Source organism: Cololabis saira, chromosome 9, assembly GCF_033807715.1.
Source record: "Cololabis saira isolate AMF1-May2022 chromosome 9, fColSai1.1, whole genome shotgun sequence".
Taxonomy (NCBI): domain Eukaryota; kingdom Metazoa; phylum Chordata; class Actinopteri; order Beloniformes; family Belonidae; genus Cololabis; species Cololabis saira.
In genome coordinates this window covers 23,663,046-23,723,993 of record NC_084595.1, presented here as the reverse complement: position 1 = coordinate 23,723,993, position 60,948 = coordinate 23,663,046, and the positions used below count along the sequence as shown (strand labels likewise).

Genomic DNA, 60,948 nt, shown 5'->3' with positions numbered 1-60,948 from the left:
TTGCTATTGACTGTTTTGTTTTGGTGATTTTGTATTGAGGGGAGGATTTTTTATAAGTCCTTCGGGTTTCTTTTCCTCTCCTGCACAAATTATTTGTCCTTGTATGATAAAAAAGAATTATTGTGTTATCACTGTGCAAATAAATAAATAAAAAATAAAAAAAAATATCTGCAAAGCAAATTTAAATTTGATAGCAGTAGGTTTAGATTTCTAAGCTCTCGTATTAACTCTATAAAAAAAAAAGATCAGGAAGAGTCAGCAGAGTTGCTTCACTTTGAAACAGAAGGTGTTCATTCATTCACAGAGGCATCATGTTCCTGGCCTCCTCTTCGTAGATGTCGGGTATCTCTCCAATGGGAGATGCCACCATCCGGACAGAGTTGCACCCGCAGCGCTCCTTCTCGTACTCGATCAGCTGCCTCCAGAAGCCGGGGTTGGGCCTGGCCATGGGCCGGCATGCCTTCACCCGGCCGTGGGCCTGCAGCAGCGTGGCCCCGCGGTGCTTCAGCAGGAAGGCCATGCAGAGCGCTGCGGAGCGGCTCACGCCGGCGTTGCAGTGCACCAGCGTGCGGCCGCCGCGCTCCGCCGTCACCGAGATCTTATCTGCCACCGCGTCAAAGTGGTCCCGGAGGGGAGACAGCGGGGAGTCCGGCACCGGGATGTGCACGTACTCCTCCACCCCCGGAGGAGGAGGACAGCTGCTCCCGGTCTCACTGACATTGATGATGCAGGTGATCCCGTGGGCCGTCACCTGGCACGGGTCGTTCGCCGCTCTGGCGTTACTCAGGTACAGAGAGTCGGTGACGCGGCAGAGACCCGACAGACCTGACTGATGCATGGATTGATTGAGAGTTTATGGTGCGCTTACAGTTTTCCCACTTCAGTTTTTCAAAATAACCACCGGCTGCTTGAAGCTTGCTGCAACCAGCAGTCTGTAGTGTGGCATCCGAGATGGGACAAACTTCAGTGCGCACGTTTTCCGCCTCCACCTGGTTGGTGTATGTATCAGCAGGCTCATATCATGAGGAGAAATATGTACAGGACTGTCTCAGACAGGGGTGGAAAGTAACAAATTACATTTACTCACGTTACTGTAATTGAGTACTTTTTATGAGTAATTTTTAATTTTCTAAGTAGTTTTTGAAATATGTAATTTTTACTTTTACTCGAGTACATTTTGACCCAAGTATTTTACTTCGCTACATTTGGACCCCCTCACGTTACTGAGTACAAAATTTATGGTGAAAATCTTGTGGGCATTTTATCGTGGTTTATTGTGAATAGGAACAGGATCCTGCGGGCATTGGGCACTTTATTTTGTGTTTGAATACTTTGATTCTGGTTTTAGTGTTGTCGGTTGGACAATATGACTGAAATTAGTTTGCACTTTACAGTACAGGTTGTGACTGTCCTTTATGTCCTGTTCTGTGGAAGTAAAAGGATCATGTTATTGAGCTCAGCTGAGCTTTTACAAGTGTGGATGTGTACTTTAAAATGCCTCAAAGTTAATTGAAACAACTTGTGCTGGATTTGATTCGTGACTCATCCTTTTTTTGCATTAAATAACTGAAAGTAACTTTTACTCAAATTACATTTTAAATGAAGTACTTTTGTACTTTTACTCGAGTAAAATAGATGAGTACTTTTACTTTTACTTTGAGTAGGATTTAAGCAAAGTAAAGATACTTTTACTCAATTACAATTTTTAAGTACTTTTTCCACCTCTGGTCTCAGAAAATTAGAATTTTGTGATGAAATTCTTTATTTTCTGTAATGCAAACATGTCATACATTCTGGATTCATTACAAATCAACTGAAATATTGCAAGCCTTTTATTATTTTAGTATTGCTGATCATGGCTTACAGTTTAAGAAAACTCAAATATCCTATTTCAAAAAATTAATCTTAATCTTAAACTGTAAACCATAATCAGCAATATTAAAATGATAAAAGGCTTGCAATATTTCAGTTGATTTGTAATGAATCCAGAATGTATGGCATTTTTGTTTTTTTAATTGCATTACAGAAAATTTTATCACAATATTCTAATTTTCTGAGACAGTCCTGTACATAATTATTCTTGATCTTTTTTTTAGAGTTAATACGAGAGCTTAGAAATCTAAACGTACTGCTATCAATTTTTTTTTTATTTCACCTTTATTCAACCAGATAAAAGACCCATTGAGATCAAGACCTCTTTCACAAGGGTGACCTGGCCAAGGAAGGCAGCAGCACACGTCCACAAATAACACACAAATAACAGCAATCACAAAATAAACATTAAAATGAGAGTGCAAACTGTTTTAGCAAATAAAATGCAGTAGTGGTGACTCCAGTAACATGTAGAAAACAACAACTTCAGTAATAATTAAAAAAAAAAACATGGGCACATGTAGTTTAAAAACACAGGCACTGCCGAAAGGATTCTCGTTGTCGGTCTTTTAGAAAAAGAGCGAAAGGCTTCAAGTGAAATAAATCCAGGCATTTTCAGTTCAAATTGGAGGATATTCCAAGCAGAGGGTGCAGATAATCTAAAAGCTTTTTTCCCCAAGTTAGTCCAAACACGAGGAACAGCCAGGTGCAAAATGTCATTCGATCTTAAAGCATAGTGGCTGTTAGTTCTCTGAAGAGATAAACAGAAATTAAAGCTGCAAGCAGCGATGAACGGGCCCTCGCACCCTTGTGAACTTCCAGGCGTGCTGCAGTGGAAGCGCTTGTATGACTTGCATGTAGATTCTTCAGGCCTGGACATTTAGTGGATGACACCAGCCACGACTCTCTATATCAAACCATTCAAAAGTTATGGCAGAAAGTAGGAACTATCAGATATCGACCAATCAGATGAATGGGCGGGGCTAATTTGCAGCAATTATGTTCAAGGACTCAAAACCGAGTCCGGTGACACCATCCACGAGTCTTTATGTCAAACCATTCAAAAGTTATTACAGAAAATCGGAAATATCACATATCGACCAATCAGAAGAAGGGGCGGGGCTACTTTGCACCAATTAAGGTGAAGTAGTCAAAACCGAGTCCGATGACACCACCCACGACTGTATTTCATACCATTTAAAAGCTATGGCAGAAAATAGGATCTATCAAATATCGACCAATCAGAAGAAGGGGCGGGGCTAATGCATGCCAATGAAGGTCAAGTACTCAAAACCGAGTCAGATGACACCACCCACGACTCTCTATGTCCAACCATTCAAAAGTTATGGCAGAAAGTAGGAACTATCAGATATGGACCAATCAGATGAAGGGTGGACGCGCTTTTTGGCGTCTAGCGTCGCCACGGTAACGCTTTTGACTGAGAAAAGTAATGCGCATTGTCGCAGGATGGAGTCGCACATTTTGATGTATAACACACCTGGGTGCACGTTACGGTTCGGGCCGTATTAACTGCCGAAGGAATGGCATAAATTACGCCAAAATTACACGATTAATTGAAAATGGTCGACTTCCTGTTCGGTTTCAGCCATGGCGCCAAGAGACTTTTCTTTAAGTTGCGACATAATACAGATGTGTACCGATTTTCGTGCATGTACATCAAACCGTATTGTGGGGCTTGAGGCACAAAGTTTTCTAGGGGGCGCTGTTGAGCCATTTTGCCGCGCTCATTAATGTAAACCATTAAATATCAAATGTTTCGCCAGGCCTGGCTTGCGTGCAAAATTTGGTGACTTTTGGGGCACGTTTAGGGGGGCAAAAAGGCCCTCATTTCGTCGAAAAAATAATAAATAAAAAAAAAAAAGGAAAAGGAAAATTCCTACAGAAACAATAGGGCCTTCGCACTGTAAGTGCTCGGGCCCTAATAAGAATAAGAAGAAAAGGGAAACCTTTTCTGTATACTAATATATCGCCTTCATTTTTCAGGTTTTTCCGGCCGTGTTTTATTTTTGTGGATTTTTTTTTACCACATCAGAGCGGGGTCATGCTGTCCACTTGCTGGTGCGCAGTGGGATTTTTGCGACTTCAGCTTGTTAGCAAAATGCTAGCAACATTGCCCTTTGGGCCCTTCTGGACTATTGCAATATGGGCATGCCACTACTTGGCATGCCCATAATAAAGAAAAATTCCTACAGGGCCTTTGCACTGTAAGTGCTCGGGCCCTAATAACCAGGAACCAAGCCAAGAAGAGCCTTATAAATCACAGTATGAACCTTAGAGCACAGTGGTAGACCGGACTCAAAGACTGTAGACAGCTGGCTGACGCACACATATACACAACATCGCCGTAATCAAGAACAGGCAGAAAAGTAGCTGATATCAGAAACTTCCGTGCTCTGAGGGAAAAACATGCCTTGTTTCCGTAATAGAAACCGAGTTTCCCCCTTAGTTTAGAGACCAAATTTTTAATGTGTGCTTTAAATGTAAGCTCCCCATCAATAATTAATCCCAGGTATTTGTAGCTAGTGACCAGCTCAAGAGCTTTACCATGGACAGTTTTAATTGATGGGGTATTCTCCGGGAGAACTGATGAATTTGAAAAAAACATAACTTTGGATTTTTCAGCATTTAAAACCAGTTTCAGTTTCTCCAGACGAGACTGCACTACATCAAAGGCAGACTGCAAGAATTCAAGATTTACATTTAAATTTGCTTTGCAGATACAACTCTACATCTTTCTAGATGTGGGTCTATCAGATCTACTATCAAATCTAAGCAGTCATCAAAACCAAAGTAAACACAACCTGACCCCATTTCAACTACAATAGCATCCCCAATGAAAACGGGGTGTTAGCAGCACGGTGGCTTAGTGGTTAGCACTGTTGCCTCACAGCAAGAAGGTCCCCGGTTCGACTCCCAGGCCCGCCAGGGGTCTTTCTGTGTGGAGTTTGCATGTTCTCCCCGTGCTTGCGTGGGTTCTCTCCGGGTACTCCGGCTTCCTCCCACAGTCCAAAAACATGCATATTAGGTTAATTGGTGATTCTAAATTGCCCGTTTTAAAAAAAAAAAAAAAAAAAAAAAAAAAAAAAGAAAACGGGGTGTTATAATCAATCAAAATAAGAGAGCAGAGGCCTATGTCACGTTTGCAGAGTGGAGGATAGAGGCATTGTATGGCTTATTGGTGATATTATGTACGCTCCATATCATATAGAGGTGAACAAGCAAACAAAAAACTAACAGTATTTTAAACTTATTCTAAAAATCCACAAAATTATGTTTTTTTTGTTCAGAGGTTGTTTCTTTTTAAGTAAAGGCACTTTAATATTTGGATCAATGACTGCTATTCTATATTTACTTGTTGACTCTTAATTTAATGATCATTTAATTTATCAGGGGGAGAATAATCGAAACCAACCTAGCCCTATGTGAAAAAGTAATTACCCCCTAAACTTAATTGGTCATGCCACCATTGAAGGGAACAACTGTAATCAAGCATTTTCAATAACACTGAGTCTTTTTCATCAATTTTATTAATTACTTAATTAGCCATTCAGAGGTGGACTAACTGCTGGGCTTTGGATATTTGTCTTGCTGCATGACCCAAGTGCACTTGGGCATAAGGTCATGAACTGATGGACAGATATCCTGGTTCAGGATTTTCTGGTAGAGAGTAGACTTCACGGTTAAACCAAGTCCTTGAGGTCCTGGAGCAGCAAAGCAGCCCCAGACCATCACACTACCACCACCATGTTTGACTGTTGGCATGATGTTCTTGTTCTGAAGAGCTGTGTTAGTTTTACACCAGATGTTACGGGACTCACACCTTCTAAAAGCTACCACTTTTGTCTCGTCAGGATATTTTCCCAAAACTCTTGGGTATCATCAAGATGTAAATGTGAGACAGGCATTTGTGTTCTTTTTTCTATCAGCTGTGGTTTTGGCCTCCGGTCTCTTCCATGGATGCCATTTTAACCCCAAGTCTCTTTCTTATTGTTGAATCGTGAACATTAACAACAACTCAGGTAAATGGGGCCTGCAGGGCTTTAGATGTTGATCTGGGGTCACTAGTTTCCTCCTGGAGGACTCGTTGATCTGCTCTTGGAGTCATTTTTGCCGATTGGTCACTCTTGGGAAGGTTCACCACTGTTCCACGTTTTCTCCATATGGAAGATGAATTCACTCTAGTTTGATGGAGCCACAAAGCTTTAGAAATGTCTTAACATTTCCAAACTGACATGTCGATTACTTCGCTTCTCATTTGTTGTTGAATTTCTTTGTTTATTAGATCAGGGGATGATGTGGGACTTTTTGAGATTTTTTTTAGCCAACTTCATGTTGTCAGATAGCTTTTGTTAAAGTGATTCCTTGATTCTACAAGTCTGGCGTTATCAGATCTAGGTTTGACTAGTAAAACTCATTGATCATTACTAATACCCGGGGCCAGGTTGGTCTACATACCTTTATTCCCTTAATAGATGGAATACATATATTAAAAATTAATATAGTATTTAGTCAGGTTATCTTGGACATTAAAATGTGTTTGTTGTAAGAGAACTACTTTTTCATAGCATTGTAGAGTGTAATTTTATAGACCAAAGAGGTGACGAACTGTTAGAAGAACTGCATCCGACATGTGAAGTGCTGTTGTCCTGCTGAATAATGACATGGGTTTTTTTTAAATGTTGGTGCATCTGGCCTAATCCGAACACTGAGTCCTTTATCTCTGCATGCCTTCTGTCCGGAGAGAAACCATCAATAAATACCAGCCACACATGCCAACTCCCCATGGTTGATGGATCAACTGCTATGCCTTGGGCCAAGATTTATACTTTTTTCTCTTCACACACACACTTGAAATTATTTATTAGGTGCAGGGTTTTTTTATTTACTTTTTCTTATTGAGCTCTTTTTAGTTACCTGAGCACACTGGTTTTATTTTGAATTTACCCTGTTGTTGCCTTGTTGTCATCCTAGCCTAGTCTAATATTTTCTCTACTTTGCACAGTTTTCTCTCCGCTTGCAAATCTGAAACCTGAGCTGCAACTTTCTGTCAGCTACAAGCTGCATGTGTTTGAGCATGAACTTGTTGAAATTACTTACATAACGCTGTGACCATGAATCCTTTAGTTACAAAGTGTCTGGTCACTTAAAAAAAATGCTTTTTTTTAATTTTTTTTTCTAATTTGAGCACTGTATTTAAACAATTTATAATCATATAAAAATAAATCTGGACAGTACAACAGTGTACTTATTCAAAAGTGGCTCTACTGAATCACATAGTTGTGAGACTGTCCTAAAGGTGCCATGCTGGTTCTGTGTTAACGAGATACATGGCACCACCATGATTTTGTTTTTGTTGACAATGATGAAAGATAACAGCTTTAGTTTATCAGTCTTCACCTTATACACGTTCAGTCAGTTTTGAGTTTAATCATTGTGACAAAAGACAAGATATTCACACTGGTATGTGAATGATGATTAGTTTAGTTTTTAGTTTAGTTTATTTGCACATAAAAATATACAACCGTTTTAAAAGTACAGATGAACAGTATGTAGAAAAAAAAGGAAATAAAAAAAAGAAATACAATATAACAGAAAATGTGCGGGAGGAACCAAAAAAACCCATAAGGGCTTGTCGAGTTGTCCTCCTATAATGAAACAAACAATATCTACAGAAATATGTAAAACATAGGAAACAACTAAGGAAAATAAGCTAAATTACTAGAAAACAAAAACATGAATCTAATGAGGGTGTGCAGAGAAGTACTGGAAATGAATGGTTAACCTTTGCTAAGTTGGGCTAGCAAAATGTTGTGATTTGTTTTTTGAAATTATTTGTACTCGAGCATTCTCTAATATGGTGTGGTAAGGTGTTCCAATAAAGAAGACCTCTGAATCTAATTGAAAATTGGGAAAAGGAGACCTGAAAAGGGTGGGATGGAGATTGTTTGCAGACCTAGTATTGAAGTGATGAATTTGGGAATTGAATTGAAATAAAGAATGAAAACAGGTTGGAAGTAGCTTGTGAATGGATTGATAGACAAAAAGACAAATCTGAAAAACATTTACAGCAAAAATAGGGAGAATACTTAGGGATTGGAACAATGGGGGTGGATCTAGTAAGTCTATCTGAAAATGTGATGACAATATGGTGAATTTGTATTCACCATCTAATAATTCAGACGGATACAAACCCATCCATATTACTTCTGATATTTGTAAGGAAAACGACACCGCATAACCGTAGGTGGCTGCGTGTGTTATCTGCTGGTGCTGCCTGCAGGCAGTCCTCTGTTGCCCAGGAAACAGATGGGGGATAAAAGGGGGCGCATACAAAGCAGCATAAACCTGTGGCTGGGAGCAGCTGGAGACCGGGGACCGCTGATTAATTCAGCTCTGCGCAGTCAAAGGAGCCACTGTTCCCATTAATGTCCTCAATTCGTTTTCTTTGTCCCGGGACCTCTGTGTGGACCGGACTCCCTGTCGGCGAGCAGCTGTTGTCGGCACTCCCACATCTGCTTGTCTCGTCTGCAGCATGGAGAGGAAAGGACGCTGCGCTCGCGGATCCTGTGCAGCTACTGGGCCCGAGGAGCGACCAGATCTTTTTTTTTTTTAAACTGCAACCATAATCAATGTTCTGCACACGAAGGGTGATCGCATGCTGAGCGGCATACCATCCACGGAGGAGGAAAAAATGGAGAAGAAAAGACCATGAAACAGCGATCTTTTCTGGTGATGCTGCGGGACAGGTGCGTGCGGAACCTGGAGACCTACTGGGTAAGGATAAAGAGCCCTTATTCCCAATAATTCACCTCTTCTTTTACATTCAACCTTTTGTTTTTCTAGCATTAAACCGTCTAACAGATTCAATTGGACTGATGCTGCCTGCTGTTAGGCTGAGCACACACGGATCCCCTTCATGCAGAGAGGGCCTGTAAATCAGGATAGTGTCTTTCATCAGTCAGTCTATTTTACAGGATTATCTTACATCTTACAGGGCTTTTGCATCAACACGGTTATTTACAGAAAGGCTAGAGGCTATTTGATCTTGGTGTGGGTACAGCTGTAGAAACAACAATAGAGGTCAGCTTAAATGAGCTTTCATGATAAGAATTTGCCAACAGCTGCTTTAGGTGTCTTTAAGCGTATATGAGGCAAAGCGTGGTATTCCCAAAAAATATAGGGAAAAAAAAAGATAAATGTCCTTGTTTTTTTAATTTTCTTTATTCATTTACTTAATGATTCTAGGTAACATTTCATGAGTGGTAAATTAACCTGAATTATTTCCAGATGACATGAGACCAATCTGGATGCGGGATGACACCAGCCGACGCCTCGAGGATCAGCTGTACAGGTTATGTATACACAATGGATTATGTTTGTTCATTTTTTCCCCCATTGGAGAGAATACTGTCAGTTAAGCCTTTTCTGGCCTAACTTTTACCTAACAATTTAAGCTTTCACTTGTGTCAAAAATAGTTGCTAGAAACAATAATGTGCAGGGTGGACTATCCTGATCCTTTTGTGTGTAGTGGGAGGACAGCTGTGTTGCGTATCACTTTCCTGCTGCTTTGTGTTACGTGTTTTTCTCCAGTTACACTGATGACAAAGCTGAGAAGGGCTCGACAGGACTTAAATGTACCCCTCGTGCCATTGCTCCATCACCCTCTGCCATGTTGCCTCGCAAGACTGGTACTGGATCTATCAAAACCACTGTGTGAGTTGTTTTTATTTCATTTATTTTTTTCCTTTTTCATTCTCTCATAATCACTTTCCAATCCACACAGCAACTTGTTACAGACGTTCCAAAATGAATTTATACAATGAATGTTAGAATGTTTTTGCATTTGAGGCTTGCAACGTTAAAAAAATATATAAACCGAAAAATAAAAAAAGTTGCAGGTGATGTCAACAGGAGAATGAAATCAGGCTTTGCTAGAAAACTTTGATCCAAAAGATTGAGTTTTCTTGGAGCGTTGAGGGTCATCAAATGCATGAGAATATTATTGAAATGTTTTAAAGCAAATTTATGAAGAGATATGCACAGTTTTTTCCTTCTCAGTGCATAATATAATTAAACAATTCAAGGAACTTTGAACAATATACATAAAGGGCAAGAGTTCAGGCCTGAACTGGACATCTCTGATCCTCAGTCTAATTGATGGTACAGCATCAAGAACCGTCACTCATCAGTAGCTAATCCAGCAGTTACTAACCCTGTCCAGAAATGGCTTCAGCATCTGTGGGCTTGGAAACATCTCCTGAAAGCAACCAACCAGCAAACAGTAAAAACATGCACTGTGGTCAAATGACTCAGTAACCCAGATTTATTTCCCCCCTCTTTTTAGAGACCATGTATTTCTCAACAAAGCAATGCAAAACCACATTCTGCAGAAATCATGCCGATGTGGCGGAGGGAGAAGAGGGCGTGGGGAGTCTGTGGAAATGTTTGCAATCAGCAACCTTGTACAATGACATGTGGGGGAGTGGTAGGGTAGTGGCTACAGAGGTGGGAACCAGGTTCAAGCCCCGGAATGGCAACAAAGATGAACCACCTTGGGCCCTTGAGCAAGGCCCTTAACCCCAATGTTCTTAGGAAGAATGGGGCAAAATAACAACTAAAACCAACCTCAGTCACAAAAATCCTTTTAAACGTTGTTAGAAGGAATGATGACGACATGATAAAGTCGTACAAGCTTTTTTATTCCAATTTATTTCCTGGAACTGTTGCAATCCTGAAATGCAAGACATGTATGATAACAAGTGAAATGAAAATGGTGAGAAAAAAGTTCAAATAATCTAGTTCAGATAATCCTGCTTCTAAAATTACAAGACATTTTATGGTATTGTTCCAGAAAAAAAAACCTTTGGATGTTTTTAGATCTGGAGACTAATATCTCTTTAACAGTCTACTGTGACAAACAGAAAAGAATTAATTTCTTGTCTGAATGACAAGCCACCATTCACTGTCTGCACTGTTCTTCTTGCAGTGACTGATTCATGGCGCCGTTTCTGCGTTCCTGCACCTCCAGGGGGAGAAAGTCCATGTTACACTGTTTCCTCATCAAGAGACAGCTTCTGCAGCATTTGTGTATCAGTGAACAGAGATAACATTGCAACTTTGTACGTTTGTTAGTATCTGGCTGATCAGTTTTTATCAGGAAGGCAATTTGTGAGTTCTAAGACATCCCCTCCTGTTTCTCTTTCTGTCTCCTACGGTTTTATCCCCCCTGTTTCTCTTTTGATGATCAGACACACTGTCTGCTGCCCTTTTTTATGCTGTTGCTGAGTTATTTTCGTTTAATATAAGCTTATCTAGACGTGGAACATCACCAGTTCCCGTTTTCTCTATCACTGCCAGATTTAGATTCTGAAAGCTGTTATATTTTCAGTCCTTAAGGACAAGAATATGATAAGCTGGAGTGATTTAGAATGACCCATTTTTCTCACCCTCTAATTATGTGTTATTCACACATTTTTGTTTGTTGTGAAAACTCTTAACTTCAGTGTGATGCAAATTATTTTCACTGTACTACTCACGACACGTGTAGTGTGTGTGTGTCTGTGCGTGACGCGTGTGGGTGTCTGTGGGAGTGCATGTGTTTCTTTGCATGTGCTCAATTTTGTGTATGTGTTTGAATTAGTATGTGTGCATGTGTGCCACGTCGGTTTGATGACATGTAATGAGTCCGAAGCTGAAGCCAGAACTGTTTTAGTCTCTGGATGTACCAGATAAGGGATAAAACATTATTTACTAATGATTTTAAGCATTTGCTCCAACCTTGCAGAACAGCACCTACACTTGTGTGTAGATAACAAGGACGACATCAGAAATTAGTGGTGCTCAGTTTTCTAAATGATGCCTGCTGGCATAAATTAAACTGTCCTGATGCCAGCAGCTCCATCATTTACCACTTAGGCAAATTACCGCAAATGCTAAAAATGATGTGTAAATGGCTTTTACCCTAGTCTGGTTTGTACTAACAGGATCTGACTAATATCTAACAGTACTAATGTCTGCTAACAGTTGGAGGATTACTAACCTGTGTTGCGAATGCTGACAGCTTGCATTTCTAACCCACTAACTAACCCTCTGCTTTCTGCCCGCAGTCCGAGGCTCACACTCCTCTCGCATGATCCTGCAACCTTTCTTTCAGAAATTTCCAATTCATCTTAACGATTCAAGAACTTCTGCATAAAAATGTAAAAGAAAAACATAGAGGTTACAGCATGCATGTGAAGAAGGGTTTCAGGACCTGGGAAGGGAAAAGTTATTAACCACAGGATAGAAAGAGGAACGGCATCAGCTGCTGATTTCAGACTGGGTTGACCACATACTGAAGAAGAATCTAAACAAAACGTACAATTAATATTCAAAATAAAGAATCTAATTAAATTTGGAGGCCAAATTCTCGTGTTTTACAGATCAATTTCTCATCTCAGAGTGTTTTGTGTGGTCAACCTTTGCAGGTGAGAGCCTGGCTTGTTGTCACCACAGGTAGTAGGCTGACAGTAAGACAAAAGCCACGCAAGTCTCAGCTCCAGTACTAACCTGTTATGGTGTTAATGCCGACAATGGTGAGGCTGTGACGGTCCACCTGTTCTACTTACTAACACCTCACAGTTGTTCGATCAGCTTTAGAGACAGTAAATCAACGCATGCCTTTTTGTAAACAGTGATGCTCATTAAAAAACATCACATGGAGGCTTTCTGACGGCATCGCAAGCGCGTGCATTTTAGAACTTCGTCAGTCCTATGGAGGAAAAGTTTTGCCTGTTGAAAACTATGTTAACAGTTACTAACCCGGGGATCTTATACTTGCTTTCTGCAAACTAACATACTAACATACTAATAAACTAACCAGAACAAACTACAATCACTAACTTTGCTTATTGAGGAAGTCAGTGAACCAGCCTGAAACTGAAGAGCTACGTCACGTTTTTAAGGTCTGTGATGCTTGAATGGGTGTTTAAAACAAGTGTGTGTGTGTGTGTGTGTGTGTGTGTGTGTGTGTGTGTGTGTGTGTGTGTGTGTGTGTGTGTGTGTGTGTGTGTGTGAGAGAGATAATGTGTTTGTGAAAGATGTGTATTTGTGTGAAAATTGAAAAAAAGACTTTTAAATGAACAAGCCGTCACTTAGTTTTGCTTGAAAAAGCAATAATTTAACAAAACCAGGTAGATTTTAATGTTAAATCTCAAAAATGAAGATACAATCCCAGTTGCTTTTAATTAAAGATTTCTTTGGGGTTATAATTGATCTGAGTAGCTGAGAATCTGTACTGCTGGGAATTAACACTGTGCTGATCCAAAATGTGAGAAATGTCAATTCATGCATTTAATTGTGTATTTATCCGTCATCCCAACACTACCATTGTCTTTGAATTGTACTCATACAGAAATAAAGCCTATTTTCTCTCCTCTTTATTTTCTGAACTGCTGCATTCATAACCCCCCCACACACACACACACACACACACACACACACACACACACACATTCACACACATTCACACACACACACACACACACACACACACACACACACACACACACACACACACACACACACACACACACACACACACACACAAGCAGACAAGTAGCAGAACGATACACAGAAAGCAACAGAAAGGAAATCGAAATTCTGCACAGGAACTGGCCAAAAGATCCTCAAACATACACATGCAATTGTTGGTGAATTTAGTAAGACATCCCATCTAGTTTTATATATATATATATATATATATATATATATATATATATATATATATATATATATATATATATATATATATATATATCCAGAAGAGATGTTTTGTCACATTAGGGCTGGACTTTGGTCCTAACTAGAGCTCTTATTCAACAGAAGGTTCTTGTTTTTCTAAGAGATCCCAAAGACCTGACAAAAATGCATAAACTTCTATGTCAGGACCCTTTTTGAGGATTTGACTTCAGTAATTTTCAACAACACATCTTTTTCATTGTCAACTGTGTCTTTGAACTGCTTTGAAGATTTTCCCCAGTCCCACTCTCATATTTGTGTGTGAACAGTAGCAGCACCAGTAAATGACAGTAGCAGTTTACAGTTTACAGTCAGATGACACGTGAACGTCACCACGTGTGGTATCTGGATCAGCACACTTCAATCCTGTAACACTAGTCCTGCTGCATGCTGCTCTGTTGAGCGAAGCTCTTGAGGTTGTCGTAGAAGCAGAAGTCCAGCAGGGGGCAGCATTTCCTCAAGATGGAGGAATATTCTCTTTTTTTAATGCGGGGTTACATCTATTGGATTTTTAACTGATGTGTTCTGCAAGTGGACAAAGATCTGGGATGCTGCTTTGATTTTACACAATTTACAAACAATTTAGAGAATGCTTATGTTTAGGAGGTAAAAACCTGGATGGGCAGTTTATGTTAAATCACCTCAAAAGCAATGCTTGATTTGTAAAAGAATCACTGATGGGGATCAAGGTAAGACATTGGTTAGCTGGAGTAGTTGTCAGATTTTTTTTTTAGAACAGCAGATATCCCAGTGTGAAAATGATGAATTATTCCTATACTTCCTCAGCGCTAACCAGGGCTGGACTGGGACAAAAAATCGGCCCGGGCATTTTGAGCCTAGACCGGCCCACCAGGTATTGATGGAAAGAAAATGAAGCCTATGAATGAAAACAAACGTTCTTGTGACACCGCTTGTACACTGTCTTGTTGGTGTGTATGTTCTTGTCTAATAAACCTAAACCTACACCATCACCCCTAGTCCCGTTATGGATGTACTTAGTAGTTTCTGAGTAGACCAGCAAACTTGTATGGCAAGCCGTTTTAACATTTAATAGCTAGACTGGATATGTGTTGCAGATATCTGTAATTCAATTGTTCCTAGTCAAAAAGAACATTTCAGATATTTACAATGATATATTAACCCATTTTAAACAGGGGGAACGCATTCTGACAGCGTGAAATACTGCTGTCAGAATGCGTCCCCTCTGTTTATCATGAAGGGATGCTCACACATCTTTCAAATTCATACTGCTGACTTCTTTCACCACCACAGATAAGTCCTGTGATTTTCAGGCTGGGGGGGGGGGGCCCTCGCGCGTGAGCGTAGCGACCACGCGCGAAATTTTTTGGGTTTTTCGGGTCGGATCGGGTGTCTATATGCGCAATTTTAACTCTCACATTAGCAAAATACTGGATAACTTCCCCTGCCTCATCATCATCTGGGCTTGCCTCGACGCGGGGCCCCACGGCTGCTTGAGACCCGGTTGGATCGGTGATTTTTGTAACAAATTTATCAAACAAGCCTTTCAGAGAGGCATTAAACTCTTCCATTTTCTTTAGTTTTTTTTCTTTTTTCATCCCCTGATGGAAATTTCCTGATTCTGTCTCGTTCTCTCGACATTGTGTGACAGTTTGTTCCAACTCCACCTGTCTGGATCAGAGCACCTTGTGTCTGCGCTTGGTTTGACGCAGTTGTACTGAACAACAGACACGCGCATCATTGCACATATATTTATTGATATGCACAGACTAGTACACATTTAGGTCTGTAATGGAACGTGACTGTTGATATTTATAAGGGAAAAAACGAAAAAAAAATTAAAAAAAAAAAAAACGGCCTAGGGCGCGAGGCCCCTTGGGGCGCGAGGCCCCTTGGGGCGCGAGACTTCAGCCCATAACCAATCTAACTCATCATAACCAATCGGCCAGTGGTACCAGTTGTTGTCAGGTAAAAAAAAAAATCAAATGGGCCGATGGGCCTGCCCGGGCCAAAAAAAATTAAAAAATCGGCCAGCCCAAAATCGGGCCGGCCGATGGTGATTTTGGGCCGGCCCGGGCCAAAAAAAAAAAAAAAAATATATATTTTTTTTTGGGCCGGCCCGGCCCGGCCCAAAATCACCATCGGCCCACCGGGCAAATGCCCGGTATGCCCGATGGCCAGTCCACCCCTGGCGCTAACATACCTTTCCACCCTTAAAACTGAATAGCTCTATAAGTGAGTTGGTTGTTTCAAAGATTGTAAGTGATCCCTTTCTATGATTGAGGCACAAGAGCCCGGGGTCTTTTTTCTTTGTGTTTTTCAGAGTTCTGCAGACTGTAGCTGCATCCACCGACGTGACATCCACTCAGGGACCCCTCTGCATCAGCAGCCATGACCAGTGTGACCAAAGCGTTGTTACTTTTAATCACTTTATGACAAATAACCCATATTGTTCTTATTGCGTAAAAGTATAACTCAATACTGCGGTAATGTGTGACAGAAAGGGAAAAAGGCACAGCTGAGTGCACCTTTTTCCCTGCATTCCCCTCTTGGATGTGTCTGCTCTGCACCCCACCGCACCCCGTCCCACCCAAAACCCCCGCCCCAACTTGAGGCCAATCCGATCCAGATGATGGGGGTTTCCAAAGGTAGGAGTAGCGGGGCCCAGGTCTTCACGGGTCAGCTATAATTCACCACAGAACTCGGAGACCAGGGTTGTAACGCACACAAAAACTCGAACAGAACAGCGAGACTCCACTTAAAGTCTTAAATATCACACAAAATACAGAGTTCAAAGGCAGGTATGTTGGAATGATTAATCTGCCTAATGATATTAGTTCTGAAAACACACTAGTCAGTTTTCCAGGGTACAGAGATGCCATTTGTGTCCCAGGGAGAGAGAGAGAGAGAGAGAGAGAGAGAGAGAGAGAGAGAGAGAGAGAGAGAGAGAGAGAGAGAGAGAGAGAGAGAGAGATGGAGGAAAACTCTGTGGGCCAACAACCAGTAGTTCCACAAAGATCCGATTGTTCCAGAATATTTTGAGATCACTTACTTCCATTTAACGTTTCTTTGAATCAAATATTGAATGTTACAGCACAGTGCATATATGAGCACGTGTGATTGTATGTGTGATCCAGAAGCAGCTCTGTAACCAGAGCTTTCGGTTGGAGGGAGGATGTCTGCAGACATAACAGCTCACTGACTCCAAAAAAAGGGTTTTGGTAAACTGTAAAAGATGGTGAGGAGGAAGAAGATGGGGGGAGAAAAAGAGCCTGAGAAGTATTTATTTCTGCGGTGCTGTCATCAGCAGCGTTCTACACCACAAAGTTTAAAATAGTAAATCGGCTCAAAGACAGTTCAAGGGCTGAATAGAGATTGGTTTTCCTGTGAGCTCACGTTAATGTGTGTGTGTGTGTGTGTGTGTGTGTGTGTGTGTGTGTGTGTATATGTGTGTGTGTGTTTTGTGTCTCACCTTGTATAGTTCAAATAAAGACATGTCAATAAGACTCTTATATCATTGAGGCCTCCTGTTTTGACAGTACACATCTTATTTTTGTTTGCTGTTGTCTAATACATTTTAAAGGCTTAAGCTGTGTGTAATTTTCTTAAACTGTTTATCGATGCAAATACACACATTACAAGCCGGTACAATCAATACTGACCTTTAATCTAAAAGATAACCACGAGAGACCATCTATAGCAGGGCTGTATTTCACAGAACATGCATCGCACGCAGAACTAAATCACTTATATATAAGGTGGGGGATGTTGAGTTATAAAGAAGTTATAAATAAATAAAGTGCAATGTTTTTATCACTATAACAGGATAATGATAAAAACTTCGCACATTATTGTTTAATTGGATCTATCTTTCCCTTTCAGTTGCATTTCAATTTTCTTTACGTATCTTAAGGTTAGTCCTTTCAGACGTAGACCGAGCAAATACCAAGCACTATTATGGTGGGAGACAAGGAAGTGAAGATGGGTGTGGTAAAAAAAAAAAAAGTGGGTCATGGGTCTAAATGTACAATAGAAGCAAGGGGAGTTTAAAGAAATTGTTTGTCTTGTTTCTTCCGAATAGCCAAATATTTGAAATAAAAGGAAATCCAGCTAATCTCAAAGAGGAGAACAATTACTGTTTTAACCAGATTGAAAGTTCTACAGAACAATGAAATGTCCACAGATTGACTTCTGTTATTGTCTACAAACACATAATGGTTTGCGTAATTTTGGAAACACAAAGAAAATATTGTTTAGTTCCATTCTGTGTTGATGCTTATTTATTTAACATTTGCTGCAGATTTTTGTGAAATGTGGAAAAGCACACGCTGCTTTGTTCTCTGTAGATTCCTGCTTCATGTCCCACTTTCATGCATCTGAATGTTTAAGTAATCCACCATTAAACCATCCAACGCATAATCTACTTCCATTAAATTATTTGACACATGATCTCCTTGGTCACACCGTTTCTCCCTCCTTTCTGTGCCTTTCCTCCACACACTTAGTCTTGTTAATAGTGTGAAAATGGTGATATTAAGTCAGAGACCTGGTACTTTCTAAATGTCTTCCTTTCCCCTGCCTGCATCAGCCAACATTCACGGTCTAGATAAGCGGGCGGTCAGAGAGAGGCCCAATCTGTCCTGCTGGCTGCTGAGTGATGGACAGTAATTAAAAGTTAGCTAATAACCTCTTCACACCTGACATTTCAACAGGGAGGTCCTAGACACCATTATCTACATATAGATTAAACAGCGTAATTGGCAGAGAGATAGGGTTAGGAGGATCGCAAAAGGAAAAAGGGAGAGGAAAAAAAGAAGGCCAGGCCATCACCAAACCATTATGCTGAATATCTGAGTGACACACTGATTTTCCTCCTCTGGCTAATGTGACGGAATTGAGCTGAACTAAAATGCTAAATGAATGAAGCCTATCTCGGTGTGGTTATTACTGGGGCAAACATCAGCCGTGGAAAATAACTTTAATTTCATAATAATTGCTAGATGGACGTGACTCGTTAGAGCCACAATATGAGAGTGAAAAGAGAGGGAAAGGGAGGGGAGGAGAAAGTTTGGAGGATAAATGTGGTTAACTCGGTCTGCACTGCTCATGCTCCCACACATGGCCATTTACACAACATCACTGGTAAGTGATATTATGGATTGATGACGTGAAAATGGAAGAAATTAGTTGCAATGCTTCAATTAAAAACTGAAACATTCCAGCCAAAGTTTCATGTTTCCACATCTGAAAACAATTACATCCCCCGATGATTTCTGTTCAACGATGATAAGCTATTGCTCGCTGATTACACGCTCACATTCAACTTTCTGAAAACTACACCAATAACTATAATATTAAGTTTGAAAGTAACTCATTTCCTGCTGTTTATCTTCCTGTCCAGTGTGACCTTTAGTGTGGTCATTCAGTGTTTGGTCACGTTAAACTGTCTGACATTTTCAGGAAATGACAATTTGGTGAACATTAAAGGACAAGATTAACAATTATCTTTGAGCTGAAACTGCAAAGATAAAACAGACAGCCAGTAAGCTTAGTTTAGCTGGCTAGTTTACACAACTTATCAAGTTCATTTTGTCTGTTAGAAGGAGAGAGAGAGAGAGATAAAAGAGCAAATCTTTCTTAGCCCATTAAGTCTTGGTTCAAATCTAAAAGATGTAGTAAGCAATAAGTAGCTGGCTCCTTAGAAATCATATACATTATATAAAATAATATAGAAACTTTTAGATGTCTAAAGAATGTTATTATTAATTAGAAACCAAAACACTTTCTGTTACAAGAGGGAATACCTCCAAGTAGCACTTACTTTTGTGCCTCAACCATCATGGAGACAGAATGGGGGGAAAGATTCCAGGAAATCACATTGTAGGATTTTTACTGAATGAATTGGTAAGTTCCCAGGTAAAATAAGTATTTGGTCACCTACAAACAAGCAAGACTTGTAACTTCTTCTTTAAGAGGCTCCTCTGTCCTCCACTCGTTACCTGTATTAATGGCACCTGTTTTAACTGGTTATCAGTATAAAAGACACCTGTCCACAACCTCAAACAGTCACACTCCAAACTCCACTATGGCCAAGACCAAAGAGCTGTCAAAGGACGTGAGAAACAAAATTGTAGACCTGCACCAGGCTGGGAAGACTGAATCTGCAATAGGTAAGCAGCTTGGTGTGAAGAAATCAATTGTGGGAGCAATTATTAGAAAATGGAAGGCATACAAGACACTGATAATCTCCCTCAATCTGGGGCTCCACATGATCTCACCCCGTGGGGTAAAAATGATCACAAGAACGGTGAGTAAAAATCCCAGACGGGGGGACCTAGTGAATGACCTGCAGAGAGCTGCTTAACCCACTACATGTCCAGGCCCGTCTGAAGTTTGCTAGAGAGCATTTGGATGATGCAGAAGAGGACTGGGAGAACGTTATATGGTCAGATTAAATCAAAATAGAACTTTTTGGTAGAAACACAACTTGTCGTGTTTGGAGGAGAAAGAAAGCTGAGTTGCATCGAAAGAACACCATACCTACTGTGAAGCATGGGGGTGGAAACATCATCATGGGGATGTTTTTCTGCAAAGGGACCAGGACGACTGATCCGTGTAAGGGAAAGAATGAATGGGGCCATGTCGTGAGATTTTGAGTGAAAACCTCCTTCCATCAGCAAGGGCATTGAAGATGAAACGTGGCTGGGTCTTTGACAATGATCCCAAACACGCCGCCCGGGCAACGAAGGAGTGGCTTCGTAAGAAACATTTCAAAGTCCTGGAGTGGCCTAGCCAGTCTCCAGATCTCACCCCCATAGAAAATCTTTGGATGGAGTTGAAAGCCCGTGTTGCCCTAGAGGAGATCTGCATGAAGGAACGGGCCAAAATACCAGCAACAGTGTGTGAAAACCTTGTGAAGACTTACAGAAAACGTTTGACCTCTGTCATTGCCAACAAAGGGTATATAGTATTGAGATAAACTTTTGTTATTGACCAAATACTTATTTTTCCACTATAATTTGCAAATACATTCTTTAAAAATCCAACAATGTGATTTTCTGTTTTTTTTTTGTTTTGTTTTTCATTTCGTCTCATAGTTGAGATATACCTGTGATGAAAATCATCTCATCTTTTTCAGTGGGAGAACTTGCACAATTGGTTTCTGACTTAATATTTATTTTCCCCACTGTAAGATGACAACTGTGAACTGCCCAAGTAAATCTATCAAAACCCTTTTGAGAGCCACAATAGAAAAGTGTTGGTTTGGATGGAGAGTTTAGCTTTCTCTCCTCATAAAACGCTAACCCTCTGATATCATCTACTGTGAGACGGGTGTACGTTTCCTTCAACTGTTATTGAAAACCCTAAGGAGTGTAAACATCTTTAGCAGAGTTAAAGTCAAATTAACAAGCACTGTCAACAGCCCTCATAAAAACAAAAAAAAAGCTGTTGCAAATTCATTCTCGGAGGGAAAATGGTTAGTCCCTTTGACAGAGCTAGTTCCCTCTGCCTCTGTGGAGGAGCATGTACTTCACCTGAGCTGCGTGAAATGCACAGAGGCAGAAAGGTGTAATGTTTCTTTCAGCTGCTGTTTTGCCTCTGTTTCACATTGGGCGGTAGTAGCAGTGGAGGAACGACGCTGACTCTTTCCCACAGTGACTTTGGGGTCCGCACCTGCTTACTTAAACTCAGTTGCAAAGGCCTAAGCCTTTTCCGAGGAGTCATGTTCATCAGAAAAAACATCAGCCTTGCCCTCTCTTCACTCGAGAAGAGCTAGTAGTTAAAAGAGCGGGGCCGTCTCTCTCTATGTTCAAGAAGCTCTTGAAAACTGCCCTCTTCCAAGAGTGCCTCATATTTTAAACTGCTTAATCTCTCTAACTTCTTAAGCCGCTCCTCAATGCTGTCTTAACTTCACTTGCACTGCAATGTATCATGTTTACTGGGGCTTGATTGCATTGCAATACAGTATAATGTAATGGAGGTGAAATGAGTGTTGTGTGACATGGAGATCCAGAAAGGAGCAACAGCAGCGTGAATATGGAGGCAAACTGGAAAAAATTAATCACATCACCTGTAATTTGAGAGAGACCTGCTGTCAAAATGCTCAGCCAAAAATCTTCAAGGATGTACCAATAAAAGGGATAAAAGCCAAGTAATGAGCAAGCTAAAGAGAGAAGAGAAAATATACAAGCAGGTTTGGGACTTCAATACCTGGAGAGGCAGAGGCTGTCTGGACTGGCTGGGTTGCAAACTTTGTGACTGGACTTGGGGTAGTCAGTGACCCATGTTGCCTTGCTCACAACCTGAACAAGCCACCAGCAGCAGCAGAAAGCAGCACGGAGACCAAAAATGCCAATAGTGACAGTACTGCCACCACTGCTGGGTGCTCCTGTGGAACAACCCAATGAGCAAAGTGACCAGAGACATGGGAAACACGTTGCCATGGACCGTGGAAACAAGGAACGAGCCCATCTTCAGGTTTCAGAATGCTGTAGTGCTCTTATAAAACGACACACTTGCCAATTCCTGTGAAAACAAATTTCTTCTTTCTGCACAAATGAGATTGACAAGAATAATGACAAAAGCATGCAGTATCATGTGATAATATCTAACTACCCTAAAGCTATCAAGCATTTAAGGGGAACCGCAAGCCAAGCCAGGACACTTACCTGTGCTTTCCTGACAAATTGTGGATGGCTTTTAGTATTTGACCTGTTGTTTTCACCATCTGAATGACAATTAGACTAAGTGGCCTGCACTTATATAACACCCCTTTGAGCTTGTCAAGGTTCTACAAAGCGCTTTTCTACCATTTTATTTAACAGCTTTCACCAAGTAGTTGTTAGTTTCTTTCTTCTGCGTGAGCCATCCATCAGGGGATAATAAGAAAGAAAAATATGTACAATTTTCAAAGGCAGGCAGTGGCAGTTGCTGGGTTTAACAATCGTATCCTGTTAAAGGACAATATGATTATGCTGCAAAAAAAAAAAAGAGAAGACGCTGCTGAAGCTGTATTTAGGAAGAGTGAATGAATATTGTCTCTTTTTTTTTTTAAAGAGACAATATTCTTATGGGCACTGGTTATTTTATCTATAAAATATGGTGTAACATTTCTAACCAGACTTGATCTTTCAAAATCAGTGTTGGTTTTACGCCTCATCAATATCAAGAACTCTTTAAGGGAAATGTATATATGTCAATCATTTTAGGTTTAGTTTAGCCTCTAGATAGATACGTGTGCAATTTTCCTCTGATATACATTGAACCTCTTCCATCAATTTAAAACAGAAAATATATCGAAGGTTGAGATTCCTAGTCAAGATTTAAATATTCAGAGTCCCCACAGATATATTAAGTGGATTACATTTGTGGATTCTTGAAAATCAAACTTCAGTGAATTACCCCAACTATCTGCGTTCGCTGTGAGCCATAGTTTCATTGCAGCTAAGCTGTGAAAAAAAAAAACCCAACCCATTTGGTTGATGTATTTTTTAATAGGATTTCTGTTGGTGGCAGCATACTGGCCTGATGGTTGGCCGTCTTACTTCATTGCCAGAAAGCTCCTGCTTTCAATCCCAGCTGGAGGCCTCGTCATGGAGTTTGCATGTTCTCAGGCGCTCCGGTTTGCTGCCACACACCAGAAAAACATGCATATCGTGCTAACTGGGGTTTTCACATTGACCATAGATGTGAGTGTGTGTGTGTGTGTGGTTGTTTGTGTGGGCCTGTGTTGAACAGGAGACCTGTCTAGGGCTTACCCCCCACCTTTTTCCTGAAAACAGCTGGGATAGCCTCCAGGAGAGAGGGAATATGCAGGTTCAGATAATGGATGAATGGATGGGTAGAGATGATGTATGGATGAATTTCCCGTTGTTCCCGTAGGGGGAAAAGTTGGGAGGGGATATGGTTAGACTCTGGACCACTAGATGTCCCTGTTGCTTTAGTCTAGATCCTGCAATGTTGTGTTTGGAGTGTGCATTGGAGCCATCTGTCCATAGCTTGTCTCTCCACACCCTGGGTTCATCCATCATGCCCAGAGGTACTAGTCTTCTAAAAAAAAAAAAAAAAAAAAAATCAAACACCAAAAAAAAATCCTTTATTCCCGCCGCTTCATCTGTTGTTCTTCCTCTTACCATTCTCGTTCTCCACATTTTCTTCTGTTTTCTTTTTCTCTGTTTTTCCCTTTCTCCTGCCTGAGATAAAACGATCCATTTACTGTTTATACAACTGGATTGGTGTCGTTAACAGGTGTAGTAATGGGATACCTACACTGGCAGGCAAGCTTGTAGAGGGTCGCACCCCTCCTCTTCCCAGTGCTCACACTCACACTCACACCCTCAGCAGCTATACTCCTCTGATGGATTGCACCCACCTATTCATCTAAATTATGTCACTGCCAATGAGCTATCAGTTCAATCTGGCCCAAAAGAAGCACTGGGTTTGTTTCTGTTGACACTTCCTCAGCACTCACTTCTCCAACTGATTACTGTCAGGGTCTGTAGGAAAGACGCAGCTCAGCCCGGCTCAGGGCTAAGTTTTCACTCAGCTCCATGCTTCCGGTGCATGGGGCCACTTTACAGCTGCTCAGAAGTTGTTATCAAGCAGAGGACTCTGAATTTATGGAATACAGATTGCTGTTGCACAAACGCTGACATGTTGTAAATGAAACTTTTCTCAAGGTCCAAATGACCTCACCGTTATGACCAAAAGTGACTTATCTGCGAGGGTCAACATCCAGGTCTGGGGGAGACCTAGACTCAATCAAAGTTAATCATGGAAGAGAAATCAGTCCTGTGTGACATCAAAGTCCAAATGGATTATTAAGACCGTGCAAACACAAAAAGGTGTTCTTTCACTCCAGCCATTTTAATCCGGTCCAGCCATGTTGGAGCGTGTGTTCGTCTTCTCTCCCAGCCTTCTCTGAGTGGCCCCTCCCTCTCCTCCTCCTTGTGTTTAATTCTTTTTTCTCCTGGCATCCGTTACAAATACTCCTCCCAGCTGCATAACAGATGTTGAATACTGAATACTTCTTTCTTGCTTGCTTTCTTTCCTTTTTGCTATCTTTCTTTTCTTTCTTCTGGTGGCAATGGTTGTGAATAAATTCATTACTCTGTCCAGACAGACACCAGCTAAAATGTGATGTCATATGAGTTGCAATGATATCAGTCACATTTATAACAACTATCCTGCAACTCTTGTGTCGTAGTACTAAATCTCTCCTTGAGTGGAAGTTTTTAAGATTTTCTATTGGACCACAGACAAGGAGGATGCAACTGTAATAATTTAAGTCTTTCTCATTTTCTAAAATTCCAGGGACTGAGTTTGACCCATTAAACTAATTCCTGTATCTATCATTTGACTATTGCATGCGTTCATTCATCTGAACTTGATTATGTGTGACACAATCCTCTTTTTTTCATGATGGATAAAAAACTTCTCATGGTTTAGGCTTTGTAAATAGCTGGGGGTGGAGAACTGCAAATAAGTATACACCGAGATTGTAAGAAATGAAGAGAATGCATCAGTATTATGATGTTTTTGTGATTTGCTGGTTAATTGAGCCTATCTAACAAGTTGTTGGCTTGTTATTTCACCTAAATAAGTCAATAAACGTTCCCCAGGTTACATTATTACAGTTGTAAAATGTACCCAGGGACTCTGCCTCTCTATAAAAAACCCCCCACTTGTGATCATTCCTCCTCCATACTCATTGCGTTCTCTCATCGAGTTCTCCGCCTGTGAGAGCCAAATATAGAGTGGAAGCCGCGATAGAAATAATGCACAATACTTTATTTTGAACCTACACTCTCTATCACTTTAAAAAGCACATTTTACCCATGCCTGACAGCGAGTTCACAAGCCTTACAAAAGAAGGCCCTTTCACAACATTTGCGTCATTGCTTTGATGTTGAGACATTATATGTCTCTCTAAAAACCCTACATCAGACGGGCTAGTGTGTCATCTCCTAAGCGAGAGGTACTTGACTGAAGTCACTGTGTAGACAGTACAAAGCCTCCACATTGGTCCATATTCATGAAGGTGTAGCTTTTACTGACATATTTTCTTATGGGAACAAATCACCAGTAGAGTGTGAGGATGCTGCGGTGGAGTCTGGAGTCTCTGGAGCTTTGTCATGTTCAGCTGATCTTAGTCCAGTCTCCGTGTTGCGCCTGTCCTCCGAACATGTTGTCATGGGCAGGACAGTTTCAGACCCCTTCCTTTAAGTAAGCCCCTGGGTGGATAGCAGCGTGGACAGGTTGACAGTAAGTAAGATGTGAGGTGATGAAGTTTAAGAGAAACAGGAAAGTTTGAAAAAAAAAGAAAAGAGAGAACGAGAGTGCATCTGTCATGCTTCTGTGATTGGGTATTTGAGCTTTCCTCAACCGGTCTTAGATTCAGGTGGAAGTTGATGATGTAAGATTGGAAAAGTCCATGCGTCATTGCCAAATAAGCAAGACAAACCACCTCTTCGTACTTGATTGAGAATAAAGTACCGGCTCTTGTAGCTTTACAACAAATCCGGATCATTATAGGTACATTTCACATATATTTCTCATTTCGGAAACACATTGTTATCCTTTTGGACACAATATGTCATGTCATCAATAAAGGAAGCGATTTAAATGTAAATGCTCACAGTTGACCATATTCTTGACAGCGTAACATTTCTAACCCCAAGAGTGGCCCCGTGGATCAGTTCCACTGGTTCTTTTGCTTGTGTTTGCTGATGTCATTTGTCTCTCTACTAATGTGCTTCAGCTTTTAGGATAACAGTGAACATGTGACGTGTCACGCACGTAAAGGAGTGAGGGTTAGCAACAAGTCGATAACCAAAACATGCCAGAGGAGTGAGGGTTATAAAGGTGTTGTATGCATGTAAACTGCTAAACACGTGTCTACCTGTGTGCATTCGGGTGCTTGCGCTGCAACGGCTTCTTTAGTCTGTTCAGAGGGTGAGGCATCCCTCCTCCGTCTCATTAGTGATGATTTACGCCACGGCTAGGTGAAAGAAGGCAGGATGCTCCCCCCCGTGCCATTTACACATAAACATGCACAGACTGCCCTGCAATCCTCCTTTTCTGTCTTTTCTCCCCTTTCTTTCCTTATCTCTCTTCTCATTCTCCTGCCACGCGCAGACAATGGGGCCCTGGAGAATACCATCTTGTGCTGAATTATTCAAATCAGCAGTGGCAGCAAGCCGGAGAGCAAAGGAGAGAGGCAAGAAGGTAGGGGAAAGAAAAGGAGAGCTGGAAAAGTGAGAGAATGCAGGATGATGGGGGGAGGATTTGGAGGGAATGAAACAGACAGAGATTGTAGCAGAGGTGAAACTCGTTGTCTCTGCATGCAAATAGCCTCTTGCTCCTCCGTCCTTCCCTCTCTCACCCCCCCTCCACCCTCTCTATGAGTCACCCCCTGCCCTTCACTGCTTCATTAATACACATCTGTACCCCGGCCCTCCCCTCCACCTCCTTCCTCTGCTCACTCCTAGCGAGGAGGAAGAAAGAAACAGACGAGTGGGGGAGGAGGCGATGGCGGCAGGGAGGGCGGGAGGCAAGGAGGAGCTCGACAGCAGCAGCACACTGTTGGCAGGGGGAGAATGCGCCGGTAATTAGCCAGCACCGGCACAAACGGAAAAACCCAGGAAGGAGAGAGGGGAAGAGTAGGAGAGGAAAAGAAAAGCAAAGCTTGGAAAACAAGCCTCCTGCCAGGCTGAACTCCCCAGAGGCAAGACCTGGACATGACGGTGTGCAGTCTGGGAACAAAGGAAAGAGGGGAGAGCAGGGGAGAAGATGGGAGGCTGAGGAGTGGGCCCATGACAGCACCTGCAGAGATGGAGAATCTCAGTGTGTGTGTGTGTGTGTGTGTGTGTGTGTGTGTGTGTGTGTGCAGGCATGTAGGTATTATTTTCTTGTGATAGAGAGGGATGCCTTTAGATGTGCGGGGACAAGATTCCTCACCAGAACCATGGACAGGAGATGCTCTGTTTATTTGCCGTAAATCACAATACCGTTATTCAAAATGTCAGAATATTCTTCTGCTATCACAGAATCCCTCCAAGACTGTCTGAGAATCTGAATACTCCACAGTATGTACTGATGACAATGCACAATAAATGCCTGGATCTAAGTATGTCTTAGGAAAATTACTAACAAGAGAAAAACAACAATAGGAGCTAATTAAAAATAACATTAGAGTGAGATGATGTGTTTAAATAATTTTGCTGTTTGGGCCTCTGACATGAGTCAGGTGTTCTCCCTGCCCTGTTTTTTATGATAACAGGAAACACTATTTTATCCTTGATTGTGTTAAAAAGGGATAGAATCTCTTCAGTCATAAAGGTGAGACTTCTATCTCGAGTGTGACATAAAAAATGCTGCTCATTGTCTGGTGTCTGTGGCAGTTAACTAACTTAAATACGCTGTAATGAAGTGTCTCTGACCTGTCCTTGTTAATTAGGCATGAGCTTCTAAATTTTGCTGGTGCTTTTTTTTTTTTTTTCTTCTTTTTTGACACCTCAAATGCAAGTTGTGAGTTGAGACTGTGTGTGTTAGTGTGTGGGTGTGTATGCAAGAGACAAAATAGTTTGACCCCGCAGTCCTCAGCCAGCCTCATTAGTGGGAGGACTTGGTTCATTAAATGATGGGAGTGAGTGGTGTGAGCGATACACAGATCACACGCAATGAGCCTTTCCCTATGTTTCACTTCAATTAATTCATTTTCTTTTTTTGCTACCTGCCCTGCCCTGTGCGTGATCTCTTACGCTGAGTTAATTTCTGTAGCCACATTTCCATCAACACTTGAGGATTTGAAGTTAAGCATTAGAAAATGTTGATGGAAACTGCAAGAGCGTTTATGTGCACGGAAACGCCTCGCGCAAACAAGTTCTCACAGAGCAAACATTTTACTTACAGGACGTAAACAGTAGTTTCTGCTTCCAACGAAGAAGCATGGTCAGGTCTTGCTGACATGAAAGAATAATCCCACTGAAGCAAATTTCTCATGACCAGTCATTCTTTTTTTTTTTCCTACATCCTCAATGTTTTGCTCCTTACTAAAGGCCACTGCCCTGTTTATTACAGGTATTCATAACATAATGTTTGCTTTCACCTTTTATTTAAACACCTATAGATGCAAATATAATTGTTACGCATGTTTTATTCACCTCACTACAATAAATTAATGAGTAAATAAATAAATAAATGATTAAATAAATGAATAAATAGGATGGGTAGAAGCAACTTTAGTTATACGCATGTCCTGGTAAAGTATTCATGTTCCTCTTATGGTCACATAGCAGAGCTGGATTTTAAAAACTTCAACGCTCTTATAAGTTCGAGGTGTAAAATACAAGTCCATTCAAAGCCTGTCTCCTCTGTGCTGAGTCATGACTGCAGCCCCTGACACTTTCCAGCCCAAGGACGTTTTTAATAACTCTTTTTGCACTGCAGGCATTCCTAATTCTTAGATCTTAGTTGTATTTATTTATGTTTATTGGGCACTTGACTAGTTTAACACATAAATGCAAAACAGGCTAAACAAAATTGGGTGAAAGAAATTCCACATACATGATCTAATCAAAGTTTACTTCACCTCTTTTCTTATGACAGCTGTCAGAGGCTTCAGCAGGGACCCTGGAGAGTATTTAAGCTGGTAGCAAAAATGAATGAATTAATAAAATCTATAAGCAATTCTTAAAGGGGACCTATTATGGCATCTAATATTTTAAACAGGCCTTGAATGTCTTAAAAACAAGCTTTTGATTGTTTTTGCTAAATAAATGAGAAATTCAGCCTCTGGGCCATGTCTTTATCACCTCATTCTCTAACCTCATTATCTATGAGGGATTCTGAGTGAGCGGGGCGGCTATGATAATGAGGCACTGTGCTGATTGGCTGCCTGAATGACACGATACACCGCTACGAAAAAAATGGCGGAAGCTCCGGCCGGCGGAGTTAGTTGTTGTTCTACCGGCCAGAGTTAGTTGTGGGCGTGGTTTCACGCATCGGAGGCCAACCGATGCAAATGGCATTTTGGTTTGGAAATCGCTCCAGTTGTGACTCACGACGGGAGCAGAATCTGAATGGCTCGTAGAAGCCACATCATACTGGACGGCTCATCCAGGCAGCTGTACAGACACTGCAGAATTTGGTTGCTTTCCTCCTTCTCTGAGTTGGTAGGCTGAGGGGAGACCACTTTAAATATGTTAAAGCAAGAAAAAAACGTTTTTCATAATAGATCCCCTTTAACATTAGCCTTGACAACTGAAACAAATATAGACTAATGACAAACAATATATATATTTTCTTTGTTATAGAGCAATAAAGAAATGGTCATCTTCATTCTTGTTTCTTATTCTCAAGTCAGATACAAACGATTACAAATGATTTTGAGTCCATGAAGATGAATTATGAGGCAGAGATGATGGAAACATGCGGCTGCTGTACTAGCAACAATCTGTGAACTCGTAAGCTAAACTATTATGGTATTTTTATGTTTACAGCAGAATTAAACTATACTCATAGGGCCCGATTTACTAAAGGTTTGCGTGTGTTAAAACCTGTGCAAACTTGACAGCACCCGCAAACCAAAGTGCCAGCTGATCTACTAACAGCGTGCAAAGAGGATTGCGTCTCTGAAATGCGCTAAATTGCACACGCAATTCAGTTAGTACTTTTGCCCTGATGAATAATCAATATGGGGCGTAACCGCCAGAGAGCGCTAAATACTGGGAGGGGAATATGCAAATTGCTCCATTTACCACGCGCAATGAGATTTACCAAGCCTGAAAGTAATTGCGCGTATTGTGATTGCGTCTGTATTTAATACGTTCGAAAGGAAGGTGCTAATCTGCTGCTCCCGTTATTGTGGCAAGGAGGCGACATCCAAAATCAAAGAATACGCAGAGAGATAGTCTTTATTCTGCTGCATGCTATTTTAAAAATGGTTGCACAAGTTTTATTAAAGGCCACTTTTTCTTTAGTTCTTCGCCTTATATCTTGCCACCTTCTCTTATTGTGCCCCCCTCCACTCGCCCACAAGCAGGCCAAGCCTTTGTGCCAAAACTTTGTATTTTATTGATTACTTATCTTATTGAACGTGAAATCATCCTTCGTAAATTACATTTAATTAAAACCCGTGCTTATTAATCACAAAACATCATGACCAAATCCGCTCCGACCCGCTGTGTCAGGATCAGCGCAGACAGACTGCAGCTTCACCTGAATTATGGTTCTGCGTTAAATCGACGGCCATATGGTCCCGTCTGTCACACATTTACTGTCAGTGTTTGCTATATAATATATAATATTTGCAATATACTGTGGACATCTGAATAAAAACTTAACTCATAAATAGATTGAATCAAAGCAGCTCTGTGTCTGATGTCTTTTTCTCCTCAGATCATGCCGAGCACCGCCGGGTCACGCAAACCCGACCAATTAAATATTAAAATCAAATTCAGTCCTGTGGCCCGTTTTTCTATTTCGTATTTTTGATCTGTGCCTAAAATTGAAATATGAAAAACCAGACGTTTTTCCGTTTTTTGTGTTACCAACTGCATTTATTCTATCGCAGGTTTTCTCCGATATTGCGTTTCTTTTGGTAATGTTTAAATTTCTTTGCTGTAGTTCATGAATGTGTTTATTTGCCTCTTCCACTAATATCTCTAACTCCAACTCGTCAAATTTCATTTTGCGCTTGTGACTTGTGACTGTGCTTTCCATCCACTCTCCATGGCGCAGATCTGCGCTCGCAAACCTTAAGACACGCAACACCTCATTTAAATACTGCTGTTTGCACCTGTTATCAATTGCGCACGCAATCTTAGTTGATCACCCGCAAACCACGCAACAACAGCACGCGCAAACTTTTTCAGTGCACACGCAATTTAGTACTCTTTATTTAGGATCTTAGTAAATCGGGCCCATAGTCTTCAGTTTAGAATAATAACTAACTCTATCTGTCAGGTTGCTTTCAGACTACACCAAACTTTGCATTGGCATCATCGGGTTTTCATATCACAAACACTTAACTTTAGTGTGTAATTGTGTTGTCATACAGCTGTTAGAGAAATATTTCAGTAAATGACACCTATATTATTTACAAAAGTTAAAGGGCTACATTCTTAGATTATTTGTCATTTTTTTCATTTATTTATCCTTTTTTCTGCTTTAGCGCAATATAAGACATTACTGTGTGGCTTGACCACTGATCATAGGTTCCATCCTTTTTATGATGCATCGTGGGAAACAATGGGGGCCCACTGCAAAATAGTGACCACAAAATGTGGTGGACTATTTCGTGACTAGGGATTGGCTGCAGACACAGCGTCAGTGTTCTCATTCAGAAACTGTAATGCATAGAGACACGTTTGCTACATTTGAAACCACAGACACTGAGCACTTTAAGCTAAGCTCCATCCTTGCTACGGTTAAGGTGAGGTAACCTCTGGTAACTTGGCTGTGGATCAATGCATCCCTCTGAGTCTGAGAGCATCGTGGCCCATCCTGCTGTGCAGAACCCCAGGAGAACCTAACTGTGGTTTGATATGCTTCTTGTTTGCGTCCAGCACAGCAGCAGCCAGCCAACCTGCCCCGTCTCCCCACACACCATTTGGAGCCCTAGCCCTGTGTGCTCTGTCGGGACCGGGGCTTGGCAGTGTTGGCTACAGGTGTCAGATGGACCGTTGATGGGGCCTTCTGCTCGACATCTGTCTGTGGACAGGTAGAACGGGTGAGGGAGACAGGTGTGGTTTTGTTCCACTTGTTGCACTCATCACCACTCAAAATACATGGCCAAGAATTTTAGAGGTAAAAAAGCGGAACAACAAGACAAAGGAAAAGAGAAACATGATCTGAAAAGAATGAAGGACAGAGATAGTATGAAAATGTATTTGAAAAATGTCTTGCTAAAAACTAGTGTGAGTCCTGTGAATGCAATGACAGAGACAAGCCAAACTGTGTACACTCCTTTGAATTTGGTTTCATCTGCAAACACACTCCCAGTCTAAGGTAAGAAACACATTTCTCCAGGAAATGCCTTATTCTTACTACTCCCTGGGCAGCTTTTACTAGTCCCTTCACAGTCACCGGAGCTGTTTTGGAAATTATATCAAAATTAGACCATGCTGTTGAAGAAAACGCTACAAAGGCTGTCTAGGTTGACACCTGAAGCAGAGTGAGATTGTTTGGCTCAGCAGGTTGTAAGGTTTTGAGTAATCAGGGTTTGGGGATTCTAATTAGGACAATTAAGTCCTAATTGTAATGTAAACACATCCTGCTGCCAGAGCACTGAGGCCTTTGCACGATAAACCCCCATTCTGCTCTACTATCTATATAATATGTGCAAGGCCCATATATCATAAAGTCCTCACCTATATACAATTATATAGCTATTGTGACCCAGCGGAAATCTTTATTTGAATATGACTTTTAACTTTAATCAAAAATTCACATTCAGCTTAAGGATCTTTCAGTTTAATCTTTTATTTATTTAACATGCTTCATTTGCATGTTTGTTTATAAGTTTGTTGACACTTTGGCGCGGCCTCAGGAATATGTGGACTAATGTGAAGTGTGAGCTGGTCTTGTTGGTGTTGGTCCCAAAGGGGATGAGTGGGTTAGTTAACCCTTTACTTACGAACCTGTTCTCAATCTTCTGTTCTCAAATCACACGTGCCCCTGTGCAGGGGGCTCTGGTAATCAACAGGTTTTAAATTCGGAAGTATAGAAAAGTTGCAGTTCCTCAATTGACCACTGTAATGTTAAAATGTTGGTTTGTAAGGCAAGGCAAGGCAAGGCAAGGCAAGTTTATTTCAATAGCACAATTCGACAACAAGGTGACAATGTGACAAAGTGCTTTACAAAGACATTAAAACATGAATAAAAATCCCCAAAAATAAATAAATAAGAATAATAGATCCTTACAAAAACATTAAAACATAAATAAAAAAGAATTACTTCAAAAAAGAAAGAAAGAAAAACAATAGATAAAAATCTGTAGTTAAAATATGAGCTAAACTCAGGTTTGGAGCTTTATTCAAAGGCAGCTAAAAATAGGTGTTTCCGCTGATGTGAAGCTCCCTGGGAGTTTGTTCCAGACATGTGGAGCATAGAAGCTGAATGCAGCTCTGCGAATCTGATAAAAAAACGGATCCAGATGACCTAAGGGGTCTGGAAGGTTCCTACTGGGTCAGGAGGTCACTGATGTATTTTGGTCCTCGACTATTCAGTGGTTTATAGACCAGCATCAGCATTTTAAAATCTATCCTTTGATAGACAGGCAGCCAGTGTAAAGACCTCAGAGCTGGACGGATGTGGTGCACTTTTTTGGTCTTAGTGAGGACTCGAGCAGCAGAGATCTGAATGAGCTTCAGTTGATTTTTTTTAGGCAAACCTGTAACGATGCTGTTACAATAATCAAGTTACTAAAGATGAATGCATGGACTAGTTTTTCCAGGTCCTGGTAAGGTATTAGATCTTTTAACCTTGATATATTTTTAAAGCTGACTTTGTTATTACCTTAACGTGCAGAAATAAACATATTTACTGTGTGGTTAAAAAAACAAAAGCAAACAATTAAAGCAACAAGACAGTTTGTTCTCCATATCTACATTTCGCTACTGTGCAGGGAGTGATTCTTTTATTTTTTTTAAATTTTTGTACCACATCAGGTAAAATTGTATGAGCAACACATTTATGTATAATCAGTGGCGTTAATAAATTCTGTTTACTGTTATTCGCACCAACAGACCGACGTAACTGGTTGTGAGTTAGCTCTTTAAAGGAGCTGTATGTAAGAGCAATAATAAAACGAATCATAAAATGACCCCGATATGTCAACAGACATTTAAAAATCATGTTCATTTCAAATACTTATGTCACTGACAACAGCACTCAAGCCAGGATATTCCAGTTTAAAAAGAGGAGTTGCAGCCCTCAACTGATGTTTATGTTGTCATTTTTTGTTTTGGCCTGAAGCTCCACCCTCCACCTATCTCCCAATCACCAAGTCAGTATTGTTTCGGCATCCGGGTTGCCAGCTCGGCTCTAATTATCGCAGCCATGGCAGCCTACGTTCCTGCTGCATTCTGCAGCCTACCTGGCAACCTCTGGTCGGGGGGAGGAGGGGGAGGGTACACGCCGCTCAACAATATTTTGAAAGTGACTGCAGTACCAGTTTTGGCCATTTCTTACAGACGGCTCCTTTAAATGTTGACCTGTAAGAATCCGAGGATGAAAAAAAACCCGCAAAAAAACCTCTGATGCAAGATTTGGTTTTAACCATTAATATATATGCAGACAACAACTGGGAAAAAAGAATCAGATGATAAAGCTTTCCTAAGCAGAAAGCAGCTTGTGTGTTGGTGAAATCAGTAATTTCTGACGTTGCCACCAAAACGACATTGTGTCTGGCAGCTCCTCTGGTATGACTCCACCGGAGGAGAGGGCAGGCATGCCAGATAATTTCAGATCCCTTTCAAGTGGAGGTCTGCTAGGACTTGCTATCATTTTTCCTACGATTCATTGCTGTACATCAACAGGCTTGATGAACCTGCAGGAGATGTGAGTAGCAGGCCAAGTGAGTTGTGCTAGTTTTCGTTTCAGTTTTGGTAGTAGGCTACTTGTTTCAGATGTTGTTCTGGTAGCAACACTTGATATGAGAGGTATTGGACAGATTTGACCAGACTGCATATAAAGTAATATTAATTTGCATCATGGGTTAGCATAAGCTAAGCCAGATAACCTAAAATAGTTAAATGTGACTGAAATGAGGTGGGCTTGTTCCAACCAGCTTCAAGGCCTACACCTTCTGCTTTTCTATAATACGGTGCAGAGCAGTACGAACAGAAAAAAAGATTCAAAAGAACTCTATAGAAAAGTTATGGGTGAATTCACAGGAGGTTTGTCCAGTTATTACCATACAGTCTTTTGCTGGTCCTCCAGATTTGCTTTTCTGTGACAAAGACAGAAGTCATTTTGGACATACATAGTTCGACGAAACTAAGGATTAGAATAATAAAGATCATCGTTAGCAGCTATCATCTGTGCTCTTTCACCCTTGTTTCTTTGTCCATTACTGTGTGTGTGGTGCTTTTTCCTTTTTGTGATGACAAATGTGGCTCCACTTGGTTCAAGCTAACCTCCAACCAATGAACATTCAGCGTGTGCCCAGCGTCATCTACGCACTGTTTGCTTGCTGGAGGACGGCCTGTAAGCCCGTCTGCAGTATTTGAGTTCTGAGGCAAGCTTGCATGTTGCCAAAAGCGCTGACATGCTTCCAACCCGTAAGAAGTAACAAGGAGTAAGTCAGAGCCCTGCAGTGTGTCACGCAATTGCTGCTACTGTTATTTTATTTGGCAGTCTATCGAGCGACAAAATAAAGTTGTGCACCCCCACATTCACTTCAGCTTTCCTCCGTGTTCAAACATTGAGTGTTTGTTTTAGTAGATAGTCTGATGTTTCAGTATGATGGGACTGAAATACACTTTGATGTCAAAGAGGCTTTTTTTTTGTTTGATCTAGGAAAATTAACTCATATTCGCTATTTCTGATTGTTAATCAGATGTGGGAGCTTTTACATTAGCTTTACAAGGACATGTGTCTGTTGTATGTTAAGGACCGATCTTACCAGGCTGTGACTGCACCCAGCCCACCTCTAGCGCCACATAAGCACCTTAATTGTCGTGCCACTTCCCATTACACATGTCATTCCTCTTGCCACACTCCTATGCCCATGCACAGGGCCAGCTGCTCATAAGCAGGTGGAAGGTGAAGACAGAGCGAGGTGGTGCTGTTTCATGTACATTCAATACACTGAATTCAATACACTTGCAAACAAATACTAAATGAACAATAATGATTTTGTTAATATAAGCAGAAATCTGAACAGGATTTAGAGGAGATCGAAGCATCTCTTAAAAACATTTCCAAAAGGGACTTAAAGTAGAGAAAAAAATGCATAAAGAAGGGTAGTTATCAACAGTCACTCTGGTGTAGAAACACAGATCACCCTTGGTTTCAAACGTGTGCTGACTTCAGTCCATCACAGAGAAGTAACTGTTTCATTTAATATACAGAAAAGCTTGAACATGACAGGTCTGCAAATTTCCGCAAAGCTGGACATAAACTTTTATCCATCCGAATAATCATCTACATGACACATTGTTCCTAAAGCAAATTTTCATTACAAAAGACATAAAGACATTTTGTGAGTAGGAGATAGACTGTGGAGTGAGAGATGGTTGAAAAAGGAGGCAATGCCGCGTACAAAGCTTTCCTGTGCAGCTTCCTCTTTTATGGTCTGACCTTTCTCTTAATTGGCTGCCATGTCTTTATGCTGAGATTCTGTTGGTCTCCCAGCCAAGTAATTTCTCCCCCTCTTCTAGCTAAAGTGTCTCCCTATGACCCATAAATTGGAGGTACTTTAACCTTTCCTGAGTGTTCACTTTATGGTGTGCTCTTTATTCTTTTATTATGCAGATGAGATGAATTTTCACGTTTGAAATACTGACTCGTATCAGTCACACCTGCTGTTTATTAAAGCCTTTTTTATTCTCAAATTGGTGTGCTCAAAGCATATTTTACAGAAACCTGATTATGAATAACAAAATACATTTTATTCACTCATCACAGCTGATCACTTTTCTGAAACATAATGGAGCCCATTCTATTCACTGACCAAAAACATTTTTCATAGGTATGATAATTTACCCAAAATTAACAGACATTTAATAATCCTCATAAAAAAGGGTTTGACTTCTTTTATGAGGGCTTAAAACAGGTATAATGAGAAATGACATCTTACTTTGACTTTTTCATCCAGATATCTATAAACGTCATTGCATGTGAATTAATCAGCCATCTATTTGGTTAAACAAGGTTCATAATATATCTGTGAAAGTGTATATGTGTGCTCATGGTGTAATATACTTGATGTATTGATATGTTTATTTCAATTTATTTCAAGACCTCATCCTGTGGCTGTGACCCCGAAATCAATGCTTTCATTTATGGTCCACCACCTTCAATCAATTCTGCCTCCGTCTCCTTTCCACAGTGGACTGCCCCTGACTGGACACATGTAAGCAGAGCTCCAGCTCTCTCTTTTTCTCCGCCGACTGCCTACGGTGTTGCCATGTGGTGGGAGGTAACGGGTCACTCAAATCTGAGATTGGCTGGTCATCATCCCTCAACCTTTGCTGCCTCTTTGCTCTCCTTCTGTTCTTTTTTGGCTTTCTCTTCCAGCTTTCTACACCTTTCCTCCTGAGTTTTAAGTAAACAAAGAACACAAAATAGGGCAGGATGAGAGGAGTGCAGGCTGAACAAATGTAGATAACTCTGAGATGTGTCATGAGCTTCAGCTTTCTCCATGTTGTGCACTCTATTGCATAATTATCAGAATGAAATATTGATGATGTGCAAATGCAGATATAGCCTTGCAAAACTATACAGCTACCAGAATAAGCAAAAAAGCTGAAACTATCGGCTGGGCCTGCAGAGCGAGATTCAACCTTTTAGCTGAAGTCACTTCCTTTATAGAAAAGCATGAGATTGAGGAAAGCCAGGGGGTTTTGTTCTGCTTAAGAAGCATGCATGAGCTTGTGGTATCGCTCAAACAGGCCTCTGCCTCCTCTGGATTTATTAGCCAATTTCCACTACCATTGTCTTTCACTTCAATCTCAGAAGTGAAGGTGCAGCAGGCAGAATATAGGGCTGCAATCATCCAAGTGTGTGGCGACAAAACCTCTCGCGCTTGCACCTGGAACTCAATAGATATTCATGAACATTCTCGTATTTAGAGAAGGAAATAACTTAATACCGACAGTGTCGATGGAATAATAGCCATTTCCTGCCTGACTTGCAGCCCCTCAGAAAATGAGATTGCGCTGGCCGTCATTTTTCTTGTCTGCTGGGTGTTTCCACACACAAGTCTATGGCTGCCGCTATGCTCCCTGCATCGGCAATGAGGTACAGATAGAGGTGGAGGGAAAAAATGGAAGGGTGGGAGAGAGCAGGGGTGACTTAAACAGGAATCAGAGGATTTGTTGTCAGATTCACCATGAATAAAAGTGGAGGTTAAGTAGAAAACAAAATCATAAAGTCAAACAGAATCACAATAATCATAAACATTACTGCTGTGTCCTTTGTTCCTTTGTTGCTTCCTGAGGTAGAAGACCTCAGTCTTCAGTGTAAACAGGACAAAACTCAGCTCAGAGATTCTGTTCGCCTGTTGAGCCAAGGCAAATATTGTATTTGTTCCATGATTAAGATTGATTACATCTGTAGGGGGAAAGGGAGACAAACATAGAAGAGATGCATAAAGGAAAAAAAGGCAGAGCGAGAAAAGAAGATAGAAAAGGTAACTGAATGACATGAAGGGTTTAGAGACAAAGGAATCTTTCAAACTATTTCTTACTATTACTCAGCCTGTCATGTTTCCTGCACCTCTGGTCTTATGAATTAACCATCTTACCAAGGACCTCAATTCTGCAACCCTCTCTCTCCTCCACAATTACGTTTTTTTCTGTTTGTAAGCCTTCCCTAACTCGTTCTCTCACTTTGGCCTTCATCAGCAGGAGCATGTAACATCATTTTCTTTTTTTCCTTCCATTCTTTTTCAGACTTTTGTTCTCACAAGTGCACTGAATCTACCGTGACTTTGAAGAGATTAAAGCAAAGGCTACCATCATTCGCAAACTTCACATTGGACCTAGGAAAATTTGTATATGAAATATTACAAGCAAATGCTCTGTAATCCAAAATGTCTCCTCAGGTTTAACCGGGCTTGCCAACCCCGACTTGGTCTGATCTTAAGAAATCACAAAACAATCAAGAAAACCTTCTGCGTCTGGGAGTTAAAGGTTGGAAAACCCAGTGCAGAAGTGTCACGATTCACTTTGTGCGCCTCCACAGAGAGTCAGTAGACCAAATCCAGGAATGGTTTGCTGAGCTTTTTCTCTCTGTTGGACACGCAGGCAGCAGTCTGAGAAGTCTGGTTATTTTCCTTTTGCTTAAGCTGAGTGACACAACTTTGCGGGTAAAATAAAAAAAGTGTATTTTGTAATGTGCTGTGGTACAATAGTTGGCTGTTTTAGTTCAGAGATGCAATTAAGGACACAGGGACAGTGCAGCGTAAACTGTTGGTCGTGTTGGGGGAGAAGGGGGTAGGGGGCTAGTGGTGGAGTGTTTAAATTAATTTGATCTGGAATGCCTTTGAGACAGAGCTGGTGTGAGCGAGCCATGCACCCAGACAGAAACCTGAGCAGATTGCACTACTGCTTTGTATTCCAAATTAATTGGCCTCTGAAGATCACCCTCTGCTCCTCACAACAGTACTGATGCACATTTTCCTCCCCTCAATTAAAAGTGTGTACCCCACATGCAGCTCTCCACGAGTTTCCAGTGACTCGGAACAAACTGGGCCCTCACATCAGAGCGCAGCATGACTGCGGGGACGCAGAATAAAGCTAAAAGCTTCAGGGATCCCTCAGTCCATAAATATGAGCGTGTACTGACTGTTACTAATTGAAGAAAAGGGAAATGCAGGTCATGTAATTTCCTTATTTAAAAACATATAAAAATGTATTAACTGTGGTTTACAGACCTCTTTCATGTTTTATTTCTGTTAGAGAGCCACTGCTGTAAAAAAAAGGTATTTAAAAAGCTAAATTCAATGTAAACAGAATGTTTTTACGGAGATCTTTATTCAGTGAAATTAATGCATTCATTTTGTCTGCTGACTTTTTCTGGTCCTTTCTGACTGTAAGTCTTAATGTTAACGCTTTCTTTGTCTACGTAATATCTTATTGGCCTTACTTATGAAAAAAAAAGCATACTATACTGTATCTGAAAAATCCCTTATAACAAACTATGACTTCAATGACAATTTCTCAATATATTTTACCTCCCCCACAATCTAGTCAGATTTCAACACCACTATTTGGTATGCTATGTTATAAGAAATCAGCGACCTATTATCTGCCCTCCCAGGAATTTTTTTTAATCAAATCCAGGCGGTTGCAAGAGGACACAAAGTCAAAGAAATCAGAACATCTGTTTACTTAGTTCCCCCCCACTCACACCATTTGATCTGATTACAGAATGGTTTATCTCACAACTCTCAGTCTGATTTTAGTAGAACAATTTTATTCCAAAAGAGGTGTTTACATGAGGCATTTTCATTCTGACAATTAGACCGATTATAACAGGATACAGAGGTCCACGTAAATACACTCACTGTTTCCATATTCTTATGGTTTTGCCTATCCACATTAGAGCGTTAGCTTCATTTATAAACTAGACATTTATAAAAATTTCTAGTACCTTAGTTATTTACTTTGGGCAACAAGTTCTTTACGGCCATCAAAAGAAAAGTCCAACTGATACTACTACTACCAGTACTACTAATACTACTACTACTACTAATACTAATAATAAAATACAAAAAAAACTTTAAAAACAATGACAGACAATTAAAAGTCATGTTTTCCTTTTAGAATCTGCCTGACAATACGCTTAAAGCAGTTGGTTCCCATTCAGCAAGGCTACAAGAAGATAATGTCTTCAGTTTTCTTGTTTCATAATCTAATTGTGTATTGGAATTATCTGTTTTTTGTCTGCAGCTAATCACTCCTGCCAAAGATATCAGCCTCAGAAGTTTTCAAAAGACCATCTAAACAAGAACGATGTGTCTCTGAACTGATTATATTCAGTTAAAACTTTCTGGTAGTCATTACAAGTGTATATCTGGAGGTAAATCGATACAGATGTCCATATTAGGACCAGCTCTCTACCTGTTAAGACTCTGAGATACAAACTGAAAGTTTTGCAGGAGCTCCCATATTTAAAGGTTGTAATTTCTTGCCAATAAAAGTCCCGCAAAGCACTGAACTCGGATGTTGCAAAGCATTTTGCTTGGAAGTCTTTTCCTTTGTTAGCTATTTTGAAACTTAAATTAAATGTTTAATCTTGCTAAAATAATTAAAATAAACTGTAAAATCAACTTTTTGCCAGTTCTTACTTTGAATGGGGGTGTCCATACATTTGCATGTTTTCTCAGTCACAACTAATCACAATATGTCAACACATTATTTATTATGTAGATCATTTCACTCCAAAACAGTATAGATTAAACTGTATCGAACTATTATATTTATTATGTCGCTACAGAGTTTTGTACTAACATCACCATCAGGACACAGTTGGCCAATTAGTAATTTTGCTAATTATTTACTGTACTTAATATTATGACTTGGCCTCAGAAAAGCTCAGGCTGGCACAACATAATTAATTAAAAGCTTCTATCAAAAGTACAAACACTGACAGCCCTTTAGCATCCATATACATTATCAGATTGTATAGTCTTTATGTGACAGCAGGCTGCAATACAGTGATATCTGTAAGTTTGGTTGTTGTGTTCTTTATGTGATGTGAAAAGCTCCCTGAGCAGCGGGGGGTAGTTTACTGCTCCACCTGCAGTACATGCAGTACATTATCATCACCCACCCTATGACTCAAATCTTTCTTTGATATGCTCACAGGAACAATGTCAGCAGTAACAAAATGGTGACAGTGAAAACCTGCCAAATTATATCGACAGTGCCTCACGATGGAGGCACGTTTGATCTTGTAAACCACAAACTAGTTCGTAAAGTCAGTAATGTGGAAGAGAAGACCTGTCTCCAAGTATGAACGGTAGGAAAACATTAACAGCTGTCACATTTATTTATGATAGGTCAGAAGTTTTGAGGGGAAAGAAAATGTAAGATGAATCTATTTACTGAGTAAAGGACAGCAAAAACACCACAACAAACATCAGGCACAAAACACAGAAGATCCAAGCTATTTCAGTCAGGAGAGATGTGAAAGTGTTCTCAGAGGAGAACTGCCCCTGCGGACAACAAATGCCAAAACAACTCTGACAAAGAAAGAAAGGAGGAAAATATGAGTGAACAGAAGGAACAACAATTATTTATGTAAATAATGTGCCATTGCTGCTTATAATTAGTGGGAAAATTAAGCAGAAAAGAAAATAGGGAGGGGGGGGGGGGGGGGGGGGGGGCATGCATGTCACCCAACTAATTTTTCTTATGCAAATTAACAATCAAAATTATAAATGGAAATTGTGTTATTGTGATCCACAGAGAAAGGGAGAGAGCACAGAGAGATGCTTTGTTTTTTTCTTTTCTTAACTCTGTTTGGAATTCATTAACTGGTGAAGCAGGAAGAGGCTGATGTAGTTTGACACAAAGGGTGAAGTTGATAGCAGCGGCAGAGGAGAGAAGTTAGAATCATTGTTTGGGACAGAATGACCTTAAAATAAAAACTATTTAATACAAAATAGTGTTAAAAAACCCCAAAACAAAACAAAGAGAAACAGTTTGTTGGCTTTACGGACAAATCTCCATTCATGGTTCTTTTAAAGCTTTGAGTTTAATTAGTTGACATACTATGTATGGTCACACGTAGGAAACATGATGATACTTCTAAAACACATTATTTCTGAAAAAAGCATATTTATATATATATATATATATATATATATATATATATATATATATATATGTATATGTATAAATAATCCACAACAGAGAAACATTTCAGAAATGTTGTTTTGTCTTCGGAAATGTCTTCTGCTTCGTTCTTATGTTTCTGTTTTGCTGTTGTGCTTTGTTTTGTTTTTGCGTTTTATGAAATGTTGTAAGCTCTTCTGAGATTTCTTTGTATTTTTGGTTTGTTGTAATATTTGTGGCAGATGATAGACACCAATCCTGGAGGGACAGCTTTCTTATTTATGTGGTTTGCTCGGCATTCACATTGGTTTTTGAACATCTGATAGACGAAAAGACACAACAGAATAAAATCTGGAAATTGGACATGATGGTTTGATCCATCTGCACTGAGACCCTCCTTTCCAAGGTGGTTGGGTCCACTTGTGTGGTGCGTATTCAAAGTTCAGCTGACAGTATTCACACACATAAAATGGATCCTTATACTTCACTTTTGCTTTCAGTCTGCTTTCACTCACAGCCGGATAATGTTTACGCCACCACAACAATGAAGTCATTAAAACAAATTGGCTGGATTTAGGAACTTTTTTGGTAAATATTAGACAAATCATTATGACTTGGCTTCAAAATGCCCTCACGGCATCAATACCATGTTAGAAATGTTCTTTTTCTGACCTACTGGATGATGAAGCTTACTCCCACTGCAAAAATCACAGATGTGATGCAAAGATGGATGAAAAACCTCCTGCAGACATACATTATTTTACAAATTGAGAGTGTTTCTGTGCCTATATCAACTCGTGCCGTAAAATGAACCTGAACAGAAAAAGACGACTAAGTTGTTGCAGAGTCATTGCAGTGTTTTAAGGGGTACTTGTCCTCCGGTCCAGCTGTTCTGGTCGTTGTGTAAAAGCCTACCTGTGGTGTTAGTCAGTGTTCATCAAAGCGCACTGTGATTTTCTCAGATCTGGTGAACCCAAGTGCTGACACAGTTATCAGAGACAAAATTTCTGTCATTCTCACAGTGAGAAGGGGCTGGTTGCAGGGATATAAAGGCAGTGTCAATGAGGGCGTGATAACTATGAAAGTCTGTCTACATGTGTCTCCTGTCGGCTCGTCTCTCCTGTTCCTCCTCCGTTACCGCCGGCACCTCACACACACTGTGACCTGCTTTCAGCCTCCCCTCTGTCACTGGGAAGAGTTTTTAAAAGAAGGTGCCGGGATCAAACAAAGTCGGAAAATGCCTGTCTGGTGTTCGTCTGACAGCCCTGCATCCTGAACCCTTTTAAAAGAGGGCGCAGGAGAAAAAAGGAAGAGGAAAATAGGACATGTTTCACACAGTTTATGCACAATTAATTTTCCAGTCTCCGTGTTGACTGTTTACAGAGTCCTGTGCATCTAAAATCTTCCTTTCTTGTTCTCTTCCTTCCAACCCGTAACACCCCGTCATACTTTTCCCTCCCACCCTCTATCTTTTTGTGGCTTATGTTATTGAGATTCTTTCCTAAAGTCTTTTTTTGTGTGTGTCACAAGTGTGGATGCTCTCCCCAGGGGAGGCTAAATTTACATCTCTCCATATGACAAACACAAACAAAGAAACAAATATATCAAACGTAAGGTAGAGGAAGAAAGAAAAGGAGACAGCGGAAGGCTATTGATGTTCAGCCGTAGAACATATGCATAATTATTATGGTTGCATTATTGATAATAATCGGTGAATAGATTATAGCTGTGCTGCACTGGTTGGATATAGTAAAGAATCTTTAGAAACTGATATTTTTTCCATTTTTATTATTTAAACAGAGGGCAGACAAACCCAGTGACAGCTGCATCACTCGACAGGTTTTGATGATTGATGATTACATTTAAAGCAGCAATTAAAAAAGTTTAAAGTATGTTTATGTTGTTGTTTTCGAAGGCTTTAGGGGCCGGTGCTGCATAGAACAGAGACTCATGGAGACAGGAGAAACCATTACCTCAACGCCAGCACAGTGTCACCTGTCATCCACCTCCAGGGACCATGAAACATCCAACTTGGATGTGAGTGTGGGTGGCTGCACAGCTGAATATGTGCCAGAGATGTAACTAACCTTCACCACTGCTCCCACTCTTGCCAATATCAGCTCGGTTTACCATAAAATTTCACTTTTGACAATTCATGTGGAAGAAACAAAGGCCCGTTGTAATAAAGTTTCTCAGTTCTTGCATTCGCTTTGAGACTGTTCCATTAGCATCTACATATATGTAATGCTGGGGGCTTCAGCAGGATGGAGGAGTCCTCAACAACCTACTGACACATTCAGAGGCAGGCATCTATTTCCGAATATCTGGATAAGATTTGGGAGGAGCACTGTGCAGGGGAAAGATGGGATTGATCGGCCCCTTCTCAAACGTGTTCATGTGTGCGGGTGCATGCGTCAGTGCCTGTGACAAGAAGAGGGGCCCTGCTGTGTCTCAGCTCGTCCTCTCTGATACATTATTAATTAGGCAGCGTTTAGAGTAACGAGCAGAGCATTTGAGCTGCCTCTCTTCCCCACCCTGGGTGACACGCTCCCTGGGAATCCGCCGTGTGACTGCAGATCAGAGGGACCGACAAACCGACACTGCACCACCACCTTCCAGTAAAGCCAGAGAGCCGGGCTCCTGGGGCTCAGGGAGATGGAAGACAGGAAGTATCACTATAGCTCCAGCAGTATCTGCTTCCACACAGTGCTATGGAAGAGTTTGTCTCATGACATAATGCAACTGAAAAATAATACAGTGCTTTAACAAGTATTCATTGCATCAATACCTCTAGAAAGTCTTTGGCACCCACTAGGAATGGGCGATATTTTACCGTTCACGATAAACCGTCAAAAAAATTCCCCACGGTAAGAATTTGTTTGGGGGAAAAACGATAAATTCCCGTTGATGACGTTTTTGTGTAAAGCTGAAGGAAGGAAGGAGGGAAGGAAGGAAGGAAGGAAGGAAGGAAGGAAGGAAGGAAGGAAGGAAGGAAGGAAGGAAGGAAGGAATGGAGGAAGAAAGAAAGAGAGGAAAGAAAAAAAGGAAGGAGGAAGGATGGAAGGATGGAAGAAAGAAAGAAAGAAAGAAAATGAGCCTGAAAGAAAGAAAGAAAGAAAGAAAGAAAGAAAGAAAGAAAGAAAGAAAGAAAGAAAGAAAGAAAGAAAGAAAGAAAGAAAGAAAGAAAGAAAGAAAAATTCCCATTGGTGTAGTTTAGTAGCATTTAGTATCTTTTAGAGCAGTGATTTGGGGGCTCCAAAGACTGAATGTGGTGATAGATTTATAGTTACAAAGGTGGAGTTGAATTGGTATTTTTTCTATCGTCATTTTTATCGTTTTCGGGATAAATGCCAGAAATTATCGTGATAATTTTTTTAGTCCATACCGCCCATCCCTAGCACCCACTCATATCTTTAGGACACATCTTTTTTTCTGCTGCTTGATTTAAATGTTTTCATTTGTTTCTCCTGTACTAGCTTAATGCCAAGCTTAGATTCAACAATGTCTAGGTCCACCGTCAGAACATCAAACGATTAGCAAAACATGCGGATATTCTTCAGATGTGAGAGGGTGTCACTTTATTCTTTTACAAATCTGTCTCAGGTTTTTACAGTCATCTAGCGTATGTTTGAAACGACAGTGGCAATCACAATGTTTCCGTTGGTAACCTTCAGACCCCAGCCCCTCTTTGTCTTCCTCTGAGATGTAGTCTTTACAAGGGCAGTCGCAGAAATAATGAAGTTCCTCTTCATTTTGCAGTAGAACTTTCTCCAAGTCTACCAAAATAGTTACATGATAAAAGTTATTGCAAAAACCAAGAAAAATATGAAGATCTCGTCAGTGGCAGTTGCACAGGCCATGTGTGATGCTTACAATCCCAGACAGCAGGATGTGACTCATGTGTTTATATGGTTACATAGCTTTTTGTGGGGGCAAGTCTCACACGAGTATGAGATATATGTTTAAAGACTGCAATCTTTGCAAAAGAATGCCATTGTAAATCAAAGGAGCAGCAAGCAGTCACAACATGACGGGAATGAATGCTCCTCAATATGAGCCTCCATGTGCTCCAATCTGATGGATAAACCCAAAAGGGCCACAAGGTAAGGAACGATATTTGTTGATTTAACATAAACAGGTGTGTCACTACTTCCATGACTTCAACCACTGAGGATTGAAATGTCTTCTGTCCCACATCTTACACTGAAGAAGAAGAAATGGACAAACCCCCTGTGACGTCACTGTAGACCAGGGGTGGGTCATTATTTTTTCCATGGAGCCACATGAGAACCAGAAAATATTATGAAGGGCCGGATCAAAAGGCTGAACTAAATTCTACATAATACTAATTGTATTTGACCTGTGAGGTGTTCAAGCTCAGTCTGTTAAAAGGGGAAAAATAACACCAAACCAGTATTTGAACTCTAAAGATCATCAACATTTGTTTTGAGGATCGTTGGTTGTGTGTATTGTTATGCGTGTGCATGTATATAGATATGTATATATAGATAGGCATGTGCACATTGGGTATAGATTCATTTTTATAGATGTTTTGTGTACATTCAGTTAAAATAGATAATTTTTTTTATATATACATTTTTTTTAGGGATTCGCTACGTTCAAAATGTGTGTGTATGTGTATCTATTTGTGTATAGATGCATAGATTCATACTAGAATTAATGTTGTTATTCAATGGTTTTGACATGTCTGGAATGAATCAATACATGAAATGAAATGAAATAAATGACGTTTCTTTATAAAAAGCAGTAAATAGCTTTTTTTGACAAGTTGGTAAGAGAATGTTGTGATTGAGCAATGAAAAACAGGTTGTCTAAAGAAAAATGACATTTACTCTCAAAACAATGGTTAACAAAACATGAACGTTTGTACCATTTGTGATTCATTATATCTGTGATCATTTTCAGTCACATTCACCCCCGAATCACATTGTTGAAAAGTGGTTCTTAACTCTCTACAGACGTGGCGATACTGTCTTCCTACTACAAATATTGAGCAAGGTACATCATATTATAATTATATTGCCTATATTTGTAGTTTCATCACCTCATTTGTTTTTTTTCGTTCTTTTTTTCTTATTCAGTGAGACAAATCTAATTTCTGTTAGTCTTTAACAAGTGCATCAAAGTCAGGCTGACTGTGGGAGGTGGAGATGCGAAGCACAGCTGACAAATGGTCATCACCAGGAATGTTTGTTCACATATGTAGGTAGACCCAGAGAGAACAGGCATCTTCTGAGCATATCTCCTCATGTTTGGAAATGTTGCATTGTAGTTTGGTGTTCAGCGCAGTCACATCAACAGCAAATGGAAACTCTTCCATCCAGTCCTCATCTGAGAGCTCTGGGATGTCTTTGCCTTTTTCACGAAAGTCTTGAACCTCCGCCTTCAGGTCCCAAACTTGTATCACTTTGCCCAGGCTGAGCCAGGTTGTGAGTCAGCTGTGTGGTAGGTGATGTCACTATGTTCAGTCTCGTGCTCCTCTAAAAGTGCAACAAACTGTGATTCGATGCTCGTGCCCTGATGAATTTTACTGTTTTAGTTACATCAGTTACATATTTAATTTTAAGCACTGACTGATGTCAAATACAATGCAAAAATACAACTTCCCGATCTGCATTGATTTCAGTCACTTTATCCTGCTCACGTTTCAACAATCCGACTTTTTCCCTGTTAGATTTGTGCAACCGTCCGCTGTCACTCAGGGCAGTTTGTCCCATTTCAATCCCAGTGTGTCCATGCACGCATTTTCCTCGGTGAACAGATCGCTCCATGTTGCCATCCCTTTAATTGAGTGCATTGCTGCCAGCTCCTCTATAATCTTGAGGTCTGTTATCCCATGGACAAACAAGTAACTGGGCTGTGTCACGGACACAGAAGATTTGCCACTTCATGTTGCAGCTGAAGCTCCAGATTTCCCGCAATGTTCTCAATCCTTTATGTAACGGTTCGCCTGGACAGCGGGACTTGCTCAAATGCTTCCTTTTTTTCCAGGACATACAAATGCTGCAGAGTCCACCAAGCACTCTGATGAGTTCCCGCTCCACAAATTACTTCTTTTTTTTTAGCGATTTTGTGGGATATGACAAAGCTGGTCTGGGTTGCTACATTCCTGGATGTGTGAATCTTGGTGAAAAACCCTTGATGCTTTTGTAGCTTTTTTTTGTAGCATCATTTCAGCTTCGGTCAAGTTTTTATATTTCTTTACATGTTTTGTGTCATAATGCCGACTCAAATTGCCCATCTGCTACACCCAGTTATTTAGCACGATATTAAATTGTTCAAACGCTTTAAGATTTATTTAAAATTTCTTAAATACAGTGAAGCTGTATTGTCAGTAAAGACACCACCAACCGTTTGTATAATGATGCTAACACAAGGAATAAAACAGAGATAAATACAAATGTGGATTACTACCGGTACATTGATTCTCAAACTCGTAATCTAACTGATCCAGGTGAACAGGCCACTCGTGGGAATCATGTTCATACTAAAGACGGAGGAAAGCTTGCAGAACTTATGCTTCAAGTAGGGTCCAGTTGTTACTGCTTATTCGCCTCTTTAATACCTTTGGTCATTTGGCCAGTTATCTATATGTATGCTTAATTTTGAGCAGGAATGTATTCATATCAGTGTCTCCTCAATCCTGTCTGTCTGGTAGCGTTCGCATTGTTATATGAGTTATATGAACATCAACTCTTGTAGATATTGTTGTTATCATTAACATACATGTCTCTCTATTAGATCCTGTAGATACACACCTTTGTCTATGATTCAATCCCTATATTATTTCCCTTTCTTTTATAGCTCTGCTATTTCTTTTGCATAAATTCATATTTTGGCTCGTAACACCTTTCCCCTTCCTCCAAGTGGATGTTCACATTATACTCTCCTCTTTCTGCTATTACTGTCTGACTAATTCAATACCCCCCCGTCATCCCCCAGACTCACTACCCCCCCCTTTCAGTCTGCCCTTCAAACCTTCTGGGTCCAGCTGAGTCTCTCTTGTCTGCCTCATTACCGACTGTTGAGCCATTTGATTTTCTGAAATGGCTACGCCGAGTCCTCACCCCTGCTATACTTTTCCACGTGTGCAAGGATACCCACATACACATGCAGAGAAATACATAAAGAATAAATACACACCCTGCATCTCTGTTTTATTTTGGCAGGATGCATGCGGCATTACTGGAAATGTGGAATTTTGTTTTTCTGCTTCATGTTAAGTGCCCAGACAGTGGACAGTGTTTTAGTGCAGCAAAGCGTGATAGTGACAGCCAAGATTTAGCTATTATTTTTCCAGGGCTACTCAGCAGAATGTAAAAAGTGCCTCCATAAAGAAGTGTATCTTAGAGCGACTGCATGTGATTCCACACCACAGTTGGTGATGACACCGCCATCCCTCTCGGTGACGGATGCACTGTTGCATCCGCCGACTCTCTGCCCAACTCTGGTTATGAATGTCGCTGGTATATCAGAAATACAGGAGCAACTCCTTTTCTTCCCCGGTTTCTGTCTAATGCTGAATTCTAGTCCAAATGAAGAAAGTGATTAAAAAGCATCATCAGCAGGATGCCATTATATTTCATGATAAGACATAAAACTCAAACAAAAACTATGGCTTCGGTTTCAGTTGCAGCATCTGCTCGCCTTTTTGGCCTGCTCAGCATGGATTTCCTTCAACAACAAAGACCGCACCTCCGACTGGACGCTTTGTCGTGTCCACCATGTAACAGCAATCTGGAGCAAACGGAGGTTAAAGTGACTACATCTATAAATTATCTGGCGTGTGCTTGAATAAATGCAAGTGGCTAGCACAATTGTTTTCTGATCCATTAGTTGTCATATTAAGCACCTTGATTTGTTTTCCTTTTGTTTGCCTGAACCAGCATACAAATTAAGTTGATGTGACTGAACAGTGATCCAGGGGATTGGGAGTCTCTTGTCATTTCCAGTGATGGACGAGCCCTCAGATATATTCCTTTACTGTGGAATAGGGGTGTAACAATATATCGTGCCACGAAATTTCGCGATACAAAAACTTCACAATACGTGTCGTGGAGGTGACAAGGTGTATTGCGATATTGTGTTATTAATATTAATATATTGTGTTGACTAGTAACGCGCATCCGACCGCGGCCGCGACCGCACCTCGACCCGCGGACCAAAATCTTACTCCGCTCAGAAGAAACTAGTACCGTTTTGTGGTCCCGTTTTGAGCTCTGAACTTTTACTTATGTAAGGCTGGTGTAGAGTTAAGCCTTACCTTATTAAATTATATCACTCCGCCCAATCTAAAACAGACTAAGCACTACAGATAAACTGACTAGTGTCATTATAGTCCCTGATTTACATCAGAATATAAAGAATATATTTATATAAAATAATGAACCCTGAATTACCAAAATAAACTTCTTAACAAAAATAAATCTCCTCTTGCACTTATAAGGTGAGCACGAATCAATCTTTTTTATGATGTAAAATTGTATGTATTTATTTACTTTTATTTATTTATTTATTTATTTATTTATTTATTTATTTATTTATTTATTTATTTATTTATTTATTTAATTTTAGTTGTTAAATTAGAAACAAAAAAGTCAAATCATACATGAGAGAAACTATTCAGTTTGTGGCAAAATATTTGTACTTGTATGAAACTGAAGATGCATAATGCAAACCTGACATTTACTTTTAGTTCAGTTTGTGGAAAATGGTTGGCCTGGCTTTCTCTTTAAAACTTAAACAGTTATAAAGCATTACAAACTGTAACAATAGGGCAAACACACAGTATTGTTTTGTATTTTGTGTCTTTCAAATAAAAGACAATTTTTTCCAGTCATATGTTCCTCATTCAAGGTTGTTAAAAAAATACTGCTATAATATCGTATCGTATCGTTATCTTGACCTCAATATCGTGTATCGTACCATATCGTGAGATTAGTGTATCGTTACACCCCTACTGTGGAACTATCAAAATATTCAACACTTCATTACTGGTTTTTGAGACATTGTAAAAAAAAAACAAAAAAAAAACGCCAAAAAACAAAAAAACAACAAAAAAAAGTTAGTATATAGGCCACAATAAAAGTACAAGTATTCTTGCAATCACTATTTATCTGTGCTCATACACACACACACACACACACACACACACACACACACACACACACACACACACACACACACACACACACACACACACACACACACACACACACACACACACACACACACACACACACACACACACACACACACACACACACACACACACCTCCACTCCAACTATTCATTATCTACCTGCCTAGAGCAGTCCAGAGGGGCAAACTCTGTGGCCACTGCAAGCCAAACAAGCTTGGAGGCTGGAGGCCACAGTCAAATGGGCCAAGACCTGCCCTGGGTGTCAACTGGCCTCCTTGGCCTTGAGTTCCAAGCTTCCTTTTTGAAAGGAAGGGTGATGGAGAGCCAGACAGAGAGCCATCTCATTAGGGTCCTCCCTCAGGCTGCAACTAAACAGCGGGATAGAGGGTGTGAGGACCATGTCACCTTTGTGGATAGCCTGCATGAACTGCAGTTAATTGAAATCTGATATATCTGAGTCCCTACTTGGCACACAACCAGCTAAACAGCAGGCTCGGTTTCATCCTGCCAAGTGATGCTGAAAAAAAAAGAAAACGAGAGATCTATCTTTTACTTTTTTCATATCTTCCCCAGCTCCAGTCATGCAATCTTTAGAGCTATTGATTTGTTTGCAAGCTGTGAACATGGTCCATCATTGACACTGCTCTAGGATGGTAAAAGCTGATCAGAGGGCACAGTTTGATGCTAACTTGGTGTTCTATACGGTGACCTTGGCTGAAGTACACAATGCAGGTTTGCTGTAATTCCCTTCTCTCACGGAGGTGGATGTCAGGAGGGGATACAGGCAGTGAAGACGCATCCACACAAAGAGCTGTTTAACTGTCCAAAGGCCCTCTGGGTACTCCACCTTTCACTTTATCCCTTTAATATTTCATGTCCTGGCCCCAGCCATGCTCTGGCCAAATGCCTCTGCCTGGGTTACTGGAATATGGATGAGAGTGCACATTTACCCATTTACCTGGATGTCAGTGGGAAGTGGCTCTAAACAATACAGCTCTTCTCCCCGCATCTTCACCCCTGCTCACCTCACTGGGCCCAGAGCTAGCTTGTTAGAGAGAGGAGAGAGGAATCGAAAGGGGGGTAAGTAGACAGAAAAATCTTATAAAAAGGAGCCCTGAGATGACAAATACACAACAGCTGCGTGAGAAGATGTCCGACCGTAGAAAGATCATGGTTGTTTATGACGCGCACTCAGAAGGTAAACATATCTGTCACTTTTAATTAAAAAAGTACAACAATTGTGCTGTGTACTAACACTTTAGGCTTTCACAAGTCACTCTTAAGCAGAAATGTGGCCTTGAATCATTTTTTTGAGGACAATCTGAATCCAGCGTCTGCGCTCCAAGAATGGCGGTGACACTACTGACCTGTAATTGGTGATTTTAAATGCAGCGATGAGGTTATACAGAAAGTATTTTCAAAGAATAGCATAGGAAAATGGAAGTTTGAAACTATGCAAATCTGTGGAGTAACTTTCTGATGATTGTTCTTTATTGAATACAAGGCTTGTTAATGAGATTTATAATTTACATGTAATGAAGTATTTTTATGTTTTAGTATTGCCTCTATCTCCATGCACTAATTGCATGAAGTTGAAGATGGGCAGCCTCTACATAAGACTTCACTTAATGCAATTAGGCAGTGGCTTAATTGTCCTTTAATATCTGTGCATAAAGCCAATGCGTTACATGGAGTAATTATGGCTAATGACTGCTGTGGGAAAGATGAGCAGAAAGAGCGGTGTGTGTTGAAAGGAACCGCTGAATTCGTTTTTGTCGAATAGACCTTTTGTTGAATTGGTTCGGTCCGCATGTGATAAGGGTGTTAAAAATTAATGATTTATAACTATTGAGCCAGCAATCACATTTTAATTAGGCAGTAATTTATGATAATTTGCCTTCTTTTACAGCAGAACAGTTAATGATTGTTAATTAGCCGTTGATGATTTGTCGTTTGAACATATACACTAATGGCCAATTTTAAGTCTATGAACAAAGACCCCTGTGAGAACCATCCGAATATGTGTTTAAGCACATGTGAGAAGAGAGACGCGGAAAGAATATAGAAATATTTGACAAAAACAGAAAACAGCAACATGTCATGTCCATCTGCAGCATCTCTGTGTTGGCAATAGATTTTCTCACTTCACCAGGCTGGCTATGTGAGCTTGCCAAGTCCATCCATCTATCTCTGCCTCAGTGTGCCAAGGCAGCTGAGAGAAAAAGAAGACGGGAACACACTCCGGGAGAAGTTACGCAAAGTGGAGAGTTTTAGATTCAGGGAGAAAGAATGCAAAGAAAAGATGAAAGCCATACCTTCATCAGTCCTTTCGAAGCAATTATTTGTTTTACAGTTTCAAGTGGCTGAAACTGTCTGCATGTCTTTGGCTTCAGATTCTGACTCCAGGCTACTTTCACTGTAAGTGTTAGCAGATTGCTGCTGGGGCTTTCCACTCCGAGCAGCATTCTCTGCTAACCAGAACTGTTTTTTATTTGCTGTCTCCCATCCTTTCCTCACTTCCCTTCTCGAACCACTTTGTATTTATTTCATTTCACGTACCACATGCTGAGACTTGAACACTGACAGTTTTTTTTTTAACAATTTCTAAAATAAGACGGAAAAAAACAGGTAAACATGATTCGGAATAAAAAAAATCAGCTTCTGGATGAAACGAATTAGCTGGGAGGGTTAGATTTTGAGCTTTGATTTTGGTGGACAAGTCGCAGAGGACAGAGCTGTCAAAAGACTGTCTGTCTGCTGGATAAAAAGCATTCGGGTGAAGTCAAGCTCACCCCTTTTAAGCCCTACAACTGATGTGAACTGTTCATTCACTCCACCAGTATATTTCAGTCTTCAAAGGGGCCATGTCAAAAAGGCAGAGAGAGGGGTCTTCAAAAGGCTGCGACAATCAGGAAAATCTGTGGATATGAAATAAATTTGGGCTTCTTTTGTAGGCTCTGGCTGCTCTGCTTGATAAGTAAAGTACATCTTTAAGATATTTAGCAGGTATTACAATTAATAACAGAAGTTTCCAAGTTTTAGCTATATAATCCCTTTTTTTTACATTCCCTCAAGGACATCTCCTTTTGATTAAAATATCTCTGCAGTTATTGCTTGTAATATGGTACAGATTGCCCTGATGGGAAAAAAGTGGGTTGGAAAAGAATATAGTGTATTTTATTACAAAGATATCTGTATCCAGAGCTGCTTGGATCATTTAAGATAGATCCCCTCCGTTGCATTTGTCCCTTTGCTGTGAACTTCCTCTTCCTCTTCATTCTTTCTTTTCTTTCTGCTCACTTTCCTTCAGAAGAACCCTCCACTGCATCCAGAGCTTGCTATCACACACTCACTTTCTCCTCCCTATTTCTTTTTAGTCATCAACAGTTATTTTTCTTTGAAGGGTTATAAACTTGAAATCTGTCCACCTGCAAAACTCACTCCCACTTTCCCATGTGTAGCTTATTCACTGTTTTCATAGTGCTCTTTTGTGCCCTTTTCAAGCTCTGATGGCGTTGTGGTTAGCAGGACAACAGAACCCATTGAGACAATTATTTTAATGTTTTCACCGTCTGACGTCGGAGAGTATTTTTGCACATTTTTATGTTTGTTCACGCTCTACCGTTTCCATTTTGACAGTTACACACTTTACATGCGTTTCTAAAAAAAATACCCTACAATTATATTCAAAGGCTTTATGACGTTGATTCCGCAGCTACAGCATTTAAAAAAGCAAGTAATGTCCTTTCAGATATTTTCTGTTTAATTTATGTTTATACTACAGCGGTTTCAAAGAAAGAGCAAACAGAAAGCTTGACTCCAGGTCTGTGCAGTTGGTGCTTCAACTCTGTGACCTGCCGCTCTTCAAGGCTGGCTTTGTAACCGTTGGTTGAATCATATTTATCTGTGTTTGTGTCTGCGGGATTGCAAAAGGGTAATTACAGGGATGAAGCTAAGTGTCGTCAGACTGTCTTTACTGAGCAGGCTCCCATACGTGAGGAATATATATGCAACTTTGGCACCTTTTGTTTGAAGGCATACCATAACCTTGTGCACACACAGAAAAGCAGCTGCTAATTAAATCAATATGAGATAATGAAGTGCAATTAGAGGCACTGGCTCAACAGATCCTTTGCTGTAAGTACTGTTTCTCCTCCCTCTGGGCTTGCGCCTCTTTAGAACCTGTTAGTTTTTCCACTTCCAGGAGCCACAATCCCCACAGCAACCGTTTGCAGGAGTGATCACTGAGCTCCCGAGGCTGCAAACACAAGTCTCACACTCAAGCAGAGCCCTGCTCTGCATTTATCTGTACCTACCTATCCGAGCACACAGTGCTCACACGCTCGCTCCTTTTTTTCACCCCTGTCTATTATTTGCTTCCTCTTTGTTAATCCCGACCTCATAGTTCACGATGATGCTCATTTTTACAACAAACAAATTTATGTTTCAAAAAGTTGTTTTAGCAGATAAACACAGTTGAAACTATCTAAAGAGACACTACTAAGGTTTTAGTCTAAAATATTGCATTTTCTTTGCCCAAATTACAGATTTATACATTTTACAAATTGGCAGTGCAGACTCTATTCATTTTATAAATTCTCCCTCCAGTCATCGCTTTCATTTCTTCATATTATCACTTTAATTATTGTCATGGTCTGCCAGCCTGATTCTCAAAAGTCACCAGATGGCACTATTTAGCTTTCACATACTATACAAAGAATTCCAACATATGTTAATTGTTGCTTCCTACAGTAGTGGTCATGCTTGACCTCCACAATCCCTGCACAGGATCACACTCAGCTCTGCAGTGCTGCACTTTGAGGTGCCACAATGCAGCAAAAAAGAAAGAAAAAAAAAGAAAAGTGAAACACTCAGGAGAAGTCATCTTGCATAAGTTTAACATCTGTGTCACAAGATAAATATGGAGAATGTCACATCCTGATCTGAGATTTGCTGCCACTCTCATATTTACCGCATAAAATGAGCTGAGAAGTCAACAAACATATTCAGATGGAAGAGGAAAACAGGTGAAAACAAGAAGGGTTGTGCATCAGGTCTGTCTTCAAGCTTTTCCTTTGGTATCAGGAACACTTAGCACTGGCATCTTCGACGCAGCGCACTGGTGATGTCTAATGGGCTTTTAAGAGCTTCGCAAGGGACTATTTGTGTTCCATCAGTGGAGGCCTATGATCGCTATGTGACAACAATATTTTAAGCTAGCTCCACGGCAGTGCAAGATGAGTACCCTGTGCTGTGGCTTTCCCCAGGGGAGCATATGCTACTGAGATCTAACAGCTCAACTTTCCAACTCAGGTGTCTGTTTCCAGCAAGACAACTGAAAAGTCTTGATTCTTCCTTTTGCCAGGAAAATGCATGTTTGTGAAGAAGTAGAACACGACTAAACAGGGCGTTTTCGACACGCGCTTTGCAGAGGAGAGAGAAAGTTTTTATTTGTTCCAGGAGATGTTTGCTTTTTCCCCAGAGACACAGGAGGCGGTTTTATTTTATTATTTTCTAACCTACATTGAAAATATTTCACGTTAACAAGGAATTCATGGATTTTTTTCCCCCACCTACTGAGTGTCATAATTATAGACCAGCCAGCATTCTCAAAGACAACATTTAAAAGTTCAGCATCGGCGAAAGAAACAATGTACTTGTTCGTTGTATGGATGGGCCAATTATCATCCAGAGTACCCTTATTGATCAAAGTATGGCAGATCTTGATTTTCCCTCATCTTTTGTTTATGGACCTGTGAACCTAATAATTTTGAATAACACTTGCAATTGTTTCTTTTAATATTTTAATATTGACTTGGGACAAAATTAGGATAATTTCCATGTCATCTTATTATTTTAGATCGAGAAAGTAAGCATTCTGTCTTACTTTAATTAAATAAGTGTGACATCAGTATCTTTGATTTTTGACTTTTGTTCGCACACAAAAAAAGTCATTTATAGATGTCACTTTGGAATTTGGAAAACTTCACAAAAATGTATTTATTAATTCCCTAAAAATAACCAGCAATGCAGTCGCAAAGTGAACATTTCAACAAAAGTATTTGCCAGCTAGAGATGGGCATTTCAGGCAAATGTACTAATTAGAATTACTAAAGGGATTAGGGTGATAACTCTTCTCCCACACACACGCACGCACGCATGAATGCAAGGAAGCACACACACACACACACACACACACACACACACACACACACACACACACACACACACACACACACACACACACACACACACACACACACACACACACACACACACAGTACATTCCTCAGTGCACACTGCTACAATTAATACAGCTCAGAAAGAGTCAGTATGAGAAGGAACTGTTTAATACATTCGTGAAAAATGTGCTCTGATGTTAATTAAGCCATGATAACATGATTTTTAACATTCAAAATACAGCTGAGTAATGACAATGGCTGTTGGCTCAGTTTTATCTGACTCACCTGAGACCATTCTTTTCATATACCTGGACCTGCACAGCACTTCACTATTTGTGAACCTTGTGCTTGTGGACTCAGAAATGATGCAACCTTTCAAGTGCAGCTAACTCTTTGGTGCTTTGCTCTCAAGTAAGATGCTTTCAAAAGTTCAGGTTGACTTACTATATTCTGGCTTTACCTGGCAGGTGTTGTAATAAATATAAATCTACTTGAAGGGTTTTCACGCTTTATTCTTTGACAGTGGTGGTCTTTGACTTCATAGATTTCTTTCTTTTGGACTCAATTAGCATCTAAACTTGGAGACACACATCCTCCCACCTGGCAGTGTTGAAGCATTATTCTCTTCTTGTTTCATGGCAGTTGGCAAACAGTGCAGTGCATTAATGCTGCAGTAGTGCATTACTACCAGATAGTGATAACAAACAAACAAACAAAACCCCAGCTATATAACAAGAGTATCAATAAACTATTTGATTTCCTATTTATTTATAATCATCCAAAATTATAATGTATATCACCATCGCCATCCATTCATTCTTTGTGTATACCAGCTTTGTCCTTTTTCAGGATTAAATATTAAAGCTGTGAAGCTATATTCAAGACATGCTGCCTTTTGTTACTTTTATTGGAGTACATTTACTTTTACTACTACTCCTACTACTACTACTACTACTACTACTACTACTACTACCATTTAGCAGATGCTTTTATCCAAAGCGACTTACATATGATTGCTCCCCCATTTCGGGGAGCAATTAGGGTTAAGGGCCTTGCTCAGGGGCCCAAGGTGGTTCATCTCGGTTGCCATTCTGGGGCTTGAACGTGGGTCCCACCTCTGTAGCCACTAGACTACCACATCGCCTTATAATATTTGTTGTGAGAATTTTTGGATGCTACCAGGTAGATTATTGTTATTCTTTTCATTCATAAATAACAAAGTAAAAGATAGTTATTTAAAACAGATCCATAGACATTACATGAAATTCCTGTAATTATTTTATTCTTAATTGGAAAGGTTTTTGTTTTCTTTTGTTTTTGATTTTTTTGACAGGCTTGAGAGCTCAATCGGGACTCTCTAAGGGTTACAAGCACTGAAAGACTAATCAGAGGATAACAAGGCCCTTTTCTCTGGATAGATTTACGAAGCATACAGGAATGCTGAGGTGTCATGCCAGCCAGTAGGTGGTAGACCAGTGGAAACCATATCGTAATTCTGCTCTCATACAACCTCGATAAACCCCAGACTTCACTGTTGCTCCATTTCTCTTTTGCTTCAAGTTGTATATATCGAGGAGTTTTTACCATATTTGACTTTTTATTTTATATTCTTTTTGCCCGAGTTTTGGAATTGCACTTGTCTGTTCAGCAGTACAACTAATCATTACACACATAACATTGTCTGGACCATACAGTGAAATCATTATGATCAATCAGCTTAAAGCTATTATATAACTCTTCTGATGTGCACACAAAACATAAGATGAACTTCTGATTACAAGGTTTGTGCATTCCAAGGCATCCCTCTGTGACTTATTTAAGGAAACGTTTTAGAACCACGGTTGTGATGACGTGGAAGTGTTCTTATGAGTTGTATTTGAACGAGCAAAATACCTTCTGTTTGCTCATCTGGAAAGTGGAATATCTCCTTAAAGCTGCTAGTTTTATCTACAAAACAGCAAATAGCTAGTTCACAGATTTTTCATAAAAAACTTCCCACATCCTCTGTGATCCTTGGCCATCTTCTTAGGTCCAGGAGCCCAGGTGGGAAACCACTAGTTTAGAGCAAGGGCGGGTGTTTACTGTATCTGTTGCGTGGGGCCATGTGAGAAAGCAAGACTGTTTTTTAGGGATGAATTCAAAGGTTGAATACAATTCTGATGAAATATTTAGTCTTTGAGTTATGAAAACCTATAAATTATCTTCCTTTACTAAGCTATTACATGCCACAGTTGATTAGGCAGAGCAAAAAGTAAGTATGGTAGAACTTTGAACAAATTATCCACGTTTCGCGCAACAGTTTAAAAAAAACAGCATTAAAATGCCATTGCCAATTTTCTTGTAGTCTAATGATCTAATTTGGTGTTGTTGTTTTCTCTTTCCTTGTTCAGTGAGAGAAATCTAGTTTGTGTTGATCCTGAACAAGTGCATCACAGTCAGG

General features: G+C 40.3%; 1 protein-coding gene and 1 long non-coding RNA gene across 2 annotated transcripts; one reads left to right on the top strand and one right to left on the bottom strand.

Moving 5' to 3' along the window:
• Positions 1–298: 298 nt before the first annotated feature.
• On the bottom strand, positions 299–934 carry LOC133450322 (dual specificity protein phosphatase 18-like). Its single transcript, XM_061728850.1, has one exon. It carries the CDS (start codon positions 836–838, stop codon positions 299–301), a length of 540 nt encoding a protein of 179 aa, XP_061584834.1. The 5' UTR covers positions 839–934.
• Positions 935–8,203: 7,269 nt separating this feature from the next.
• LOC133450323 (uncharacterized) lies at positions 8,204–13,300 on the top strand. Its single transcript, XR_009783105.1, has 3 exons — positions 8,204–8,667; positions 9,181–9,607; positions 10,881–13,300. It is a non-coding gene; the product is annotated as an uncharacterized LOC133450323 (long non-coding RNA).
• The last annotated feature ends 47,648 nt before the right edge of the window (positions 13,301–60,948 follow it).

Excerpts from the sequence above, each read along its gene's own strand:
- LOC133450322 (XM_061728850.1), bottom strand. The coding sequence starts at position 838 with ATGCATCAGTCAGGTCTGTCGGGTCTCTGCCGCGTCACCGACTCTCTG.